This window comes from Phyllostomus discolor, chromosome 1, assembly GCF_004126475.2.
Source record: "Phyllostomus discolor isolate MPI-MPIP mPhyDis1 chromosome 1, mPhyDis1.pri.v3, whole genome shotgun sequence".
NCBI classification, from domain to species: Eukaryota; Metazoa; Chordata; class Mammalia; order Chiroptera; family Phyllostomidae; genus Phyllostomus; species Phyllostomus discolor.
In genome coordinates this window covers 216,318,077-216,388,063 of record NC_040903.2, presented here as the reverse complement: position 1 = coordinate 216,388,063, position 69,987 = coordinate 216,318,077, and the positions used below count along the sequence as shown (strand labels likewise).

Here is a 69,987-nt window from a genome sequence, read left to right as displayed (position 1 = left end):
TCAGCAGCAGCGCCCAGCAGCCGCCGGCCCACCGTGGACCCCAGGGGCAGGCCCGGGCTGCAGCGTGTTGCCGGCACCTGGAGCCCCTCCCAGGCGGCTCGGGTCAAGAGCGAACAATGCCTCCAGAGGGCAGTGTTTTGGCCGAAGCGAAGCTTTCCTCCTGGAAACGGAAGTGGTCAGCCACCGGCCGTCACGAACTGGGGCCTGAACTTGGGAGCACGGGGAGAACTGGGCAGGGAGCGTCGTCGTCACCGCTAACCGTGCTGACCCGAGTGCGCCCCAGACTCTGTGCCCAGCCCTCGCACCCTCCCCTCATCAAACACCCACAGCTATTCCACGGGGGAGAACGGTCACGCCCCCTTCTGCAAAGGAAGGGACAGGTAACTCAGCAGGTTAGACACCTGGCCCCGGCCACGACACTTGGGAAAGAGGCGCAGAGGCAGGCAGAGAAGCTGCCGGCAGGGCGGAGGCCACAGCGGGGAGGGGGCTGGGAGCCGGAGCCGTGCTGCCGGGATGCTGGCCCCATCCCGGCGGCCTCCAGGTGCAGCTGCCCGGGCTCCCGTGCCTGAAGCCAAAGGCAGGAGACCGAAGGGCCCCTCGGAGAGTCTCCCAGCAGTGGACTCGGAGCAGGGGGCTCCCGGGCCCCCCCGCGCTGCAGGCATCCACCAGCGGCCCCTCCCTCTCTGCCGCAACTGTGCGCAGCCATGCCCTTCGTTTACCTGGCGCTTTTCTTTCCGTGCACACACTTTTTACTAAGCTCTGACCCAGGTGATAGTAACCTGAGAAATCACAGTTCTGACGTGATTATGTGCTTTACATTCATCAATGTATAATTATTAAAACGATGCTCAACTCTGAGTCAGCAAATCATCGCCTGCGCCGCAGGTGGGGCGTGTGCCCCTCGCTCGGAGGGACCCAGGCTGCCTGCAGGGTGCAGGCACGGACAGAACAAGGGCCCCTTATGCACCCCATTCACAGATTCCTACGCTATGAGTGCTCCGAGCAGCGCAGGGCCCGGAGGCCCACCTGTCCCGACAGGGGACCGAGAGGGCCGTCCACCCCTGGTGTGTGTCCCGTTTCTCTCGGCGAGGAGACGACTGATGGACAGACAGACGGACAGACAGACAGGCAGCTCCTCGTAGCCCCTGCCGACACCCTGCCAGTCTTCAGTTTGGTCAGTTAAGTGCCGGTTAGAAACCCGGCGTCAGACTCTCCACCAGTCTCTGGCTACCAGCCGGTTCTTTCCAGCTTTGCCTTCATTTTTACACCATAATGTTGCCGTTAAGAGCATCTTTGGACCAATGAAACCCAGCGTTAAGCAGGACACACATCGGGCTCCTTCTTTTACTCACTCAAGGCACGCACCACGACAGAGCGGCGTGAAGCCAGACAGGGGGCGGGCGTCTCCCTGTCAGCACCGCCACCTGGGCGGGAGCTGGAAAGGTGCCGTGCCCGCTGGCCCGCAAGTAGCATAAACTTTTTTTCTGAGACTGTTGAGTAAACTCCGTTTTGAAGTTAAACTGGCCCTCCACACTGGCTTCCACTAAGCTTTTTTCCCTTTAATATACTGTTGCATATATTCTAACATTTTAGGCCACATCACAATTATTGTTTGGAAGTAGCTAAGACATACACGATGTCCTGCAGGAGCGGGAAGCAGGAGAACAGTGGCTCCCCCGTGGTGACACAGACAGACAGACTTCCAGCAGCACAGCCGCCTCTCCTCTTGCACACACCGTCCTCTTGCACACTGTCCTCTGCACGTGGACCGGGGGCCTCACACCCTCCCCTGGGACAGCCGCCGGACACCGGTGCTCAGAAACGTGTGCCGAGCACACACGCCCACTGCCAGGGCCCTGTCCATCTGCACGGTGTGTCTTCCCTGGCCCCCGAAGCCCTGGCCCCAGGGGGACACGGAGCAGCCCCATCCTCTCACCCGCAGCCGCGGTCAGCTGACCTCCCAGTGCAGACACCTGTGCCCTTCTAGTCACTTCGGCTGCAACCCCCCCCCCCCCCCCACGAGGACAGGCTCGCTGGCTTTTCTTTGTGTTCTTTGCTTTATATTCTTAAGTTTTCCTTTTATACCTTTAAACTCAAGTACCTACAATCTCAGCCGACTTAACAGAAATCGTGTTTAGGAGACTAACACAGTATGTTGAATTTTCCCTACGTGCCTCTGCTAGCGTGACCCCCTCATCAGACGCGCTGCCGCCGGGCCCCTTCCAGACACCCCATCGGGGGCCCCTGCTCCGGGCACTTCCTGCTGCTCCGACCCCCACCGACCCAGGCTACCCTCAGCTGGGTCGGCCCCAGAGCAGGGCCGAATCGGTCAGACCTTCAAAGCCCAACTGAGACCGTGCCCTGGTTCTGAGGGGACGGTCCTCCGCCAGGTGACGTGACCCTGGGCTCATCCAGAGGGAGCACCGTGGGGCTGGAGGCCCTGCGCAGCCCCCCTCGCCGTAATGGACCACGCGGGCTGGGGCCACGCGGGCTGGGGCCACGTGGGCCGGGGCTGCGAACACGAGCTGGTGGCAGCAGCTGGGTGACGGCGTCGGAAACTCTCTCCTCTGTGGCCTGAGCGCAGTGCGCCTTCTTGAGCCGGTGGAGAGCAGTCTGGCGTCATTAGGAACTCTACTTCAGTGTGTCTCGGGCATAAACACACCGACCTACCTAGGATCTCCTGTCTCAGCGACAGGCCTGACAAAGCAAGTGTGTTCTGCACAAAATTGCTGTTCACAGACTCTGAGGTTCGGATAACACCACGCGTGTCCTAATTTCAGTTCCAGCTCTTGCGACACAACAGCGCCGAGCCACCGGCCATGCCGGCAGGGCCCCGACGAGGCGGCTGCAGGAAGCTGCCCGGTCGCTGTGGACACTAAGCCCGTGTTCGGTGCCCAGGGGCGCAGCCTCAGCCCTGCGAGAAAACAACAACAGAAGTGGGGCCCAGCTGCTCGCTCCCGAAGAGATGCAAACAGAAGACGCCATTAGGGGTGGTGGGCAGGGGCCGGGGGGCCAGGATGCGCCGGCTCGCAGAGCTGAGAGTCTGAACCCGTCCCCCGCGTGACCAGCGCAGGCGAGGCTGGCCTGCGGTCGGGGCCGATGCATGGAAAGCCACCTGAACGCCGACAACATGCAACACACATTCACAGGCACAGTCCGGGTTTAGGGGGAAAAACATCTTTCTTGAAAAATATCCAACATTATGGAATATTCTAAGAGATGCCCTATGAAAAGGAAAGCATAATCAGCATTTTACGTGAAGTTCACGTGACAGGCTCCACTATTTTAGGGAACTGGAAACCTAAATAGCAGTGGATGTTCGGGTTGCCCCAGAACCCCAAGTCCAGGTGGGGCCCCAACCAGCCTCTCCCCTTTCCTTCTGGAAGCGGCACCGAGAAAGACTGGAAAGCGCTGTTCCGGAACCAGTAATGAGGATTCTAGCCGCTTGCACAGAACGCAGGGTCTTTCTCTCTCCCCTCCCTCTCCTTCCTGGGGGAGGCGGACCGACCTCGGGCTGCCTTTGGTGGTTCACACAACGGAGCTGGGCTTACTGCCTGGGCCCGGGGGCCGGCAGCCCAGGGAACAAGGAGCACAGAGCCACTGGACAGAGCAAGGACGAGAAACTTGACACGGATTCCTCTAGAAGGCGATTTCAAAACTTCCCCTTCCCGGGCGGAGAGGCTGTAAAGAGCTGGTGGGTGTGTACCGTTTCTGGGCTGAGAACAGGGAAAATCTCCGAGTCTCAGTGGAGCGTTGTAACAGACCTCTCTCCTCTTCAAAGCAGAGAGTTCGTCTACCTAGGAGCTTCTAATGGTTATGCTTAGAATAATGAATAAGGCATGTGTAGGGTGTGTGTAAGCATGCACCGTGTGCTCACCTGGATTCACAGAGCCTGAGTAGAACTCTCCCCGCCCCACCTTTCCACAGAATTACACTTGTGAACAGAGTGGACTTAAAAAACGGAAGTGAAGTTCACATAAAGTACAATGCATCGCTTTAGAGTGCACAATTCAGCGGCATTTAATGCATTCGCGATGCTGTACAACGAACCCTCTCTCTAGTGTCACCTTTTCCTTCAGTTAACCCAGAAGAGCACCTGTGCCCTCCGAGTGACCCCTCCCCAGCCACCCCACCCTCAGGCCCCGACACCTCTAATCTGCTTTCTGTCTCCCTGGATTCGCTTACGCTTACATCTCACACACAAGTAAGAAAAAGACATGGGCTTTTAAGTTACATTAAAATATCCAAAATATTGTGTGGTGATTCTAAACGTAGACAAGGCGAAAGTCTGGGGTCTGTGGTTTAAATGACCTTCGGCAGCTAGGACTCCGCAGACCAGTAACATGCGGCGAGGAGTCCCGGAGACTGGCACTGGTTTACCGCACGGATCAGCAGAGAGGAACACACAAACCCTGGCAGAAGAGACACTTCGATGCCCGGAAGGGCCACCTCAGACTGGACAGCGGCCCCACAAACTGCGTGAATGCAGCCGCGTGAGAACACAGGCTGCACCCGCTCTGCTTCCGTCCCGCACAGGCCCGGCCTGGCCGCAGAGCGGCTCCGGGGTTCGCAGACCTGCTCCCGGGCCGGCCCTTCGCACACCTGAGCCTGGATACACCAGGCAGCGTGCGCCCTGGCCAAGGGCCTGACTCGCCAAAACAGGACTAAGGAATAAACGGACTTCCTCCTGTAAGCATTAAATCTTTCTGACAGCCGAGGCTGACAGGATCTAAATCTGTCTCAAGGACCAACAGGAAAGACGGCAGCTTTGCGAGAGACGGTGGCAGGCTGTGCGTCGGGAACCACACTTGCCCCGTGTGAACACGGGCAGGCCCGGGGAGCACAGAGGGCAGGCGGACTTGGTCAGGGCGGCCGCCCGGCGGGGCCTTCACACCGGGCCACGCACTCTGGGGCTGCACGAAGCCGCGGGGAAGTAAACACGGTGCCCTTCCTAGGATACCAGCTTTACCATGTACCTCAACCACACTACATGTTCTTACATTAAACCAGTTATGACCCAGAACACAAAACCCAGTCAGCTAGTAAACGACAGATCCTGAGACGCCAGAAACACTCCCTCTGGGGGTGCTCGGGGACCTCCCTGGCCAAGGCCCCGGCTGCCCACGGCGGGCGCCTCCCTGCGGCGCCAGGGCCTCTGCCCGTGGAGCCTGGGCCGCGCCGTGCCGCTCTATCTGATCTGTGGGTGCACAGAGCTCCAGAGAGAAGCTGGGGGTGCTGGCAGACGGGCCCTCCAGGCCGCGTGGAAATGCCGGGACCCGGACACCACAACGATGCTGGAAAAGGAGAGCGAAGCTGGGGGAGTCCCACTTCCTGACTTTGAAAGTCCTGACAAAGCCACAGGAATCAGAGGGCGCGGCCACGCGGGCCGAGGCATAGGACGGGGCCCAGAGACCACCCCCAGAGACCACCCCGCACGTTTATGCGTGCTGACCTTCAACGGGGGTGGTAAGTCCATCCGAAGTGGAAGGAACAGACTTTTCAACAAACGGTGCTGGGAAAACTGGATATCCACGGGCAAAAGAATGAACTTGGACCCTTACCTAACACCACAGTCGACTCAAGATGGACTACAGACCAAGTGTAAGAGCTGTGATTAGGAAACTCCTCGAGGAAAACGTAAGAGCAGGCCCTGGCTGGGCAGCTCAGATGGTTGGAGCATCATCCCGATACGCCAAGGTTGTGGGTTCGATCCCCGGTCAGGGCACATCCAAGCATCAGTCAATGACTGCATTAGTGAGTGGAACAACAAATTGAGGTTTCTCTCGTTCTCTCTCTCAAGCAATAAATAAAACAAAGAAAACATAAAAGCAAACCTTTGGATCAGGCAATAGTTTCGCAGATATAACACTAAAAACACAGCAACAAAAGACAAATTAGATAACTTGAACTTCATCCAATTAAAGATGTTTGTGTTGCAAATGAAACCGGCAGGAAAGTGAAAAGCCAGCCCGCGGACTGGGAAAAATGTTTGCAACCTGTGCGCACGACGAGGGGCTGCCGTGGTGACACAGGTGTGGGAACGCAGCGGCGAGTGCACGGGCCCGGGGTTACCCTCCTGCTGTCATTCACCAGTTTCCGTACCATCTCCCACACAGACAGCTGTGACCCTGCTTTGCCCCACCCTGTGCACGGGGACAAAGTCCCAATCACTACCGGCGACCGTGCCCTTCCTTCAGGGCGCTCCAGACTCCCCCGGTGCCACCTCACCTCCCCCCACCACCATTCTGCACAGGCCTGCCCTCTGGTGCCACCGGAAACACTGAAGCCATCAGGGCCCCCCTTCCCCAGCCTCCTTTTTAAATCCCGCTCCTGCCCCAGAGCACTGGGGAAACCCTCCGGGCTGAAGACGCGCCGAACGTGCTGGCTTCCCCACTCACGGGTGAGGACGGGGCAGGGGTGACTGCAGAGCGGCGGTGTCGGGAGCGGCGGAACTGGCTCGTTCATCTAAACGACACGCACAGTGACGACAGGTCAGCTTCACCAGGATGACACCGTCTGAGTGAGGCCCCGGGCAGGACGGCGTGGGGTGGCTGCCCGCCCCGTCCACTTCACCCTCGCCTGGGCGCCCTCCTGGCTGAGGGCGGCGCTCCGCCGGGCGGAGCAGGGCTGGGGAGCCAGCGCCCAGCCAGGGCTCACACCCAAGCCGCCGGCTCCACCTTCCGACACCGTGTTCCAGCCACCCCACGGACTGAGAGCACAGCAACGACTTGGAAGAGGCAGAAAGACAGCTCAAACGCGCATGCGGCGAAACCCCTTCCCCCGCATCAGGGGTCACTTTTTATTTCTTGTCTGTCTTTGAGTTTCTCTGAGAACCGTAACACGTCCCCCAGCCCCCCGTGAAGCGACAAGAGGGCCCGCTGCCCCTGCCCCGCCCCCGGCACCCCTGCTCAGCACCTACGCCCCACTTAGCCACTTGCACCATGAGTCTGTAAGGTGACACCGCCCTCTCGACACAACCCTCCCGGGGTCCTTCTCACCGCACTCCGTCCCTGCACACTCCCCGGCCTGGTGCCGAGTCGCCTCTTCCCCGACTGCTTTCTGGGGCCACACTGAGCCGATCGGGGGCGGGGGGGCTCCTGGGGGTCCCCACCCCTGCCCACAAGCCACCGTCACGCCTGTGCCTTGCGCGGCAGACGCGGACATGTCCCTTCCACGCCTGTGACGAGGCAGGCGCCCGGTGCCGAGCACAGCCAGCCTCCCAGGAGGCGGCTTCCACGCGGGCGCGGGAAGGGGACGGAGCTCTGGGCCGCCGTGGGGCGGGCGAAAACCCTTCTCCTTTCTGTGTTCGGTGTATTCCCCAAAGCGTTCCTGCCTTCTGAAATGGACTTAGTTAACTAAAAATTTTTTTATCTAATTGTGACCTTTTGTGGCACAACGAAGAGCATGGGGCTGCTGTACTTACTTCCCAGGCTTAATTCGGCAACACAGGCTTGCCGGGCGCGTCGACGCAGGGAAGGGGAAGGAGACATTCGTGGAGCTTTATGTGGACCGGGAACACGACCAGAGACGTTTACTTCACGTTCTCACTACGGTGTGAATGAGCCCTCGGCTGTCACAGCATCAGGACGCAGCAGCCCCATGGGGTGCCGGCTCCCCGGGGCAAGTGCCTGCCTCGGGGCAGCCGGTCTGCAGATGGGGGGCGCCTCTCTCCCGGGCGCCCCACGAGCCCCGCACCACGCCAGCACCGGCGGGACGCCTCTCACCAGACCCTGAGACTGCTCCCGAGGGCCCTGTAGTGGCAGCAAGTCCACGCCTGCGCCGAGGTGCTGTCCGCGGCCGGGCTGAAAACGCAGCGTCAGTGCGAACCCTGCAGGGTGCCCACGGTCCCTGCACCGGGTGGGACGCCGTCACGGGGTCCGTGCGTCTTCCCAGCTGCCGGGCGCCGCTAAGGACAAGGGGGCCCTGCAGGCTGCTGGACAATCTGGGGCTCGGCTGAGTCAACTTCTTCCATAACCACAAACCCCAGAAGGCGGCCTTACCTCCGTGACCCAGAATCTGCATGTCTTGGTTTTCCAGGTGACACCATCGGACCGACTGAGCTGGTCCCCGCCGCAGAGCACTGCACGCCGCGGCACACGCCGCGCGCACCAGTCCTGCGTGGCCAGGTCTCAGCGACCGAGGGGCTGCCGGGGTGACCCGGGGTGCGCACGCACTCAGAGGTGTGCGCCCACCGCCGAGCCAGAAGGCCCCCGCGCGTGTCCGCTCTCGGCCACCAGGTCACCTTCAGGACCTCAGGCAGGTCGGGAGCCTCTGCTGTGGCCCCACAGCTGTGAAGGGGGACTAACCGCACCTGTTCGCAGCCTCACAGGGAAGAGGGCAGCTAATGAGCCCTTGCGAGGAGCTTTGAAGATCAGAAGGGCTCCCGGTGCTAATGACAGACCCGTCCGTCTGCTCCCCCTCGGGCACCCCACCAAGGGGCCTGCTGCTGCGGACGGGGTGCCGGGGTGCTCCCGGGACGTAAGTGCTCTCCTCCAGCAACGGGCAAACACTCGGCGAGAGACCGGCGACGGCAGTGCCGGGTGGCGGGCGCCCGCGTGGACGCGCTCGCGGGCTGCCGCCTGGGTCCCGCGCGCGGCTGGGACGACGTCTCCTGCGCGGCACGTTGCAGTCACGAGGGGGCCGCGCCCAGGCGGTCACCTGGCCGGCCGGCGAGCTCCTGTTTCCTGCCGAAGAACGCTGCTCGCACCGCGCCTCTCCCACTCCCGTCACCGCTGTCCGCAGCGTCTGAGTGTGAAGGCCGGTGCACAGTCACTCTAGGGGCCCCCAGGCCAGCTCCCACTGCGCTCGGGGGCTTTCCTTCGTTCGAAACAGGGAAAAGGCTCAAACACACACACACGCTGACGCCCGTCTGTCACACTAATCAAGGCCACAGACCGAACTGACTTTTGTAGCCGACAGCTGGCTTCACGTAAACGTAGGTGCACACCCCCCCCCATATACCTTTCCAACCCATGTAGGCAGGACGGTCTGTGTTCGTCTAACTGGATACTGATAATTGCAACTCCTGTCAAAATTAAATACAAATATTCAAGATTAATATTGTGGCCCTGGCTGGCGTAGCTCAGTGGATTGAGCGCAGGCTGTGAGCCAGACATAGCAGGTTCGATTCCCAGTCAGGGCACATGCCTGGGTTGCAGGCCATGGCCCCCAGCAACCTCACATTGATGTTTCTCTCTCTTTCTCTCTTTCTTCCTCCCTTCCCTCTCTAAAAATAAATAAATAAAATCTTAAAAAAGATTAATATTGTGAAAGTCTACCTTTAACGAATGCACAAACTTAGTAAAAAATGCCGGACTCATAACACTAATATTATACTGTTTGAATAGGAAAGTTCATGTGTCTTAGAAAAAGGTCAGTTTCACTACCTGAAGTCCTCACCTGGAAAATAAGATAAAAAAGTTAAGGGGAGGAAGTAGGGAGGGAGGAAGTAAAAAGTTTCAGAACTGTTATATTTAACTTTGGCTTCAAGTATAAATTTAAGTTAACCTCTGTTTAAGATGGATCACACTTTTTCGGTATGTCATTTGTGACTTTATTTACAGAGAAAAAAGCTTCTGGATCTGTTAGTCTTAAAAGCCCTCCCTCACTGGACACTCACTTGAGCTCGCCACAGGCACAGCATGTCTCTGACCTCAGGACAGAGCAGGAGAGACACCCGTGCGTGCTCATCGCGCTTTCTGTCCTCAGGGACAGTGGGCTACACAGGGATCTAAGCTCCTTTCTTTCTGGAAAATATTTAATCAGATGTAATCTTTAAAATGTTTTTCTTTATCAGTTGATTTTCGAGAGAGAGGAAGGGGGAGAAAGAGAGAGGAAAACGTCGACTCGTTCGCCCGCCCGCCCACGCTTTCATCGGCTGACTCCTGTGTGTGCACCGACTGGGGATCGAACCGGCAGCCCTGTGCACCGGGAAGGTACTCCAGCCAACGGGACTACCCAGCCAGAGCAACCAGAGGCGATTTGAAACCTGACGTGTTCACAGGTTCCACAAGGGACGGAGACGTAATCAACGGCCCCTGGAAGGGGCACCGTTTGCCTTCAGCTTGGCTGCGACAGCTCCAGACTGCGGAGTAACTGGGTACTGGTTTAGGGCGGGCTATGTGTGCGGGGGGTGGGGGAGGCAGGTCACAAAGGAACACGACCTCCATGTTTTCAAGTCTACTAAAATATATTTTACAAATTTTTTCCCAATTACAGCTGAGGTACAATATTATATTACTTTCAGGTGCACAACATCGTGGTTTCACATTTGTATGCCTTGTGAAGCCATCGGCCTGGTAGGTCTGGCGCCCACCCGACACCACACCCGGTCACTACGTTATTACTGACTGTACCCCCAGCAGCAGTAGGACACCTTTCACAGCAGGCGCAGGAGCGCTGGCGATGCTCTCTGAGGGACAAAGTCTCCCAGGACCAGGCCCCTCCCACGGGAAACGACCCCCCGCGGCCCCCACGGCCCGGGGCAGCCGGAGTGCCGGGCTGCTTCTGGCCCGTCCCTCACTGTTCGTCAGGCCCTCGAGTGGACAGGCGTCCCGACAACCCTGAAACACTCGGGGACCTTCCCTGCTGCCAGGCTGCGGGCGTCCGGCACCTGTGATGGCCCGGGACCGTCCCGGGCACAGAGCAGGTGCTCGGGCCCCACTAGCCGCCTCCTCCCAGACGCCCACCTGGTCCGGGAGTTTGAACCCGGTTAGCAGACTCGGGAGGCCACGGAGAGAGAGTTCGCGCCGTCGTGCACTTGTGCGCGAGGGGCAGCACGGGGGGCAGCACGGGGCGACACAGTGTGACACGGCTTAGTCCCGGCACCACAGCCGCCTCAGGGCCCCGTCAGGACACCCTTCCCGGGGCGGTCGGTCAGAACCGCCGCGCACCTCCTGCGAGTGCGCGTCTGTGTGCTCGCGTGAGAGCACACGCGCACACTCCCGCGTCTGCGGCGGCGCACGGCTCCCCCAGGCCACCCCTGCGAGACGGCCGGGAAGGGCGGGGGACGTGGGGCGTGAGGCCAGGGAGAATTTCGGTGTGTTTGTGACTAAAGAAGTTTTTTTAAGTGGCTATCTTCACATATGGATCAAAAAACAGATCAGAAGACGGTAAAGGGCAGCTGACTGAGGCAGAAAGGGAGGCCCGGCCGCGTGACTCCCCGCCCCGGCTCCCACCCGCACAGGCGGGGGTGGGGCTGCTGCCGCTGCTCGCTGTCGCCCGGGCGCCTGTCCACGCCCGGAGCTGGCGAGTGAGTGCAAAGAGAACCCTCTTCTGAGGGAGGGAGAGAAAACACAGAGGCTAATGAAACCAGGGTCAGGGGCACGGCTGGGCCACGCCAGAGAGGCTTCCTAGGCCAGTGGTTTTGGTGTCAGGGTCCATGCAGCCCTAAGAAGGTGCGGGGGAGCCTGCAGGGCTTGGGGCACACGGGTTATCCCTGTGGGATTAACCTGGTTATACCTGTGAGATTACCAGATTAGAGAATGTTCAAAATATGTCCTTACTACCTCATTCCAAATCACAAGAATGGGATCATTCCATGTTGCTCTGAGTATCCCCATGAAAATAGCTTCTTGTAAAAAACCAGGACGGACGGCATTCCTCTGCACGCCTCTCCAGGTGCGCCGCGGGAGGAGACGACGGGGACCCGTGTTTCCGCTTCTGCACCCGGTCCTCGCGGCAGGGTGTTTCGGCCGAAGGGTTGGAGCCCGGCCGCACACAGGCATGCTCCGCGGGAACAGGGAGGCACCTCAGTGGCATTTAAGTAGATTGTGATGTTCTCTGGCGCTGCACTGAGATGCAACAAGTGGTCGTTGTCTTAAAGAGCAGTTGCAGCGGGCAATCTGCAGCATGCAATCTGCAGCGGGCAATCTGCGGCCGCGCCGGAGGACGTTTCGGTGCCGGCAGCTCCTGGGTGCGCCTGCACCTCGAGGCACCTCCGCCCGCGGGTGTCTGTGGCGGCACTTGGCACTAGGCAGGCGCTGAGTGGAGCCAGGCAGGCCTCCCTGCCCGTCGCCGTCACGGAGCCCGCATGTCAACGTCGCTCGTCTTGCCCGTGGGCAGCGGCCGCGCTCACGCCGACGGACCCAAGCTCTCTGAGATTCACGTTTCTGCTTGCAAGCTCGAATTTTAGCCCAGGCAACGGGTGACGTCACTGTGGTTTCCCTTGAGCTGACAGGCTCACTTTGTTTCTTTTCCAGGAAATGGCTGTTAAATATTCAAGTCTTAATAACCAGTTTGTCTGCCTTTTGTTCTTTCAAGTAAAAACGTTCCTGAAAAAAGTGGCTAGTTCAGCTTGCGACACAAACAACTCCTCAGTTTTCCTGGAGACAGCCTGTGCTCGGGCTCTCAGAGGGCTTCCCGTGGGCTCTGCACCCATCACACGATGTTAAAGAGTGACACACGCAGGGTTCAGATGCAAAAAAATGAGCCGTCTCGGGCTTTACCGAGAAACTCTGAGGTCAGACCGGAGTGCACCTGCTGGAGACACCCTGGCCGCTGGCTGCAGGCCCTGGCCCCGCCCGGCGGCAGGAGCTGACCGCTGCCGTGGAACTGGGAGGGCGAGCGGCCACGGGGCGCGAGAGCAGCCGAGGCCTGGCTGACCCCTGCGGAGCGTCTCTGGGACTCCACCTGCAGACGCCGCCCGGTGTGAAGACTGAAGCCACCCCCACAGCTTCCAAGTTCCGAAACCACGGCCACCCGAGGCCGCCCCCGGGCACGCTCAGCTTATCACATCATGAAGGTGGGAACAAACCAGTCCCCAGGCGTCGCCGTGCGGACAGCGGACAACCGCAAACACACAGGGCGTGCCACCCTCGCGCCCAGAATCAAGCCCCAGCAACTCCGAAGAACCCGGCTCGTTCCCCAGGGTGAGCGTTACTGCTCTCCTTAACTCTGTCGTCAAAACGATGGTCGAGGGTTTGCAGGACACCCACGGAGGACACGCGGACAAAACCAAAGGGGGGGTGGGAGCAGGGGTGGGAGGAGGCGGCGGCGGGGGGGGGGTGTGAAAATGCAGACAACTGTACTTGGACAACAACCCAGTTAAAAGAAAAAAAATACTGTCTCAATTAAAAAATCTCAACACGGAAAAGGAACTCAGGAGTTTAGTATTACAGAATTTGACAATAAGACAGCAAATTTCTGGGAGTCAAACTGCTACAAACAAAAAAAAAAGCAACATCACATTAAAAACAACGGAAAGGGAGGGGCCGGTGAAGTCATCCTATTTGTGACAATCACATACAATGTCTCTAACTTCTAAATACCATTCCTTGTGAAGGTTATGCAAAACCCTTCTCTTTCAAAGCGAAACTGGGGAGGGGAGGAGTGTGTGCAAATGCCCGCATCTTATTTCACGGAGCCGATGGACCTGGAGGACTGATGGGAAGCAGCATGCACGCTCTGGACAGCAACACCTGGAGATGGGGTGCGCGGATCTCCTCACAGGCGGGGTGGCAAGAGGGACAAACGCAGGTGACACAGCAGGAGAGAAAATGCAAGTGTGTGCGGATAAGACACTGGCCTCCAAGTGCTGCACGTGACCTAGACGGGGGCCCAACGCCGGGCACCTCGCAGTGCAGCCGGCACCCTCTTCCACATCAAACCTGCGGAGGCGGGTCCCCTTGCTCTCCTTTTACCCCCGTCTCCAGGCTCAGAGAGCTGAGTCGCTGGCCCTCAACCACACTCTCCTAGAGTGTGCCTTAAAGGCTGTTACCCTTTAAAAGGCCAATAAAAATGCCAATAAACATCCAAAGAGGTGCACACCCCCAAAACACCGTTTGGTAAGACGGCGCGGCAGTGTGCGCAGCCACGATGAGTTCGCAAGGAGGGGGCCGAGCCAGCGGGCACGGGGCGGCCCTGCCGAGAGGCTGCCGCGCCGAGGGGCCCGGCCCCAGCATGCGGGCAGCGGGCAGCACCGACTGCAGGGTCTCAGCCTCGCCCCATCCAGATGGCTTAGCCTGGTTATTTCACTGCCGGCCACTAATTTGTCAACAATGAAATAAAAAGGAAAACACAGGAAAAGCCAAAGCTCGACCATGAAAGACCATTGCCCACAATTCAGGAAACAATTCTAAGTAATTACATTTCCTTCGCACGTTTTCTCTGAAGCAGAGCGTTTAAAGACACGTCTCTCCAACCTCAGGGAGCAGCTCAGGCGCACGCAGAGCTGCGGGGCCGGCCGTGCGGCTGCTTCCCCGGCCCCAGCCGGCACTCGCACTTTAGCGACCGCTCGCAGGGACGGTGCGGGGGGCCTCCCCGTGGACTCGGTCTGCAGCCCCCCAGGGTGTGGACGCCCCCCCCACCCCGCAGCACCTGTGGGGCTAGCAGGACCAGCATTCCCCAACCGCCCCACGCCGTCCTCTGCGGCTCGCTGGGGTTCTTTCAGAACAGAGGTCCGGTACACGCGCACTCACTGTCTCTCGCCGTTGCCTGGCGTCAGTGTTGCTTTCTGAGCTGGAGGGCTGGGCTGACGGGCGGGGATTCAGGGGCTGGGGGCGGCCCCAGGCCTCCCTCGCTGCGGCAGTGGTCTTCCTTGTGGCCCGGAGCACACACACCTTCTGCAGCCGCCCCGTCTCCCAGCTCTCCCCGTCCCCGTCCCCGGTCCTCAGCAGCACCAACCCACGCAGCAGGGAAGGGAGGCCAGGTGTGAGGAGCGGCCCGGGGCAGAACAGCTGCCTGGGTCTGCTTTCGAGACCAGGTGCCTCGCACAGCTTCTCCTGAGCCTGAGCAGAACGACCTCACCAAGCAGTTGGCTAAGAAACACACCAAGTAACCAGAGTCTGAGTGGTCACTCAGAGAAGTGACTTTTAACTTTCCACCCGGCAGTGCTTACACTCAGAGGTGGTCTCGGATGGTGGCCTCTGAGAAACCCCCAGCTGAGCGTGACCTTCCCTGGGATGCTTCCGATTCAGGGAGGAGGGAAGAAAATTAAGGCGACGACCAGCACCTGGCCCACTTGGTCAGGGAGATGGCACCGCAGGGCAGGGCACTTTCGGCTCCCCCTCACACCGAGAGTACACGCCTGGAGTCCCACAGACTGTCACTGAGCCCTGCGGGCGTCCGCACTGCAGCCCCTCAAGTACACGCCAGCACGGAGAACACACGGGAAGGCACACACGACAGGAGTTGTCACCACCCCCAAACCCGCCCTGGTGCAGAGGGGCTGGGCCGACTCCCAGCTCGGCCCTGTCTGTGGCCCCGGGCAACAGGCTGCCCGTGCTCCTCCTCCGGAACAGACCGAAGAACACTGCCTCCCAGCACCAGCGCCGGCGACTCGGCAACAGCCTGCCGGGGGAGGCCAGGCCCAGCCTGGCATGGCGTTGCCTCTGCTCCTGGGACAGTCTCGGGGCGGGGGCAGGGGTCCTCGGCTCAACCTTTCAGGCTGCTGGCCTTGGGGGGAGACACCAGGATGCACCCCGCTCACCTCCCTGGCAGGGATGCTGAGAGGACAGGCCAGTCAGAGCGCTGCGGGGCTGCAGAGCCACCTTGCCATGACCCAGGACACGCGGGGCCAGAAGCAGCATGTCCCCCACACCACTCTGCCTGTGACGTGCCTGTCCTTCTCCCAGGCTTAAACACACACCCCCTTTTCTTGGATAACTTCACTTCTTTATTTTTCTCTTATGCTTTAACACGAGTTACACTGTCATGGAAAAAACATTTAGGAGCCCTGGCTGGCATAGCTCAGTGGATTGAGCGCGGGCTGCGAACCAGGCATCGCAGGTTCGATTCCCAGTCAGGGCACATGCCTGGGTTGCAGGCCATGACCCCCAGCAACCGTACATTCATATCTCTGTCTCTCTCTCTCTCTTTCTCCCTCCCTTCCCTCTCTAAAAATAAATAAATAAAATCTTAAAAAAAAAAAAAAAAAAACATTTAGGAGTTTAGCTTTCGTGCAAGGCAGGAATCATGATCAGGAACCTGGGCAGGCTCTGTACCCAAGTTCACGGGCAGACCAAGGAACCCCGGCAGGCAGACTTTGCACAAAGGTGCACCGCTCTCCCCCCTGGTTACTTTGGTTAGGCTCCGCGCCTCAGGGGTGCCGAAGAAGCACCCTCACGCAGAGGGCCCCCGAGGGTGCGCTCCGCAGGGGCACTTCTGTGGAGCCGCCTCACAGACAGCGCGGGGCACAGGACACGCAGGTGTCTGCAGGTGTCTGAGGTGTCGGTGCAGCGGTCCCGAGTCGCTGCGCCGCACAGCTCAGTGAGGGAGTCGTCGGCCCCATCTTCCCAAGGGCCCTCCCTGGGTTCCTTCTGGTCCTCCCGGAAACACCCTCCTGCCCGAGTCTGGGAGGGAGGACAACCCCAGGCGCCGGCCTCATGGGCATGCAGCGACCACCCGCAGCGCAGGCTCGGTCTCCGTCCAGGGCCCGCACACGCGTGGGCAGGTCTGACCAGTAGGACCGGCTGAGCCCCGAGATGGACCGGAAGTGACTCCGCGGCTTTCCCGTGCGCTCTCCTCTCGGTTTTTACTGGCTCTGACTGGTGACCCCGGAGCACCCGGAGGAAACGAACTCTGCTAACACCAGGCCCCCGCTTCCCAGGGAGAGCGGGTGCTCACAGACAGAGTGCCCTGCTGCCGAGGCCCCCCGCTGGCCTTCCAGAGGCGGACTCGGACTCGGACTCGGGCCACAGACCTCGCTGAGGACCCGGACCAGATCAGGGCAGTGGACACACGTTTCTGGAGGCCCGACAGCAGCCGGCTGGGAAGGGGGCAGACGGCTCTCCTCCTCTGGCCACTGCTGTCCTCGGGGCGTGGCTGCTCCTGCCCGGGGCTCCCGACACCCCCCGAGCCACCCAGCAGAGCCACCCCGCAGAGGCAAGGCTGCGTGACGGACCATTCCTGAGAGGCCGCTAAAACATCCAAGCCCCAGTCCAGAGCAGGGCCTGCTCCGGCTGCCCCTGCTCCTGTACGTACGGCGTTGCCGGGGCGCCCTTGGCCCTTTGTTTGCTGCCTGGGGCTGCGTCGGTCGCAGCCAGAAGTAGTGGCTGCCCTGAAACCGGACACACCACCCGTCCCCACCTAGGGCCGTGCTGGCCAACGCAGTGGCCCTGGGCTTGTGCCCGTTTACATGGAAGATAAAGTGCAATTTAAAATTCAGTCGCTCAGCTGCACTAGCCACACTTTTAGGTGCTCGACAGTCACACGTGGCCGGGGGCCACGGCAGTGGACGGACGGACACACGGGGGACAGTCCCGCTGCAGCAGACAGTCCTCCCGGACGGCGCTGGGAGTAGAGGGTTTACATCATCAAGCTAAATGCCCAGCCACCGAGTTCCAGGCTCCTTCCTCCTTGTGCGGGCAAAAGTTCACCCTAAGTTTCAACAGCACGTCCCTGTCACACCTGGACCTTTCAGCACAGGCTCCCTCAGCTCCCTCACCGTGTGAATGGAAAACTCAAGGTCACACTATCTGCTGGAAGGGAACTAACTATCGGGCCGTGGGAACTACTAATCAGTGCGGCGATAGCATTCATCTGTCTACTTGACCCCGCCCCCTGGTGTGGGGAGGGGCCAGGGGAACCATCACCTCTGGGAAAGCTGGGCCCTCTCGGCATTCTCACTCAGCTAGGACCCTCCTGGGCACACGGAGGCAGGCTCGGGACACACACTTCTGTGACAACTGAAGAGACGGGCCCTGGGCACGACACTGTCACACGAAGGAGGCCACCGAGACAGACGGGCGTTGATAAGCGGAGGAAAAAAAACACTATCAATCCTGCAGCAAAGGTTTGACAAACGGCCCAAATTTCCACTGAAAAAATAGGTATTTTTAAAAGATTCAACAAAGCCACACAACTCGGACCCTGGTTTGGGTCCTGGCCCTGCCGCTCCCAGGTCGTGTGGCTCTGGGCAGGCTCTCTTCCCTTCCCCGAGGAAGACCCTCTCCCCCTGCGTGGGAGCTCTGCGGGGTGCCCGGCACGGGCTGCGCCTCAGCCCTGGCCCAGCGTCAGGCCACCGGCCAGCCCCCTGGCTCACCCGCCCCGAGCTGGCCCCCCCCCACCCCATGTCTCTGCTGCAGCAGGCCCCTGCGGGGTCCCCCCACCGAACCCCGGCCCCGGGGGCAGGGCTGTGTCTCAAGGAGCCTCAGCCCTGGGCTCCAGCAGAGCCGCTAACCAGATGTGAAATTGATCAAGGCTCTCACAGCCAACATAAACAAAACATTCTGCTAAACCTCCCATGAACATGCTTTCTCTTAAAAAGTCCTTATGGGCAAATCGAATATTCTTCGAGTTTTGAAATTAGAAAAGTATCCCTATCGTTTGAATTAGAAATTAGTTTTAGGTCCCTAAAGGTTACCCCTTCCGAGCAACTCCAGCCTCTTCCGGGTTTAGGCACTTCACCCCTCTCCCTCCGTGGCAGAGGGCGACCCACCAACCCAACCACCCACCAAAAGCAGAAAGCACAAGCCGGCCACAGCAAGATCTTGGAATAAAAAAAAAAAAAAAAAAAAAACAACGAATACTGTGGTATAAGATATAAAATCAAATGACTTCATTTCAGAATGAATTCATAGTTAAAAATAACTGGGACAGCGAGTGTCTAATAAAAGCAGAAAATCCACGAACCCTTGTCTATTACTTATGATACCTTAAGATTATGAAAATAAGACATTTTATACACAACACAATCATCTTATTGCTAGGTAGTCGGTGTTTCGGAACTAGCTTTAGAAATCCAAGCCCGATTTTGTATTTGTTTCTGCCGGCGTGGTTCCCGCGGCTGAACCCCCGACACGCCAGGCCCGGGCGGCACCGGCTTTCCCGGGCGCACCGCGCACCCCTGAGCACTCCGCCCGCCCTACAGGCTGGTCACTGTGGACACTGGGATCCGTCAGCTCCCGTGAGGAGGTGCGGAGGGAAGAGGGACACCCATGACACCCACTTATTCCAGCGGACGGGGACTTCCTGTGCGAGTCCCGTCCCTGGGTCCGCCCAGGGATCCGAGAGCCCCTATCTGGCGTTTCCACCTCCCCTGGACACGGCCCCGGCCTCCCTTGGGTGGGCTTCAAAGGAGACCGACCGACCGGCCAGGCTGTCTCGCTAAGCCTCAGCTGTGGGATCAATTTTTTAAGTACTTGGAAGACGCTTAACACCCATTTTCTATGTCATCCAATTCTTCACAAAATTTGCTTAACAAGTATTTTAAAATGTTAAGAATAAGTATACTACCACCCTCATTTTAATGTTACTATTATGAATTACTACAGTAACTGCCTTTTAAGCTAACCTTGTGTTTTTAAGCCAGATTTTGTATAAACTATAAGAGGTGAGCCGTAATTATTAAAAGTAATCATTAAAAGTAATCTATGTGCACATAGAAAACTTGTTGGCATGCTCAATTTTAAAGTCAAATGGCAATACAGGCCCAATTTAAATGCAAACTGTTTCCTTAGGAGTGCATGGAAGCACTAGCATTTCAGAAATTATGGCCCGCAATGGATCTGAACGTTTCACAGCACGAGCCTGTGTCTCTTTCAGGCTCCACAGCGAGAATGAAAACAGTCCTTTTAAAGGAAGTTTTTTCCTAATGGTTTCTGCACATTTTCTGGCTGCGATTTCTCTCCGGCCCAGAGACGTGCCCCCGGTGCAGCCGGTGCGCTGGGAAGCGACACAGATGCAACAGAAACTCCGCGGACAGACAACTTGGCCCGGCGCGGCCGCCCGCCTCTCCCTCCTCCCCCCACCCAACACCTTCCCCGGCGGTGACTTCACATCCTTTGACATCAGCACAGCTCGGAGGAGGGGGATGGGAGCGCGAGCCGAAAGCAGAAAAACCAGCTTTGAACTGTGCATGCAAGGCCTCTCTCAGACTCAAATTCCGTGAGTAGTTCATAAAATACCAAACTGCAGGACACGCCCAGCCTCCCGTGGTTAAGGCTGCATCGAAACTCGAGAATTCTGCCGGAGAGCACTTCCTGCTTGCCTTATCTGAAGCACAATAGCCATTTATTAACTAGCCACGGCAGGCTCCGACTCAGGGAGACGCACAATAACTTACCTCGAATATGGAGAAGGGCCACAGGCTGGAAAGGCCCATTGGAGTTGGCCGCATCCACCACCATCCTGCCCCCCGCTTTATTACATGTCAACATCTAGACGCGGCGGGGAAGGCAATGGGCTCCTTAAGGCAAGAAAGCAGCCTCCATTTTAGTTTAAAAAAAAAAGACAAACTGAAGCTCTGCAGCTGGAGGGAACTGGCTGCCGTGTGATGTCAGCAGGCAGGGAGCCCGCTGATTGGCCGGAAGCTGCAACTTAAAATGACACTAAAAAAAAAACTGCAAATGGAAAGAGCCTTCTGTTTGGCTGTCAGCGTGCACGGGGAGCCTGGGCATTTCGGCTTTCTGCAGCGTCCGCTTCTCAGTAACTTTCAGGCAGAGGCTCATCTCCTGGGGGCAGGACTGAGGCCCCAGCCCCGGCCAGACTGCGAACAGATGATTCTGAGCGCTGCCCCTGCTCCCCCGCGGCGAGTGTGGGCCCGCCGCCGCCGGAACCTGAAATTTCAGCAGTCCCCGCGCTGGCACCAGAGTCAATGGTATTTTAGACTTACCTGGCCGCCTTTGATTTTCTGATTGTAATGACTTTGGTGTCTATATCTTATTTAGCATTTTGGCAATGTGTGTTTTTTTTTTTGTTTGTTTTAGCAAATGATTATTCAAGTATGACACAGTCCCGATTAGTAAGGTTAGAATCTTGTCAGCCTCTCCTACCACCGGGTTATACACTTATGACCCTCACACACTGGTTCTTCCTGAGATCTAATTTATGGGAAAAATTCATTAAACTTAAAAAATTTAAAAATTATATGAAAAATGAAAGCTTCTTTAAATTTAATGGCCAGAAAGTTTTAAAAGTCATAAAATAAAATTCAGTGTTTATTTTTGTATTTCAAAGATGTCAACATATCAGATACTTTTATATCTTAGACATTTCATTTAAAAATTTTAAATTAAAAATTTCAATTATTTTTATGGGGCTAGTATTAAAAGCTATGATTCAGATCTTAATTTCCTACCTGTAAAAAACCTTAATGAAAGCCTTAGCTGGTGTGGCTCAGTGGACTGAGTGCCGGCCTGCAAACCAAAGGGTCACTGGTTCAATTCCCAGTCAGGGCACATGCCTGGGTGGTTGCAGGCCAGGTCCCCAGTAGGGGGTGTATGTGAGGCAACCACACATTGATCTTTTCCTCTTTTCCTCCCTTTCCTTTTCTCTAAAAATAAATAAATAAAATCTAAAAAAAAAATAAAGGTTAATGAAAAAGCTGTTCCAAGGAGAAAGAGATCATTTCCGAACCGGAGTATCCGATGGGAGGAGAGCGGTGGGTTGGACGGAGGCCTCACAGAAAGAAACGTTATTGTGAGCGCAAGGAAACGAAAACAAGTAAACTCTAAGAGCAATCTCTCTGACAGGCAGAACTGAAGAGAGTCATCACTTCCTCACACGTGCAACTAAGTCTGCCTGAACTGTGTTTCTCTTTTCACAATTTCTCCCACAACTCCCCCCATCCCACCCCTGCACTTGTTCACTTATTAACAAGACAAAAACCCTGTGGTTCCTAAACACACTTCACAGTGGGGAGGAGCACCTGGAACATGACCGGGCCTAGCAGCCACACCTGTGGGAGCAGGCTCCCATTTTACCGTGCCACGGTTCAGGGGTGCTTGTTAAGGCCCCACTCACTAGTAAGGAGGCACTTTTAACTATGTGTACCAACAGCCACTAAAAAAACAAACACGTGAAGGAGAGCACACCAAATCCCACCCTGCCCCCTCCTTCCGCAGAGCTGAGATGCCGTGGAGCCCACAGCTGGCTGTGGCATTATAATGAGCACGTGGGAGTGGGTGCCACTGTGGGGCCCTCGCACCTGCCTGGCTCCCCTGCCATCTGAACAGCAGACGTGGCCCGGCAAACACAGCGTGTGCGAGGAGTCAGGGGAGGGGGGCTCAGACTCTGGCCGCTGACCCCTAATGGGCTCCTCGGAGGCGGGTGAGACGGCTCGGGGGACTCACTCCCCAGGGCTCACCGTCACCCCCTCCCCAGGGAGCGAGGCCGGGTGAACTCGGACGGAAGCGCACTGGGGACGAGGCTGGGGGGGCTCGGTCACAGGTCCGGGAGCACGTGCTCACTGCAGGTCTGTACCTGAACACAGAGACCTGCCCTCAAACACTTTGATTTTTCATCTGAGACGAGCTGGAAACTCTGCCACGTTGTGCTGATGAACCGGAATGCGGAAGTGGGCCAAGAAGCTCCGAGAGAGAATCTTTATACAAAACACAGACTAGAAGTGAAGAAAAGTGAAGGCACTTCCTGGTGCATTTTCCCTAATGGCCCCAGATCAAAGGGTCTCCACTCCCTCAGTGGCTGCTGCCCAGGCTCTCCAGAAGCCGGACGCATATAAAGACGCTCTTTAAAGGATGGACAGACTGTGATCTGGAAATCACCCACGAGCACACTCTAAAATAGAAGCAAACAGATCAATAATATGGAGAAGGAGAAAACCCTTGAACAAGTACAGATACGGTGTGTTTCTGAACTGGAAGCATAAATCCTATAAACAGGCTGGTGTCGACTCTTCCCCAAACTGGTTTACAGTCAAAAAGCACCTCTGTCTCCATTTTTCTGGGTACTTCACAAAACAACCCTAAAATTCAGCAGGAAAAATAAGAAAAAGAATGGACACTTCTGATGAAAACAGGCTGGTCCTATCAAATACAAAGCATCCGAACTAATGACAGTGTGACACGTGCTTAGGGGCGGGCTCACGGGACAGAAGCATTAGCCCCCAAACAATAGACAGATTTGCACAAGTATATTATTATGATAAAGAATGAATCTCAGCCCTGGCTGGCGTAGCTCAGTGGATTGAACGCAGGCTGCAAACCAAAGCGTCACAGGTTCAATTCCCAGTCAGGGTACATGCCTGGGTTGCGAGCCGTGACCTCCAGCAACCCCACATTGATGTTTCTCTCTCTCTCTCTCTCTCTCTCTCTCTCTCTCTCTGTATCTCTAAAAATAAATAAATAAAATCTGTAAAAAAAAGAATGAATCTCAAATCAAAGGGAAGGGAAGATTGTTAGGTGACTGGTTAGCTAGATGTGGGGACATTTTAAGTCTTTTTTTAAAAAAGATTTTTATTTATTTTTAGAGAAAGGAGAAGGGAAAGAGAAAGGAAAGGAGAGAAACATCAGTGTGTGGTTGCCTCTCACATGGCCCCCACTGCGGACCTGGCCTGCAACCACCCAGGCATGTGCCCTGACTGGGAATCGAACCAGTGACCCTTTGGTTTGAAGGTCTGTGCTCAATCCACTGAGATACACCAGCCAGGGCTTAAGTCTTAACTTCATACCAAAATAAAATCTGAGCTGGGTTAAACAGTTAATTAAAAATCAGATTGAGCTCTGGCTGGTGTGGCTCAGTGTTTGAGCACTGGCATGCAGAACAGGAGGTCGCTGGTTCGATTCCCCGTCAGGGCGCAAGCCTGGGTTGCAGGCCAGTCCCTGGTTGGGGGCATGCAATCAATGTTCCTCTCACACACTGATGTTTCTCTCCCTCTCTTTCTACCTTCCTTCTTCTAAAAATACATGCATAAAAATAAATTAATTAAAAAATAAAAAGCATATTGAAGCAATAACCCTAAGTTTCCAGAGCCTTTAGAAGAAAAGGGAAGTGAACATCAGCTCTGAGGCAGAAAAGTGTATTTAAAAAAACTGAATCCCTAAGGGGTATATTGCTCACATTAAAAAATTTTCAGCTCTGGCTGGCGTAGCTCAGTGGATTGAGCGCAGGCTGCAAACCAAAGCATTGCAGGTTCAATTCCCAGTCAGGGCACATGCCTGGGTTGCAGGCCACGGCCCCGAGCAACCGCACACTGATGTTTCTCTCTCTCTCTCTTTCTCGCTCCCTTCCCTCTCTAAGAATAAATAAATAAAATTTTTTTAAAAATTTCAAATTTCTGTATGTTTCCTCTGAAAAATAAAAGGCAATGTAAATGCTACAAGTTGAAGGAGTTAGTAATATACTACAACTGATTAGAAGAAAACTGAGACCTCAATGTTCAAATGACTCAGTCCAAAGAAGGACTGTACCTGATCAATAACTGCATGAAAAGTATTTCTTCACCTATCACATCAGCAGTAATTTTTAAGAATGATAATTACTCAATACTGGTAAAGGCAAGTTGTAACCCTGTAACCCAACAAATCCATAAACTGTTCTGATCCTTTTGGAAAATAATTTGGTAATGTGTGTCAAGGTTCTTCAAGTAATTTTCCTTCTGAGAACCCATGCTAGACATGCAGTAGGCATGAGTGAGCACCGTGTGTGTGTGTGTGTTCCTCACCCAAGTATATGTTTATTGATTTTAGAGAGAAGGAAAGGGAGGGAGAGAGAAACATCGATGTCAGAGAAAATATCGATCAGGTGTCTCCCATACGTGCCCCAACTGGGGATCGAACCTGCAACCTAGGGATGTGCCCTAACTGGGTATTGAACCTGCAACTCACAACCCTGGGTATACGTGACGACACTCCAGCCAACTAAACAGTGCAGCCAGGGCAAGCACCACATTTTTTAACTTTTAAAATACACACACCATAAAACCCGTCACTGAACCGCTTCTGAGCGCACAGCCCGGCGGCACTTAGTACTGCACACTGGTGCACAGCCGTCACCACCCTCCCCTGCAGAATCCCTTTCCTGCCGCAAACAGACCCCCTCCCAACGAAGACGCACCCCCATCCCCTCCCCAGCACCCGCACCCACCACCCTACTTTCTGTTTACGTAGTTGGGTCTTTCAGGGACCTCGTGTGAGTGGAATCATGCAGCACCTGCCCTCCTTGGAGAGGATTACTCCTCTCCGCGTCATGTCCTCCAGGTCCTGAATAAAATCCCATCCGTCCCTCGATGGACACTGGTGTGCTTCGGCCTTCCGGCTAGTGGGAGCGATGCTGTCCCATCGTGGGTGTGCAAACACCTGTTCAAGTCCCTGCTTTCGGCTCTTCTGGGCGCGTCCCAGGAAGGGGCATTGCTGAGTCAGACGGCAATGCTGCTTCCGATCTCCCGATGAGACGCCCTGCAGGTCTCCACAGAGGCAGCACACACTGTGCACCCCCCGCCCCCCCAACAGTGCGCAAGGGCTCGGTCTCTGCACGGCCTCGCCAGGGCTTGTCCTTCCTTTCCTCTCTTCCCGACAGTAGCCACCTCGGGGGAGTGGAGTGGCGTCTCACTGTGGTTTTGGCTTGCGTTCTCCTGACGACGAACGATGCTGATCCTGATTTCACACGGCTTCCTGGCCACCTGCGTGCTCTCTTTGGAGAAATGTCTACGCAAGCCCTTTGCACGTTTTAAAATAGGATTACGTACTTGTTTTCTCATTGTTGACTTGTAGGAACTCTTCATAATTTCTGGGTATCGACCCCTTGTCAGTAAGTGATTTCCAAATATGTGTTCTGTCCCGTGGGCGGCCTCCCACTTCCCGGCTGTCTCCTTTGACGCACGAGGCTCTGCACTTCGATGTGTCCAGCTCATCCTTTTCGTGCCGCCGCGGCCACCTGTGCTTTCAGCGTCACATCTGAGAAGCCACCGACGAATCCGACGCCACAGAGCTTTACCTCTATGTTTTCCAGTAAGATTTCGTGGTCTTGGCGCTTATATTTAGGTCTTCTGTCCCCTTTGAGTCATTTTTTGTGTGTGGTGTAAAGTCAGGCCCGATTTTATTCTTTTGCACGTGAGCATCCAGGTCTCCCCAAACCACTTCTCCAAGAGGCCGTCCTTGTGCATACGGGGGGCAGCCTTGCTGAAGACCATTCGACCGTGAGTTTACTTCTGGGCTCTCTGTGCTGCTCCATCGTTCCACGTGTCTGTCTTCACCCCGATACCATGCTGTTTTGGTTACTGTGGCTCTGCAGTGAGTTCTGAAACCAGGAAGTATAAAACCTCCAACTTTCCTTTTCAAGGTGGCTTTGGCTATCAGGGTCCCTTGCGAGTCTATGTGAATTTTAGGACGGACTTTCCTGTTTCTGGAAAGAAACCCACATTTTTGACGGGGACCGCACTGACTGAGCCCGCAAACCCCTCCGGGCAGCACTGACACCTGAACAACATTAACCTCCGGATCGGATCCGACCACGGACACAGGTGTGCACTCATCCATGTCCTCTCCAACGTGCCTCAGCAGCGCCGCGCGGGTTTCGGTGTCCGAGCCTTCGCCTCGGGGAACACCGAGTATTTTCTTCTCCTCAACAGCACTATGTTTCTATTTATGACTCTAAACTATCAGAAACGACCTCAATTCAAAGGGGTTATACCACACAGGAGAACACCACGTGTCCATCAAAAGTATTTATAATTTTGTAAAATGACCATGCAAGTGGAAAGCTGTAATTTTGCAGAAATAGTACAATCATAAATAAATACGCCCCCAATATCGACAGTAGTCACTGTTGAGTATCACGGCTACAAGTGGTTTTTCTTTCTGAAACCTCTCCATATTTTTGGTATTGCTAAAATAAGCATATAATCTTCCATGAAAAGTAAAAGTAACGACTCCTGAAAAGCTGCACAGTGAGGCTGCAGCAGGAGACGCCCTTTCTGAAGGCCCCCTCGCAGGGGCAGGCGAAGAACAGGGAGGGCTGTGATGGGGACCCGGGACCCGGGACCCGGGACCCGGGACCCAGGACCCGGGAGGGCCGCTGCAACACACGAAGGAGATCGCGTGTGTAAAAGCACAAACGAACGCTGGCCTTGTGTCAGGCGGGACACACCACACCGGCAAGGGAGAGGGCGCCAGCTCCCTGCCCCACAGGACCCGTTAGGGCCCGCTTGACTGTTGCCCGCCAGGCTGTGCCCGCGGCGTGGGGCCCACGTGCCCCGCTGGCTTCCACGGTCCAGGCCGCCCCGGAGAAGCAAGCGCTTGCAGCGCCGCCCGGGAGAGGCTCACGTGCAGGCGCGTCACTGGTGCTGGGACTCAAGTTCGTGTCGCCTGCCTGGGGAGAGGCTGCCCTGGACACCCTGGGGCTGGTGTCCCTGCTCACCTGTGAAAAGGGTTTGTGGGCACGCCCCGCCTCCCCACTCGCTGGGAGACAGACGCAGATGTCTCAGGGGGAGTGTACGACCCTGCTGAGGTGAGCGCGGCTGCGGTCTGGCCACACGCTGTCACTCCGGCCCTGACCCCCGACGGGTGGGACGCAGGAAGCAGGAAGATCCTGCCGGCAGCGGCCGTGTGGAGTGCGGGGGGCCACTGAAGGGTTCTGGGCTCAGACTGAGCCCTCTGGGAGGCTTTCTTCTGCCCCCCCTGGGGCGAGGCTCCCGTCCAGCCCAGCCCCCAACAGCGCCGCGCACAGCAGCGTACGACCAACGCCGCTGGGCGAGTGGGCGAGTCAAGCAGCGATGCCCAGTTCTGACCCTGCGAACCCCCTCGTCATCCTTAGACGTCCCCGCAGCACCGGACTCAGACAACACGCCACCTCATCACCCGCAGAGCGGCGCTCCCTGCCCACCCCGCCCGGGCCAGTCCGGCCCCGGCACGCTCTCGGGTCAGGACCGCTGCGCCGGGCCCCCCTGCCTTCGGTGGCCTCGCCACCTGTCAGGGACAGCAGCTGCTCTCCTGCCCGCCGCTGCGGCATGCTGGGGGGGCTCGCGCTCACTCCGAGGAACGGCACTCGTGGGCTCAGGGCAGAGAGCCTTCCAGAACGGACCGTGGGCAACACGGAGCCAGTTCTGCGTGTCTCCACCTGACACGGCAAACGGAGCACCTCTGTGCGGCACCAAACCAAGGGTTGGAAGGGAATTCTCCTTTATCCTCTGGTCCCTCTGTCCCTTCGCTCTGGTCTTTATCTAAAAGCAAAGGGCCTGCCCTGGCCAGCACGGCTCAGGCGGGCGTCCTCCCAGGAAGCCAGAGGTCGCTGGTTTGATTCCGGGTCAGGGCACACGCCTGGGTTGCAGGCCTGGCCCCTGGTTGGGGGCACGCGAGAGGCAACCCATCCATCGATCCCTCTTTTTCTCCTTATGTCCCCTTCTTGATAAATAAAATCTTAAAAAAAAAAAAAAAAAAAAAAAGAGCAAGGGGCCTATAAATACCTCCCACTGATTTTATATCCAGGGAACATTTCTGAATAAAACTTCCACATTTCTAAACTCAGCCAAGGGCTGTAGTTTTCACATCCCCAGGCCGTTCTGCGGGCAAATTAGACCCAATCGCCCGCCTCTCGGTGGAGACGGGCCACGTCGTTTCGCGGGGAGACACCGGTGTCGGGACCCGGAGAGCTGGCGCCGCTGTAGCTGGAGACTGTCTGATCGCGCCCACTGTTTCATCAGGTGTGGGTCTAACCTAAAAAACCTGGCTTTGCTCAGGGTTTAAAATAGACTTTCTCCTTAGGCAGATCAAAGATACCTGGCATTCAGGGGTGTTCAAAGGGTGCCAGGGGACTTCCTGCTGCCAACAGCAAGGACAAAGGGACACACGTTTGTTGTCCTGTTGATGTGAGTGAGCAGCGCGAGTGACTGGGAAGGGTGGGCCGGCGGATCCCCAGGCGGGCGGCAGAGGTCAGTGGAGTGGACACAGGGGTTTCCCGAGAGCTGCCGGGGGCCTGGGCTGGCTGCTGCTGTCCCCCAGACGGATGGGGGACCCCTCCGGCCAGACAGGACCCCACCGCCCTCCCTCGGCCTGAGATGAGGAGGCGGGAAACGCACACGGAGCGTGCGGAGCACGCGTGCTCTGCCGCGGTGCCTTCCCGTCACCCCCAGGGACGAGCCCGTGGCACGAGGAGAGCCTGGGGCAGGGGCGGGGACCCCGGGTGGGCTCCGGCCGTCCCGCGAGAGGTGACGCCGCAGCAGTTCTGCGGAAAGACCAGGCAGGAGGCCCGAAGCGCCCTTCCTCCCTTCGGCAAACGTGCTTCCGGGCCCTGGCAGGCGCTGGGCTGGGCGCCAGGACAGACGTGTGGGCGGCCTCTGCCCAGGGCGAGGAGGCTTCAGCAACGGTGACCCGCGTGGGGAGGAAGCAGCGTGCGCGGAGCCCTCTGCGACCCAGTGTCCCCGACGGACGGGGGGACCCGCCGCGGTCCGTCCACACAGAGGACGTCCCTCAGCCTTAAGGAGGACGGGGACCCCGACGGACGCCGCAGCGTGGGCGAGCCGTGCAAGCATCCTGCCGGGCGAAGCAAGCCGGTCACAGAGGACACACACCGCACGGCCCACGTACGAGGGAACGAGGGGAGCCGAAGTCACAGAGACGGGGGGTGGCTGCCAGGGGCCCAGGGGATGAAGGGACAGCGGGGACGGGCACCCCGCATTTTAAACGTCGTTAGTGCCACCGACCTGCACACTTAGGAATGCTACAGTGACAAATACTGTGCAACGCACAGCTTGCCACAAGTTAAAGAGGGAGGGCAGGCTGAGTCAGGGCAGTTCAGGAGACGCCGGAGACAGGACCGGCAGGATGGGGGGGCTGCCTCTGCAGGAGGAGGGGTGCCGGGGAAACACAGACCTGTGGGGCCTGGGGGGGCCTGGAGGGCCGGGCAGGCGAAGGGACCACCCCAGGAGCCAGGTGTACGTGTGTGAAGAGGCAGGGGTGGGGAGGGAGGGAGCGAGCCGATGGGAGGGATGCGGGTGAGTCTGGGGAAGGCCCGAGCTCAACATTCAGTGCGTGACTGCAGCTGCCGGTCGAAACCAAACCCCAGGTCCTGCCCAGAGGGTCTCGCAGAGTACGGCCAGCAGAGGCCCGAGACCCACCGCTGGAATAACAGCCCGGTTTGCGGCCCGAGGAGAGTGGGCGGGAGGGGCCCTGCAGGGGCCGCGCTCCGGCTGTCTGGCGTGAGCCCAGCGCTCACCGACTCACAACAGCAGCCCCGGGGGCTCCTCTGCCCCCCAGCTGCCGGGCCGTGCGGCCTAGGGGCTGGGGCCACGGAAGGGAGGGCCGCCCGGGTCCGCCTGCTCCTGGGGCACGGGCGCCATCTTTGGTCCTGGCGTCGTCCTGGCCACCTCCCCGGCCCCGCACAACCCAGGTGCCAGCGGGGAACCGACACCTGCCCCATCACCGCCGGCTGCTTCCTCTCATGGCTGTGTCAGAGGACACGGAGACCAGAACCCCACAGGGGCCGCGCCTGGGCCAGGGAAGGCGAGACCGGTGGGGGCGGCTCCACTCTGGGGAGGCCTCTGTACCGCGGTCCCTCCCGGCCGACCGGCAGGGCCCGGTGCCCCGAGCAGCGGCAGCACGCATTTGTAGGCCGAAGGGCGGTGCACGTGGCGGCAAAACGTCCGAGCGTATCGGGAAAAAAGTTGTGTTGAGTGAGGCTGAAGCGCTGTATGTTCACAAAGCCGGGCAGGGAGGGGTGGGGTGCGGGGGAGGGGAGAAACAAATTTTAACTGCCACCTGAAAGCCAACTTTTAAAAATTCCAGTAAATTCTCCCAATGACAATGTGGCAACTTCTTTCACTAAAGGCCAAATACTTCGCAACTGAATTTCTGCCCCAGGGTCTCCCATTCACAGTTACTTTGTTCATCCTATAAGTCATCCTTAGAAAGTGCTCTCTTCATCTAACATTTACTTTTATTTATCTATTGATTGGTTGATTTTAAGGAGGGAGGGAGGGCGGGAAGCACCGGCTGGCTGTCCCCCCATCCGGGCGCTCACTGACTGGCGTCTGCGCGAGCCCTGACCGAGGGAGGATCAAAGCGGTCACCCCCGCGCGTGGGAGCGGCCCTCCAACCCACGGAGCGACCGGGCCAGGGCTCTCCGTTCGACGCCGAACACTTCCAGCTTCCAGACCAGAAATGCTAAACAAAGGGACTAATCCAGAGAACCTTTGAACGAACAGGGCTTGGAGACTATATTCAGCCTTACTTAAAAAAAAATTACTGAAATACAGTTGACATTCAGTACTGTGAGTTTCAGGTGTACAGCTGGGATCTGACGTTTTTATGCCTTACAAAATGATCACAAAGACAGTCTAATAGTTATCCATCACCATACAGAGTTACTATGATATTATTGGCTGCATTCCCTGTGCCGGACAGTACGTGCCCGTGACTGACTTACTGCACAGCTGGAATTCTGTTCCTTTCGCTCCCTTCCACCCACCTCGCCTGTCCTGCTCACCCTCCCCTCCGCAACATCGGTTTGTTCTCGGTGTCTGTGAGTCTGCTTCTGCTTTGTGTTTTAGATTCCACGTATAAGCAAAGTCATTGGGTATTTGTGTTTCTCTGACTTATTTCAGCAGCCTGTTAAATAAATGAAAGTAGGAATACTCTCTTCCGCTTAGCAAATGACCGGGAAAGCCCCTGGGTGACCCGGGGCCGGGAAGGCGCCACGGAAGGCACTCCGCACGCCCCGGGCGGAGTGCGGGGGGCGGCGCCCCTCTCTGGACAGCGTGCACGGCCCACTCCTGGGAACGCGCGGCCTTTGATCCTGTGCCTCTGTCCCTTGATCGAGCTTCAGGAGAGGCTCAAAGATGTGACCAACGAGGACAAATGATTTACGTCACAGCACAGTTTTTAAAAATATTTTAAATTCATTTATATTTTGAGATGGGGGAAGGGAGGGAGAAAGGCGGGGAGAGGAACACTGATGTGAGAGAGACACATCGAAACTGCCTCATACACGTGTCCTGACTGGGTACCCTACGACCCGGGCCCGCGCCCCGACCGGGAATCGAGCCAGCAACCTTCCGCCGTGCGGGACGACACCCGACCAACAGAGGCGCACTGGTCAGGGTGCTACCTGACCTTTCATTGGCAGCTGACACCCTGGGGTGCCCATGGGATGGGGTAATAAATGGTTGTTAAAAACCGGGCTACCATGTCCTTCCACGAGAACCAGGAACCAGACAAACATGTGCACTTGGCCACCGCACAGGCCTCTCAATGGAATCCTCAGCCAACTCGAGAGAAAGGGACCAGAGGGGCCAGGACAATCAGAAACGAAGAGGTGAGGCTGTCGTAACGTGCAGATCTAACTGGTGATGGGGAGCACCCCAAAGAACCAACGGAGAAGCTGCTGGAGGCCCTAAAGCAGTCCCCGAGGGAGCGGCAGGAGAGACCCAGTCCACAGCCTCCACGGGAGCGGCCGAGCGGCTGGCAGCTGTCCGGGAGACAGAGCGGGGAGGAGGCGGGAGGCGGGGCAGGCGGCACGCTGCTCTTTCTGGTGTGAAGAGAGGGGAATGGGGGTCGGGAGCCGCAAACTGAGGCCTGCAGGAAGAGGGTGGCGCCTCGAGTCCTTGAGAGGGCGAAGGAAGCCGGGCAGGGCCTGCGGGCCTGGGCCTCTGCCTCCTGCCCTGGGGACGGGCACAGGCCCTAACTGCAGGAGCCAGGCTGATGCCCCTGATGGGTGTCAGGGCCTGGGCAGCCGCAGAAGGCTCAAGCTCAAGAATGGCTATGGGTCAGCTTCTCCACCCGAGACAGGCCGTGTCCTGCGGCCGGACTCCAGAGGGCGTCACGGAGTCACGGAACACGTTCCTTTCCTCGCTCACTGGCCGCATCCCCCTGGGACAGGATGCTGGCCCCAGCAGGGCAGGCCCTGGTTTCTGTTGAGTGCTGCAGCCCCAGGACCTAGAACAGGGCCTGTTGCTGCAGGAGCTCAGCACAGTGCCTGCCGGACGGGCGAACAGCACCGGAAAGGCACGGACTGTCTGGGAGGGGCCGGCTCCTCACAGGCGACCTGGCCCGCACCTCGTCTCACACGACGCTAAACCCCACACGAGTCGGACCCGAGCTCTGCGAACGGCACGGAGTGGGTTCCTAGAGACCCAGGGGCCAGAAGTGCCCGTGAGAGTCCGCCGAGTCCCTCCCTCCCTGGCCAGCCCTGCCCTCCCTCCCTCCGTCCTCCTCTCCTTCTGCCGCCCCTGCACTCCCCTGCCCCCCCCTGCCCCACGCATCCGCACTGAGCTCCTGAGCTCACCCGAAATAAAAGTTAATTGTAAAAGACCCATTTATTATGCATTTGAGGTATGAAAAATATGACGTTGTCTTTATATATTACGCTAGCTTCAGGAAACACAGTTTTTCAGAGGTTCACATTTGACTTCAGGGTTCTCGCTCTATTTTCTTTAATACAGTCTTACGTACTTCGATCTCACAGTCTCCTGGAGGACCACTTTTAGGGACCAAGCACCCTCAGGCGGAAAGGGGCAACCGGGCCATTCTGGGGGACATTCGAAGCGAGGAGCTCTGTTTCCTGGCTCATCCCAAGCAGGAAGCCCCCGGGTAGAGTGGTCACCCGTGACTCCACCAAGGGCTGCGGTTCCTGAGGTTCCAGTCCGCACCCCTGCACCCCCAGGGAAGCCCAGGGCGCCCCCCAGTTCTCCCGGCTGCTCTGCTCGGGGTGGCGGCTCTCCGAGGCGCACAGCTCCGAGACACGTGGAAGAGAAGAACTGCTTTAAAGACCAATCGGCCAGCTGCATTACAATTAATGTGAGAGGCCTTTAAGTCTTTCCTGTTATTTTTCTGAGTGTGTAACACCTATAATACGTTCACGGTAGATTTCTACCTTAACGGGCTTGGAGCTTACAGTATTAGCCGAGTAAATGCGTTAACGGCACTCAATCTAAGAGAAACATCAGTAACGAAGAAAAGGGGATTCTACAGACCGAACACACAGCAAAGGTAAGAGAAGCTAATAAACTGTCGAAACGTTACTCCTTCTCCCTAAACAGGCAAAATTTCACTTTAGAAGACAAATAGTAAAAGTTACCTTTCAGAGACGGTAGTTTCTGAAGTTCCCTGTTATAGGTGATGCTGAACCTGGAGGAATTCTGCCGCTTTTCCTTCTTCGCCGTGGGCTGAGGGGGCAGCGCTTTGACCCTGGCGGACACCGCCGACGGCACCGCGATGAGGCTGTTCTTCCTGCTGGGGACCTGCTCGCGGAGGACAAGCGAGAACACACGTGTCAGGCGGTCTGACGTGACAGCACACTCAGAACACGGACAACACACACAGGAACGTTTCACTCTGGGGGCGTCCTTTCCACCCGACTGTGGACCACGGGGTTCGGTGGTTTCTGGACGTGGGGCCCCACCGCCGCTTGCAGTGCTTGCTGTTGGGAGTCACACCCGCAGTCACACCCGAGTTCCTGTGTCTGCCTTTGGGCTTCTGGGTGTCTCCCATGCAGGCTGACACACGTGTGTGTGTGTGTGTGTGTGTGCATAGGCCGATGGTGACGACCCTGCATGGATGTCCACGTACAGTCCCCGGGGCCTCCCTTGGCAAAGCGGACTCAGCAGACGCGAGGAGGCGCAGACCCCGCCAGGGCACACGGCCCTGGGCTGGCGGGGCGGACCCCGCGTGACCACGCAGGGCTTTACGAGGCGGGAGAAGGCAGCGCGGTGACAAAGCGGGGGTCGGCAGAGACGCGCACGCGCCACACTGCTGGCTGCGGAGACGGAGGAAGGGGGCCCCGAGACACGGGGCGCGGGCAGCTTCTAGAAGTTGGAAAAGGCAGGGACACGCACTTTCTTTCCTCTAGAGCTTCTGGAAGGAACTGGTTATGCCGACATCCTAATTTCCGCCCCGTCTCTGAGCCCTAGAACTGTGAGATAAAAAGTCTCTGTTCTCTTCAGCCCCTAAGTTTGCGGCCACTGGCTCAGCAGCAGCAGGACACCGACGGATGACGGACGCCGCACCCACGACGACGGGTGTCCCTCCCCGACCACCGCTTGGCCCCCGGGGTCGGCGCCCGCTACCGGGCAGCGCTGCCCCTTGAGCCTCGGGAAACCCTCGCTCCAGCTTCCCTCTCGGGCTCCGGACCCAGGGCTCGTCCCCAGGCCGCGCGCCCCCTGGACTGTCCCTTGACACACAGCCGGCTTTCGAGGTGGGGAGCAGGGCAGGTGCTCAGGCGGAGGTGGGTGAGCGCGGGGGGTGCGGCAGCAGAGCGGGGCGGGGCCAGCAGGCAGCGGCTCCGGTGGGCGTCGGTCGGCCACCCAGGTGCTCTGAGCAGCCCAGGCGCTCCCCCTCCCCGCCCTGCAGTCTGCCCAGGGAAATGGAGTTCGCACCCACCCCACGTGCTCCGTGGGAGCCAGACTTGTCCCAGAAACAAAAACCCACAAGCCCCCTCCAGTCCTGCAGGGCCGAGGAGGGCGGGCCTGCCGATGCAGACAGACCTCTAGCTATTTACTCTCATCACTGAACAGAATTTCCACTAGGAAAAGTGCTGCTCTACCTTTTAACAAGGTTGTAAGAGCACCGTGCCTGGGAGGTTTTCCCGGATGTCAGAGCGCCACATGCAGGGGAGTCTGACCAGGAGCAAGGGCCTCCTGGGCCCGCCCCCCGCCCCCAACAGCCTGCAGCTTCTTCCTCCCAACGGGCTGTCTCGGGCTCCGGCCCTGACACCTGCCACTTCCCACCTGACCGCGACAGCCTGGGTCTTTCCTCCTCAAAAGCCCCGACCACAACTCCCCCCCCTCGGGGTTCCCCACACCGAAGCGTTCTGCTCGGCTCTCCTGATGGCCTCAGAGAAGCCTGGTGTGTGTGGGTTCACCGAGCTGCCACAAACGGCCCCCCGGGAGTCGGCCTGTTGTAAGTGCTTCACACACCAGTGTCCCGCAGATGGAAGTGCACACGTCGGCTCCAGCACCGCCCACCTGACAGCCTTCGTGGGCGCCCGGCCCACAGGCCAGAGGAGAGCTCGTGCGGCCCCCGCTGCCCCCCGACAGAACGGCCGAGCACGAGCGGCGGCCCGGCCGAGCCACGGAGCAGAAAAGGAGACCCACAGTCCCCACAGCCCGCTGCAGGCTGCACCTGTCCGAGGAAGCCACGCCCTCCCCAGGCCCCCTGCTCCTGCCACGCCGCCTCGGCCCACGGGCCCTGCTGAGCGTGCACCCCCTCAGGGCAGGCAGAGTGGCCTCCAGAAAAGACGGCCTGGGCCCCCCCCCCCCCCCCCGGTGTCCCACCCCAGTGCCTCCAGCCAAAGGGCGTCTGCCAAGCGCCCAGGCCCTGGGCCAGGCCGGAGCCCGCGGACACCCTCTCTGTTCTGCTGTGCCGCCCGCCCCCTTCTGTTCGCAAGGAGCCGGGGCTCCCTGCGCCCGGGGCCCCGAGTCCGCCTCCCCTCTGCACCCAGCGTGGCTGTCACCTTGTGCTCACGTGAGGATGATGAGGTGGGTGTCTTTCCCCCAGCGAGGGCTGCCAGTTCCGTGAGAAACACGAGGCTGCCCAATGCCCGGCGGCAGCCCGAGGGGCCTGCGAGGTCAGGGAAGCCCCTCTGGGGGGGGGGGGGTGAGGACCTGCAGGAGGGCAGCAGTGTGCGCATGCACCTGTGTGCTCGAGGAGCCATGTCCAGGCGGGTGTCACCAAGAGCCAAGGGCCCAGCATGGCCACAGGTCACAGCGGGGAGACAGGGAGGCACGGGGTGGGCCTGGAGTGGCCGCAGACCCCTCAGAGCCACCAGCCCAGGTTAGAGAACCTGACCTTGACCTCAAGGGAAACCTGAGGCTCAGGGAGAGGGTCTGAGTGTGGTAATGACACCAATACATCTTCCTTTTCTCTCTGTCCTCACCTGGGGACGTTTTCTCATTGCTTTTAGAGGGGCGGGGAGAGAGAGACTTCAGTGTGAGAGTGCGTCATCGACCGGCTGCCTCCCACACACGCCTGGGTCGGGGCTGCAGGTGCCCAGGACCCAGACCGGGGGCTGGGGGTCAAACCCACAAGCCAGGGATGCGCCCTGACTGGGAACCCGACCCGCCACCTTTGGGTTACGGGACAACGCCCAGCCCACGGGGCCACGCCGGCCAGGGGCCCGTCTTCCTTCCCGACCGGCTGCGCAGGCCTCGGTGTGGCGTGGGCTGGAGGGGCAGGGGAGCCGAGGAGCCACAGCTGCCCGGACAAGAGACGAGCACGGCCGATGGGAGAGCACCACACAAGGCAGAGAATTCCGGGGGAAATCGAGGCGCTGGCCGACAGAGTGGAAATGCAGAGGGAGAGGCCGAGGGGTCAGGGAGACCTCCTGGACCTCTGGCTGGCATGAGGAGGGGGACAGTGGGGCATGCTGCTGAGACGGCAGAGAAGCACGGGGAGAAACGAGCTGAGCTGAGAACGTTCCGAGCCTGAGGTACACTTCTGTACTATGTCATGTTTTAACGAGGTGTGTTGTGATGAATGAAGATAAAACGCCCAAAAAGGAAGCCCAGGAGGGCCCTTTCCCTGGGTCTCCAGGCCCCTCCTAAGGGAGTGGCGGTCCCCGCCCCCCCACCCACGGGTCAGGCCGTGGGAGCCCAGGAGGGTCCCAGTCCACGCGGGAACAGGGCCTCCCTCCCATCTCGCCGCTGACCTCCCCTCCCGTCTCCCCTTCCTCCCTCTGCTCCCTTCGTCCACTTCCGTCCCTTCACCAATCCGTCTTCCCCTCCTTTAAATTTAACCTTAAACTTGACACTTCACACTAAAAGGCGATAGCTAACGCAATTCAAGGTGCTCCCACTGGAGGTATCTTGGAAAACACTGCCGGGGCGGAAGGCAGCTCCGTCTGCCCCACCTTTCTGTGAAGCGGGAGATGGTCCGATGAGACTGGAAATGTGGCTGCTGTGGCTGGGGAACGGAACTCCCAAACTCAATGTGCTCTTCACTGATTTAAACAGACACGTGCGGCCCAGGGCTCAGGTACTTTGAGAATCCCGCGGGAAGCACGGCCTGAGGTCAGAGCAGCGTTCCTTGAGAGCCAGGGGTAACCCCACCTTTGAAAACCCACTCGTTTAAGGCAAAGCGAAAACCAAGGTCCTCGGCGCGTCCTCTGGCTCCCCCCGGTGGCGGCAGCGGGGAAGGCGCGTGTTCGGGGCCGGGGAGCCGCACTTCCGCACAGGCTGCTCCCAGACCCGAGCGGGAAGCCCGCCGGCCACGGAACCAACACCGAGGCGCAGGCGAGAAAATGCAAGACAGTCGCGTGTGGGGTTGTGCTGAACCAGACACCCCTGGCGCTGGGGGGGCCCCCAGTGTTCTCGGGAACCTTGGAGACGTTTTACAGCCGGAACCGTTCAGACGGATTTTCCCTGTGACTTAGGAAAATGTCACCGTGACTCATGCTGGTGGCAGACCGGCTCCCCAGCTCCCCAGCTCCCCTAGGTGCAGGGGGGCGCCTCTCCGCCCCCGCACGCTCCCTGACGCCAGGCTCCGAGGAAAATGGCAAGTGCAGAGAAGCCTCGAGTTAGACCAGGGTCCTCAAGGGCCCCGTCCAGTCAGGGAGACAGGTCCCAGGCAAAGGGGGGGGTCCCAGGCAGTCCGAGTGCCAGTCACCAGAGCCAATACTTAAATGTGACAGATGGAAAAAGTGGGTCCCACGATGGGCTCAGGAATCCTCCTTAAACCTCAGGGCAAGTGGACATGAGCTGGAGCCGCAAGGATGGAGGGGTTCAGTGGAGGAGTGCGGGGGCCCGGGAGAGGGTCCCCGGCGGCCCTCAGAGCGGGGTCCCTCAGGCCCTTCCCGGGGGGGCTGCCGGGTGTGTGACAACACTGAGACACAAGCTGCCTTGGCACCCACCGTCACGTCCACTCTCCCTGGCTGCCGGCACGCGGCCGGACGGCCTGAACGCGGAAGCAGACCTGGGGGGCCAGCTGCCGGCCGCTGAATCAGACATCGGGGGGGGGGTCTGGGAAAACGGAGCTCTGCCGCCATGCTCTCGGTGCGCTTCTGTGATGGCTTCTCACGAAAACGTGCAGTTCGTGTTAACGCGTGACGGCTGTGCTGCCGTCGTTCTAGATGGATTCACGAGTAATCTAACGCTTTCCGTTTTAATTTCTACTGTGAAACCTATCAGCCAGCCACGGACCACTCGGCGAAGCTCTCGGGACCCTCGCTGGCTCTGAAGACTGCGCAGGGGCGGTGCCGCGGCCCCGGGTGCTCCAGCACTGCTGCCCCGGGCGAGGGGGCTACTCTCAGACACACGTGCCCGGCGGGCAGGGCCTGCGAGCGGACGTACTGCACGTGCGTGTCGGAGGAGACTTCCCGGGGCGCTGGTCTCCACAGCGGGCCACTCTGCCCTCCGGGAGGCATCTGGCCTCTCCCGGGCGAGGCCGGGGATGCTGGCGAACTCCCCCCAGAACACAGGGCCGCCCGGGGAGGCCCCTGCCCCCAGAGCAGTGGATCCGACAGGAGGCTCTCGGGGCCCACCAAGAGCCTGGCTGGTAAGTAGGGCAGGAGTGGGCGCTAGAAAGGGGACAGCTGTGGAAGAGCTGCCTCCCCACTGGCCCCAGGGAGGCAGGCTCCTGGCCCTCCTCCCCCGACAGCGATGCCTTCCGATCCCCTCATCTTTCTCCAACGGAGCCTCGGGGGAGAGTGAACCAAAAGGTGGCAACTGACAGTGGAGAATTCCATTTCCTACATAATAATTACACAAGAATTTAAAAAAAAATTAAAGCAGGATCCCTTTGGGTCACCTCTGAGTCTCTCTGCAGTCCGGTCGAGGGCTGCACGGGCAGAGCTGGGAAGAGGACCGTGGGGGATGTGCCGAGGGGGGCCCCCAGCAGAAGCCCGAGTCCAGGCTGGGGCCTACGGAGCGGCTCTCGGTGCTCCGGGTGCAGGGAGTCGGGGACTCCCCTTTCCGGGGTGCTCATCACGGGTGCCACCCCAGAAACACACCCGCCATCAAAACGACTTTCCTGTCCCCTTCCAACCGACCAAAACTCTGGCTGCGGGGACAGTAACTAGAAAGTCAAACAGATTTTCTTGAAAGGATATTTTTCATTAGCGTGTGATTTATGTTGCCATGTAATGGGCGTTGTTGTTATTAGATGAGTTAATCAATATTTTCACCATTCCTGTTCTAACCTCCACCTGCCCTGTCCCTAAGCAAGCCCGGCTCCTTGTCTTAGACTCGAGGGTGAGGGGTGCGGCGGGGCAGCGGCAGGGACACGTAAGGGGGTGGGTTACACACCGAGGGAGAGAAGTTATTCCTAAAGGTAGGTGTCAAAAGGAGCCACCAAGATGGAGAACAGATTGTTCAGCTTCCTTTACAGCAACACATACTGTGTCCGAGCTGCTGTAGAGACTTTCAAACAAACACCAAGCCGAGGCAGGACACGCAAAAGGCACAACCAGAGGCCGACTCCTGAACGACCTTGCACGGGCTTAACACGGACCACTGCGGACTCAGCGCAGGAGCTACAACACAAAACCGCCGCTGCCTGGCCTGGCCCGGCCCCCCAGATGGCCTTTAGGGCTCGCCGAGCAACTGACTAAGATTCTAAATACCCACGAGATGCCCCCGGGCGTGCTTCCACCGATGTGAGTGTCACACCAAGAACGGCAGCTCCGAGACGAGCTCCCTCTGTCCGTCCCTCCAGAGTGTCCCTCTCCAAGTGGCCCGTCGGCCCACTTGCGGCCTCGCCCCTGAAAAGTGCGCCATGAAATAAACCGGCAGTAGGGACTGGGCAGGAACTTTTGTTTCCAGGACGCGTGTGGGTGAACATTCTACTTGGAGGAAAGGAAAAGAAGAAGCACCAACACACATTATTCAAGGAGCAGAAGTTTCCAGGAAACTTCTAGGTTTCCTTTCCAAGGAAAAGGCAAAAACCGTGACCAGTATTTTGTCATACCGGAAGGTAAATCCTGCCAGACATACTGCAGGGAAAACTTCTTTCGGGGGGCCCACCCCTCGTCTGTCCCACGGAGTTACAAATAGCCAAATCTGAAACTGTCCACATCGCTTTAGAGACGAGGAAACAGGGCCAGGGGTCAGGTCGCGGATTTTGGGCGCTGGGAGCTAACGGTCTCCTCGTCCGAACTCGGGGCCGAGACACTCACCCCACGCCGCTCCACTCCCTCGCCCTCTGCCCCCAGACGTCCTTCCTTCCCGAAACCCGACAGGCAGCCGGTCCTCGTCTGAACCCAGAGCACCGTGCAGCGCACGCCGCCGCCTATATCCTCTGTGTGGCCAGGCCAGCTCACAGCCAACGGGGCAGCCCACACTTGGAGCCGTGTGCTAAGGTGGCCGCAGGCAGGCCACGTTCTGGGACACCTTCTCTGTGGCGATGACACCCAGAGCCGGCCACGCCAGGCAGTGTCTGCGCATCTCGGCCTGTGCAGCCGAGCGTGGGAACCGCCCTGACGGAGGCGCGTGCGCTCACGGGGTGGCTGAGCGAAGGCTGGCCGGGAAGGGGGCGCCACACGAAAAGCAGCATGGGGACGGCAAACCAGTGTGCACGTCCAGGTGCCCATGCCCAGGTCCCAGGGACCCTGAGAGACGGGAGGGGAAGAGCGTGCAGCCACGGCCTGGTTCACCAGCTCGGGTCAACCTCATTTGCTGAGTGGGCAGAGCTCGACATGAAGACCCAAGACGAAGACGGAGGGAACAGCAATAAAAAAGCAAGGCTCGCCCTGGCTGGTGTAGCTCAGTGGATTGAGCTCGGGCTGCGAACCAGGCATCGCAGGTTCGATTCCCAGTCAGGGCACATGCCTGGGTTGCAGGCCATGGCCCCCAGCAACCGCACACTGATGTTTCTCTCTCTCTTTCTCCCTCGCTTCCCTCTCTAAAAATAAATAAAATCTTTAAAAAAAAGAAAAAAAAGTAAGGCTCGACTCCAAGTTCAGATGAACTCAGGCCTCCATCTGTATTCCTGCAGAGGAACCGACACAGCCACCCGCCTGCGCCACGCCGAGGCTGCCAGGTCGCTTCGGGCACCCTCAGGAGGAAGTAGCGGAGGGCCCCGCGGGTCGGGGTTTGCAGGGTGACGTCCAGCTCTGTAGCTCCGGCCCTTGGACCGCGGCACCAGGAAAAACACAGACAGCTGGGCCTCGCATCCACGCCGCAGGCCCCACCCCGAGGGTCCTCAGCGACTGACAGTCGGGCACCCAGTGCCCCTTAACCACACGCATCTGAGACATAGGCGGTTTGGGTGCCTTCCAGTTACTGATGGGTGTTTCAGGTTCGAGCTTCACACCGGCCGTCCTCACAGCCAGGTGGGTTCTCACCACCAGAAGAGGCACGAATGAACCAAACCCATCGATACGCCTTCCCGACGAGAACAGTGAGCGGACGGAGTCTGGCCGTGAGCGATCCGGGCGCGCTAGGGAGCCTCTGCAGTCTCAGCAGGAGACCAGCAAACCAGCAAAGAGAAACAGAGAGCGGACATCCTCCCAGAGGGACTGAGCTTCACGTGAGTCCGTTTGGTCAAGAGAGTGACAGGGAAGTGGGCAAGTCGCACGCAAGAATGCCACTGTAGAACTTGACTGTCTGCCGTAAAGAAAGGGGCGGAGAGAGGCTGGGCACAAACAGCCCCTGACTACTGGCTGTGAAGGAGCCCTTCTGGGTTTCTGCTTCTGGCTTTGGGGAGGGCGACAGATTTGCGGGACCCATGACCCAGCTCTGGAGAGCCCGACACCGCGACACCGGGCAGCCCCCGCTCTGCGCACGACCAGAGCGCCTGCGAGCTCTGCCTGGGGCGAGAAGGCAAAGCGGGGGGCTGGCTCTGCACGTGCTCCCAAAGCACAGCTGTGTCAGGGGCCACGTCAGCCCCGCTGGGCAGCCGCAGTCCTCACCCCGCATTCTAGCTGTCCCGTTACGAGCCCTACGTCACGAAGCAAGAGGAGTCAGAACTGGCCAGTACAGACAGAAAGAAAATGTGAAAGACTGGAAACTGTATGAAAATGCCCAAACCAGGTAAACCCATGCGTACAGACACTATGGGGGACAGAGGCTCAGGGGACCACGCACCAGGGAGCCGACCCAGGAAACCAGCAGCACCCAGCACAGCAAGGGGGTGGCCGGAGCACGAGCCGCCGGAAGAAGGACCCGGCGCCTGCAAAGGACGGGGCAGGATGAGAGCGGAAAGGAACCCGGGTAACTCCAGCGGCGAGCCGCCCAGCTGCTCCCTTTGAGGGGAGGGGAGGGAGTCTGAAAACACCGGCGGCACGGAGAGGCGCCGCTGCCGCAACAACGCTCGTGTTTACCCAAAGCAGAATAGTGAAAACCAGAATAACTAAAAGTGAGAGTGACGCAAGACATTAGGGAAAAAACCTCGTACAGGAAACATGACAAAACCATACATTTTGTCGGCCCTGGTGTTTCTGCCCTGCGTTCGAAGCTGCTCACGAAAAAGCAGAACATTTTGAGTATTGGAGAATACTTACCTCTGGCTCTATTCCGTCTTGTCCTTCTTTGAACTTTTCCCACTTTTTCCTGCTTTTGGTACTTCCTGGGAAACATCAAGAATTAATTAGGCTTCCCAAAGTTGAGGTTGCTAAACAACAGATAAATCAAAACGCAGTTTTACAACCGATTTAACAAGGACTCCTGATGGTTTTAATTAATACCATCAAGAAATTCTCCACCATATTGCTTAGGCAGCTGTACTCTACTGTATTGCGACGCCACCCTCCTGGCCACTCAAATTCGGATTTCCCGTTTTACGTATCTGGGGTTGAAAACTTTAAGCAGAAACAGACCAACCCAAATTCATACAGCACTGTCAGCATTTTGAAGGGTGCACACCTTTCTTCGCTCCCAGCTAAGCCCCGTGAGCGGGGATTTCTGGGGTGACACCGAAGCGCTCCAGAGCTCCACCTGAGGCGGAAACATTCTCCCCCCCGCCCCCCGCGCCCAGTGAAAACGCAACACACACGCAGCCATCGCCGCCGTCACCCCGAATAAGAGTGTTTCGGAGCCCCAGGGCGGCCCTCGGGAGAGCAAACCCTCCTAAGCATTAAGCCGAGTCCGCTCGCTCCCCGCCCGCGTCCCTCCGAGGCGGCTGCAGCCCCCACCCCGAAGCCCCTGCCCGGGTCTGCGAGGCCGGGTCAGCCACCCCCGCCGCCGCACCTGTCCCCTCACGCCCACGCCGGCCGCCGGGACCCCCGGCCCGGCCCGAGCACCTCCCGCCCGGCGAGAACCACCCCCGCCCCCACCCCGAGAGCGGGCAGAGAGGCGCCCCCAGAGCCCTCCGGACCCCGGCGCCGGGGGTCCGGGCACAGAACCCCGAGTCCCGCCGCGCCCCGCTCCCGGGCAGTTCCCCGCCGCCCCCCCGCGCGGCCCCTTTCCCCGTCCCTTCCCGCCGGTCCGTCTCGTGGCCCGGGCCCCGACTCACTTTCTCCTTCTTGGTTTTATTCGGCATGGCTGGTGCGGGCCGTCACCGCCGCCGCCCCCGCCGCCGGCCCCCCGCAGCAGCAGCAGCAGCGCCCCCGCCCCGGCCGCCGCCGCCGCCGCCGCCGCCGCCGCCGCCGCCCGGGGACTGAGCCGTTCGCTCGCTCGCGCTTCCCCTTTTCCAGGTTCCCAGAGGCTGCGGCAGCCGCGGCGGCGGCGGCGGCGGTGGCGGCGGCGGCGGCGTCTCTCCGCCCCTCCCCCGGGCCGCCCCACCCCTTCCCCGGGCCGCCCCTCCCCTCACCTCCCTCCCCGCCCCGGGCCGCGGCTCCCGTGCGGCCCTCCCCGCTCTCCCGGAGGCCCCGCCCCGCCTCCCGCCAGGCGCCCTGCCATTGGCCAACGCGCCGTCACGTGCCCTAACGCTCTCCCGCTTCCCAGCCCCGCGCGGGTCCGTGTCCCTCGCTCGCTCCTGCGCCCGTCTCCGGCTCGCGTCAGTCCGAGGCCGGGTGGCGGCGGCGGCGGCGGCGGCAAGGGTCCGGCCGCGAGGGCCGGGCCGAGGCGGACGAGCGGGCGTGGGGCTGCGCGTGCGGCGACCGGCCGGTGCCGGCGGTGGAGGTGAGGGACGGAGAGAACACGGGGTACGAGAGGCGCGGAAACGGCACGTCCGAAACGGATGGCAGCAACCAATGCCGTGTGCGCGGCGCGGACCGGCGCCAACGGCGGCCTCCCGGCCTCGTCCTGTCGCCGCCGCGGTGCTCGCGGAACTCCAAAGCACCCGCGCGCCAGTGCGCGGGGCGGCCAGGGAGCCGGCGGGCCGCGGGAGCGGCGGTTTCCCGGGGCCCCGCCAGGCCCCGCCCACCGGGGGGGCCCGTCCCGCGGAGACCCCGCCCACCGGCGCCTCTCCAGAGGCTCCACCAGCTCCAATGGGCTTTTATTGTATTCTTCGGTTTGGCTTGATCACGAACCACGGGAGGAAACCCCTGCAGGTGGACCACTAGTCACGTGGTTCTGTCCCCTCGCTGATGGCTCTGGAGGGAGGAGTTTACCGGGGGAGGTTAACTTTGACATGCATACTGCTTCCCCGGTGTGTCCAGTGCCCACACCGGCTGGAGCCCCGATGGCAGGCACCGGGATTGGAGGGGTGCAGGAGGCAGACCGTAGGAGTGGGCGCAGTTCACGCGTGAGAAGCACTGGCGCATCGCCGCGATGCTCAAGCAGCCGAATCTGGACCGGGCACTTGCAAATCATTGCGTTCTGTTCGGCCCCGGCTTTGCATTTCATTGAAAGTTAGCAGGCAAAGCATTTTTGGTTTATTCTGTGCCGCCCTGCGCTAGGAAAGCGAAAAGACCGAAGGAGGGGGGAAAAAAAGATCTAAAGTGAGGAGTGTCGTGGGAGGCCCTGAAAGTAAATTCTGCCTGCAGGTGTCAAAATGTGCGCTTTTAGAAGAATAATTGCTGAACAATCGAGAAGCCTCTACGTGCAGGAGCAGCGGTTGATGATTAGTATTTTAAGTGGGTTACGGTTTCTCCAAAACAAGCGGTTAAAAAATATGACGTGTAGAGCACTGCCCTAGTTAATTTAATACCGTTTCATTTTAAAATAAAATGCATGCTGTCAGTGGAATGCACCCAGTTTAAACCCATATCAAGGAGCAGTTGTTATGAAGCTATTAGTTTGTGACCACGGAGCTCTGAGGCGGCCGGGAGCTTCTCCCAGACAAGCCGGTGCCTCCAGGAGGACCCTTGCGTCACAGCCCCTGGCGGTACCGGGGTGTCGGGGGCATCCGTTCATTCGGCAGACGTCTGCTGGATGCCGGTCACGTGCAAAGCATGGTTGCAAGGGATCCCGTGATGGACAGTCCAGGAAAGTTCTAAAAAAAAGTTTAAGAGCTACTTTAATAAATGTTGTACCCAAGTACTGAAGGAAAATGGGAAAAACACAGTAGGAGGGGGGACCAAAAACACCCCGGAATGCTCTCCTGGAGGGCGGGCCCCTGTAGGACAGGCTCCCCCCCCCCCACTAGGTGCGTGTTCCGGGGCCCATCTGTATCAGTGCGCCAGCTGGTGTGGCTGTGAGGGGCTGCCTTGGGCGTCAGTTTCTCTGGAAGACAACACGTGTGTCCATTTCACGACTCACCTGCCCACACCACACTGAGTGTTAACAGTTTTTGACCAAGAATGCACGACCTTTCCCCCAGTGCCCCCCCCCCCGCCCCCATACTCACCGCATCTCACCCTTAGTGACTTTTGTTTCGTTTCCTGGATGAAAACAGTCCTCAAAAGGAAATGTTTGCTATGGGAGAGGTGCAACGCAGCAGCAGAAGCACTAAAACCCATCAAAATTGTTGAGTTCAAAACTGTTCGGAGCAGTGCAAAAACATTTCGATAGGTGTATTTTTTATCAGATGGAGAGTAGTACTTCAAAGGTGACTGACGTTTAAACATGTAAGAATGAATACACAATTTTCAATAAATAAATTCTGATTTTGGGGGGTGTCCCCTCATGTAATTCCATGTCCATGTGTATAGGATGAAATACAATGCCTTTCTTTTTCCTTCCTGAATCCCTGTTCCCCGGGGGCGGGGATAAGACGGGACAGAAATAACTCGGCCCGAGGCGGGGAGAGGTCCAGCGCAAGAGCATTAGTGACCCGGGATTAGAGGGTTTGGGGGGGAGGAGGGCACATGCGGCGGGTGGCAGGCGGCGGGAAGCTTGCTGGAAGGCCAGGTCTTGTGCACGGCTGCAGCGCACTGAGTGCTGAGTTTGAGTTCTTGCCCTGAGCCTGGGCCCGCCCCCACTCCCGTGCCTCCCTGGGGAGAGGGAGGCACTGGTGCCGCCAGGGCCTGGCTGGCTGAGGCCCCCTCAGAGCCCCTGTGCAGGGAGGGAGGCAGGGAAGGGGGGCTGAATACTCCCACCCCTTTCCTCTGCCCCGCTCCCTCACCTGTGCCTCCCACTGGCCCAACCAACCACCTGGAGCCAGAGGCCCGTGAGGCCAGTGATGTTCCCTGGATGCTCTGCTCCAGGCCATGGGACGTGGCAGAGAAGGGTGGGGGTGAGTCTCCAGGGACCTCAAGTGCAGGATAACTCGGCAGCAGGGAGGAGTGGAGACGCGGAATAAGAAGGTCCGGTTTCCACGCAGACCCTGCGCGACCTTGGCACAGACCCCGTGAATCAGTGCTTCTCCAGCAAGGCGGTGCTTCCTCCCAGGGGACGGCCGGCAGCGTCTGTGGAGATGCTGGTTGCCACAGCTGGGGGGTGGGCGGGTGCTGCTGGCATCTGGTGGTTAGAAGTCAGGGTGCTGCTGAACATCCCACGGGGCACAGGACAGCCCCCACGACAACGAGTCCTCCTGCCTCGAATGTCAGCCGTGCGCCAGTGGAGAAGCCCTGGTCTAAACCCATGTGAAAGGGGCGTGACACGGCCCGCCCCGCCCGCTCTGCGGCTGCTGTGGGCCTCACGGAGGGGAATGGGCGTGAGGACGGTACTGTGTCTGTAGACTCCGTTTGGGAAGGAACGCCCTGCCCCCCAGAACGCTCCGGTCCCCGCACCAGCACGCAGGATCCCCTCCCTCCCAGGTCCTAACCTCGGTCTCGGGAGGCCGGAAACGACCACCTTTGTGCCGGCACTGCCATGCAAGCCACAACCGGAAGGTAATGAAGTCGCCTTCCTAAAAAAGCCTTTAAAGTATTTTAAATTGATTTTTATTGTACTTTTTCCATGACTATTTATCCCCACTCTACCCTCTTCTGCCTCCACCCCCCCCACACTCACCACACTGTTGTCCGTGTCCGTTCCACGTCCCACCAACAGTGCACAGGGGTCCGCTTTTCCACATCTTCACCAGCACTTGGTTTTTTCTTTCTCTCGCTTTTTAAAGATTTTATGTATTTCCAGAAAGAAGAAGGGAGGGAGAGAGGAGAGGAACATCAATGTGTGGTTGCCCCTCACCCCCCCCCCCCACTGGGGATGTGGCCCACAACCCAGGAACGTGCCCCGACCAGGAGCTGAACCCGTGACCCCTGGCTTGCGGACCGGCACCCAATCCACTGAGCTCCCCCGGCCAGGGCTGGCCTTTCCCTTTTGAGAGCTAGCCAGCCTGCCTGGTGGGCAGTGATAACGCATCGTGGCTAGATTTGCATTTTTCTAATTACTAGTAACGTGCAGCATCTTTTCATGAGCCTGTCGTGTGTCTGTTTATCCTCGTTGGAGAAACACCTAGTCAAAGCTTTTGCCCCTTTTTTAATTAGGCTTGGGTTGTTTTTTTTTTTCCGGATTCATTGGGGTCCCTTCCATAGTCTGGATGTGAACCCCTTACCACGTGTACTTTTTGAGAACATCTTCTCCTGTTCCGCAGGCTGCCTTTTCTCTCCGCCGACCGACCGTGACCTTTGGCGCCCAGAAGTTTTATGGGGAAGGCACTGACCTTCCCGCCGCGGTTGCCACATCCATAAAATGGGTGTGGCGATCTGCCCCGCTCTAGACTGCCGTGAGAAGGAAAGAGAAGATAGGGGCCCTGTGACCTCTCTGCCTCAGGAATTTGTGATCGATCGCCTCAGGGGTTAGGGATGGGCTGTTCCCCTGCTCTCTCCTGCCCCGCACCCCACCCCCCCCAGCTGAGCACCGTGCCTGGCAGGCCCTAAGGCACCACCTATTGTCATGCAACTCAGGGGTCCGGGGAGATTGTCCCCTTCTTTCCTGAGGGGCCCCTCGTGCATTCCCACGGCACCTGGCGTGTTCCAGCCCCTCCGTAAGTGTGTGTGGGCCGAACCTGGAGCCTGTCCCCTGGCACTTGAAAACACGTCCGCACGTACGGGCTGGGGTTGGGGTGCCTCGGCCAGCCGCACGTCCATGCCGGTGTCTTTGGGCCCCGCAGGAGCAAAGGAAAGTGGCCCAAAGGCGAACAAAAGCCACGTGCCCAGCGTATTTTCCCTGAGACTCTTGGCGTCTGTAATCATTCACTGTTTGCAGGGGAAGACGGCATTCCGATGTGTGTGCTTGGCATCCGTACCCTCTGCGTGCTGAAACCCCTGCCCAGCGTCACTTGACGTCCACGCACTGCAAGGGCCTGCTTTTGCCCCAAATACGTTGGGGGGTCCCTCCCTCCCTCCCTCCCTCCCTCCTTCCCTCCGTCCCTTACTTCCCTACTGAAGACTAAAGCAGAGCCCTCAAAAAGTCCGTGTAACACGCCTTCAGGGTTATTGGGATTAAGATTCTGCACACTTCCTCTGGCTACACCCAGAAAACGTAACTTCCCTTCAAAACCCTCTCCAAAGCCCAGCTCTGCACCCGTGCCCGGAGGGACGAGGTCGTGACAGCCCAGGAGATGCCTTGACTTAGGGCGCGACACCCCGCACCCCACAGAGACCCCACAGAGCGAGACGGGCCAGACAGATGTGGCGAGAAATAGATGAGGCCGCTCGGGGCCCAGACTGTGACTGGCTCCTCTGGACGTTGCTGACCACTAGACAGTACTCAGCCCCCCGCGTGCAGGCTCGTCCGCTGGACGCTTTGCCGCTGTTACAGATCCACAGTGAACCTGTTCTGTAGGCATTCCTTGTGCACCTACTGCGTGCTCAGTGACTCACCAGGACTCGCGAGGACTGCAGTGGTCTCGGAGGTGGGCTCCACTCGAAGGGGGGCCAAGGGAGTAGAGGAAGCAAATAAAGGTCCTGACACAAGGTGGCCGCGCTGTCCCCACCCTGGCACTTAGGCGTGGCCCCTGTGCGCCCAGTGGTTGCTCACGGCACGGTGAGTCACTGGCCCTCGCCCTCCACGCACAACCGCCACGTGGTCATCGCCTTTCAGGAACTCAGAGCACGGGCGAGTCCGTGTCCTCGGGCTGCTGTGACAAAGTGCCACGTGCCGGGTGCCACGCGGTTCTGGAGGCCGGAAGTCTGACATCCAGGCGTGGGGTCGCTTCCCTCCGAGGGGTCTGGAGGGGGGACCCCAGCCCAGGACTCTCCCCTGGGCTTGCAGGCGGCCGCTTGCCCCCCGTGTCCTCACATCTCTTCCTCACTGTGTCTGTTTCTTCGTCCCAGGCTCTCCTTCTCATGAGCACACCAGTCACTTTGGGTGAGGCCCACCCCGACGAGCTCACTTTAACCTGGTCACCCTGTGGAGGCCCATCCCGGGGTCCGGGGGCTGGGACCCCAGTGTGCCTGCTCTGGGGGCGGAGGCAGAGTGGACACCCCACAGCAGGAGAGGCCGCCTGGTGACCCCAGGCCCGAGGGGGTACAGCTTGTCTAGGTTGCAGGACTCGATGAGCCTGCCTCGGAGCGTTTTACTCAGGGGTCCTGAGCTCTTCCCACCGTCCCGTAAGGCCCCTCCACGCAGACCAGGCGAGGAATGGAGAGAGGGGAGCAGCGAGAAGGCGGTGCCGGGAGGGAGCGTGCCCCTCCTCGAGGAGATCCCCGGCGGTGGGGGCAGCGTGAGACCCCCAAGATGCCGAGGCGGGCTCTTGTTGAGCCTGGGCCCGTCGGGATGGTATCCGTCAGGCATCAAATGCTTCGTGGTCAGGCCCTAAGGTGTGTGACACGGGGCTGGGGGAGAAGGACCGGGCAGTTTGGTGAGGGAGAAAGGTGGGGAGGGACTGACCAGGAGCCCAAAGGTGGAGGTGGGGCGAGTTTATGAGAAAGTAGGTCATTCCCTCAATCTCAAGGGTTGCAGGCGCTGGGAGGGTTCAAAGTCACCAACCTGGCAGCTGAGCAAGGTTTTCCAGAGCGATGAGAGGAGGCCGGGAGGATGAGCGCGTCGGCTGGGATGAACCTTGGGGCCGTTGCTCTAGCGAGGGCAGGCTGCGCTGAGGGCCCAGGGCCCAGAGCGGCAGCGGGGCCTGGGGAGAGGCCCCTGCCCACCCCCGCCCTGGGGCCCGCCTCTCCGCACCCGGGCAGGCTGGCCGCCGCCAGCAGAAGGGGGGACACATGGCACCTCAGCAAAGTGCCTGTGACTTGAGTCCTAGCCCCCAAAGAAGCCGGCGGAGGTTAGGGGCCAGTGGTGTTTCTCAGCGCTGTTTGGTGAAACCCTGCCCGCACCCCTCCCCTAGACAACCGTGGCAGCCTCTCAGCCTCTGGGGGTCCCATCCAGGCTGCCACCTTCATGGGGACAGGGCCTGAGGGTCTCCGGGGCCTCCACAAAAATCTGGGGCCAATAAAAACACCTGTATGCCGTGTGTTGAAGTTACGTCCATTGTATTCATTGATTAAACTGAGTTTAACATAAAGCTATCTTGAAACCGGTTGCTGGGTTAGGTTTGCCTACTTTGGGAGGATCCCTGAGGACACACTACCCACACTACCACCCTGAAACCTAGGCACTTGGGGGGTCCCCACCCAGGGCCTTGAGCTTCTGAGGGCCCCTTGCTGGCCCGGTGCCTTCAGCAGAGCCCCCGGCTGTGGAGGCCAAGGACACGACCCCTCGGGAGCCCACCCTACCCCCTCTGGACTGCACTCGGGGTCCCTGGGATCCTGGAATTCCTTGTCTCCAAACCCCGATCCAAGACTCTTTCTGGGGTCCCTCCAAGGGCCAACCACACTGCTGGGTGCACAGCCCTAGGCCCAAGGAAGGGTGGGGCCAGACTGTAAGGGGCGGGCTGAGCGGGGCGTGGACGGGGGCCGGGATGTCTGCAGCCAGGCGCACGGAGCCCTGGCAGACGCGGGCCGGTCTCCGTCTGTGCTCCTGGGCCCCAGCCCCCAAGTGTGAGGAGTCCTGGGCCCAGCCCCCAAGTGTGAGGAGCGGGCCTGTGGGCGCACACGGAGCAGGGCAACAAGCCACACCCGGAGTCAGTGAGGTGGTCAGTGCATCGGTGAGACTCACCAGCAATGAACTTCAAAATCAAGTTTTCTACAAAATCTTTTAAACACAGTAGTCTGTCCTTACTCAAGGGGTGGGGGGGCGTGTTCTCAGCCCCCGGTGGGCGCCTGAGACTGTGGGTACGACCGAACCTTCTACACACATTTTTTCGTGCATGGACACGTCTACAGTAAAGCTTCGCTTACAGACTTGAACGGGGACAGCAGAAGACAACAGTGACCAGCAGGAGCACAGACAAGCGTGACGATACACCATAACGGAAGTGGTGTGCATGCGGTCGCTCTCTCTCCAGGTACCTCATTGTACTTGTGCGGTTTCACGGGCGCAAGGTTCGTCCTTGCCTTGCACCTTAGCCAGGTCGGCGCGTGGCCTTTTTCCTTTCCTTCTTGAGTCGAGAACTTTCACCTTTTCACTTGAAGGGCCCGCCCTGGCTTCTCCGAGGTGTGTCCCAACTGCCGGCTTCGCGGCCCGTGCGCTTCGGGGCTGTCGTCAAACGAAGCAAGTGTGCCCTGGACACAAGCGCTGCAAGGGCACCGAGTGACCAGAAGGCGGGGCGAGTCCACAGATCGGAGACCCTGGGCTCGGGGACAATTCCCGTGCTGGGCGGGGAGGGAGCTGGATGGGGCGAGATTCCATCACGCTGCTCAGAACGGGACACAGTTCACCGCTTATGCACCGTTTATTTCCGGTGTGTTCCATTTCGTAGTTTTGGGCCGGGGTGGACCTCGGGTAACCGAAACAGCAGCCGAGGGGGACCCCTGCACATCCGACCGCACGACGGGATTACACACGTGTAGCCGGTGGGTGTGCTCGGACACGCATCCGATGCACACAGGGGGCCCTTCTCACACTGAGAGCCCCTCTGCTTCTGAGTGACGCAGACTCCAGCCTGCGGGGTCCGTGTGTCGTGGCTGCGACGGACAAATGCACGTGGACTGCAGAAGTCCTGTGGAGAAAGAGGGACAGCGTGGCCGCTCTCTGTAGAGAGAGAGGGGGCCCGACCCCTGCCTGGACAGGCTTTTATTGCCTTTCTGGGTACATTACGTCAGGATGGTCCTCATTTCCTACGCACAGGTCCGCTGTAGGTGATGGCCTTCCACAGGTAACCAAGGAAAGAACGTTGCTGATTCCTTCAAAGAGAAGATCAAGGGGAAAGGTGGTTGAACCGGTTACACTCCATACTTGGGAGGTTTGGCACCGACTTTGGGAAGTTACTTTGAAGATGTGCAGTAAACATGTGCTGCCTCCATCCAGGGTGGGGGAGCTTTAGCAAACAGCCAGCCTCGGAGCAGCCCAGGTACAAGGCAGGCCTGACTCCCCGCGGGGAAACCGGTCTGTGGGCTCGGCTCCTGTGTGCCAGCTCGCTCCTGCCCCTCGGGCAGGTTCCCCACATCTGGGCACCCGCCACACCGCCCCGAACTCACCCCCTCCCCCCCGGCCCCACGGCGCCCGGCAGCCAGGCCCACCAGGAAAAACCAAAGCCGGTCGTGTCGCTTTCCTACTCCAGGCCCTTTGGAAGCTCACCAGCGCCTTCAAGACGCAGTCCAGCCCCCTGGCGTGGCTTCCCAGGCCCTTGGCCATCGGCTTCTGCCGACTTCCTCGGTCTCATCCCTCACCCCACCTTGCCCCAGCGCACCCTCACTCCAGCCTGAATGACAGAACCCCGGTTCCTGCCCTGGGTGTCTCCAAGCCCCTGGCCGCACCGGAGGCCATCCCAGCCCTCCCCACCCCCTCTCCCCCCTCTGGCTGACCCTTTCTGGGCTTCTCCTCCGACCCCTGGCTGCCACACTTCCCTGAGCTCCCTGAGTCCCCGTTCTTCCCCCCACCCCACCCCCACCCACTGCCTGCCACGCCGTGCCTCCCCTCTGGGTCCGAATCATGGCCCCCGTGCCAGGCCCAGCTCAGGGCCTGCCCAGAAGTGGACCCTCAGCAGGACGGTCTGAGCTAAACTATTCTAGCATAGCCTAGAGGACTAGAAACTTGCCTAAAATTGCCATCTTGAATGGGTTTCCTTTGGGAGCGAACGGCCTTGGCATTCAGCTGGGGGCTGGTTACAGGACTCTCTCTGCCACTCTGGGCCATGCCATGTCGGACCCGTCACCCACGGCAGCTGCAGCCCGAGCAGCGTCCTCAGAGTGCCGGGAGCGTGCTGTGGACCCCTCCTTTCCTTCTGTTGGGGACCGCCCTGCCTGGTTTCAGAAGCTGTAACCCCCCATGGCTAAGGCTGAGTGAGCGACTTTGGGACTTCGAGCCACTAAGGAGACAAAGCTTATCTCCCTGGCAGGGGCACTGCCTCTGCTCCTTTTACTTCCCCCTGCCTGGCCCCAGTACATGATTGGTTAGCCAAGGACGGGTAAGATTCCTCAAGGGAGGGACGACCTAAGACAGGCACGATCACGGGGCCCCCAGGGAAGGACTTGGGGGGCTGTAGCAAAAGGGGGTGATGGACCCTCGCCCCTTGGCTTCGACAAAGCCTGAGTCCTCATTCTGTCTGCGAGAAGTCTCCTAATCTCTTGGCTGCCTTACTTCCCCCGCCTGACTTAAGCCTGAAACAATGCCAGAGGGCGGTGCAGCCCTGTGCTGGAAAGGGCGGGTTCCCTGGGGTGATCAGGCCTGAGAAAAAATGCATAAAATCCTGTGAAACCTGCTTTGCTCAGAATTCTCTCAATTTTCTGATAAGGGTCTGAGCAAGATATGAGTTTGTTTCCCCAAATTTCATAGCCCTTTAGCTAACTGAGCCTGACTCAGAATAAGCCCTCGTAGTTCTTTTTATGTTATCGGTTGTTCGATCCTCACTGCCCGACAATGACTGATGAGCTTCACCTGCATTTCTCTGTGACATGAACCCAACAAAAGCCCATTGAGGAGAAGGCTCCTGGCCCTTCTCCTGGCCCCCAGTGCATGACTGGTTAGCCAGTGACGGTTTGAGAGATCGGCCGCCCTTCCTCCCCAAGCAGATCATGTTTTGGTGGGCTTACTCTCATCTGTGGCGGACAGGGGGGCTCTGCAGGCGGAGCCCCCCCACATCCTTCCACATCTCCGCCGATTTGAGTCTTAACAGGCAAAGGCCCTAGGCCGCTGCATCTGCATTTCAGCCGCGTGGTCGGCTTCCCTGCTTGCAGAGACACGCCCCCAACGCTACCCTGTGTGATCCGAGAAAGCGTGGGGGGGCCTCAGGAGCGGCCACAGTGACTTGGGGGATGGACCTGCCTGCGCATGTGGCAAAAGTCAGAAAGGCTGTTAGTCAAAGAGATGCAGTTAGTGAAAAGTTCACAATTCAGACAGCAATGACACCCATGTTCGCGGAGGGCTATCCAGCAGACCTCACAGACACGAGACAGAGGGAACTGCAGTGATTCACTCTGTGCCCGGACGGCACGTGCGACAGATCACACACCAGAGGTGGCCCCAACGAGGTCCCCATCCCACACACACTCTTTTACAATCCGACAATGACATTCCTCGCATCTAGAGGTGGGACTTATGCTCCCCCCCACCTTTGAACTGGGCAGGCCTGTGACTCTGGTGGCTGGAAGGCTATGTCACTGCAGAGGCTGAGCCATAAAAGGCCCACCCCCCCAGGATGGAGCCCAGGCGCCACGCTGTACAGAGGCCCCGTGCCCGGGGGAGGCCAGGTGTGGGCATTCTGGTGGCACCAAGAGCAGCCACGTGGGTGCAGAAGCCTTCGGATGACTCCACCCCCAGCCACTGGCTGAACTGTGTGGGACACCCCGAGGGAGGACCACCCGGCTGAGCCCAGCCGGCCCCCCCAGAATCGGGGGGAGGTAGGGTACAACACTTCCTGTGACATGCACACTGTTGTTTACAGGCGACATGCTTCAGCACATGTATACCACATGGCATTTCAGACACGTGACTATTAACGTGCTTCTCAGCAGCGCGCCCTGAGACGAGTGGGCATGGGGTGCACGGACACCCAGAGCCCGGCAGCGCTGGGGCCCCAGAGACAGCACGGCGTGCATCAGGTGAGCGGACCCCACTGGGCGTGCCCACCAGCGGGCAGCGGTCTGCCAGACGGCCAGTGGGCCGGTCCCCCGCCTTTGGCCCCTGCAGGCTGAGTTTTTCTCGTTTGGACCCTGGCACCAGTGAGACAACCGCAGTGTCTCAATCTTGAAATACTTTCCTTCAAAAAGCCATTCAGGTGTGCCGGCAAACCGACATGATTTTCTTTTCAGAGTCCCCGGTTTGGAGAGAACTGGGGTTGGAGCGGTTGGTGACCCAGCACGCTCGGGAATGACGCCGGGCACCAGCACGCGGCGCCTTCCGGGTGCACGGTGGCCACTCACGCCCCTGTGAGCCCCTAGAACAAGCCTCCAGGATGGTGATTCGGTGTTACCCCCGAGATGGGGAGGCGGGACCCTGGGGGCGGGGGTCCGGTCTGTGAGCCCAGAAGGCCTCGCATTAGGGAGGCTCCTTGAAGGGGAAGAACGCCCTTAAGAAGACAAAAGTAATGAACAAATCCCTTAGCCCTGAACCGCTCTCCTGTGGAAACAGTGTATCAGGTTTCGCTCCTGAACCCGAAGCACTGAGGCACTGAAGCCCTTTCCTCTAACGCACTTCTCCTGTCCATGTGGCCACGCCGAAAAGTCAGGTTTCTAAGTGTTAATTCCTCTCATCGCGTGACATTTGCTGGTGGGAAGCCGGTTTCCCCCGCTGGCCTATAAACTGCCTACGTGGGGGGCTGAACGCAGCCATGTCCCCCCCCCCCCCCGCCCCCCAGCACAACGCGGGAAGGGGAGCAGCTTGCCAGGCGTCTGCTGAGGACGCCAGCCAGGGCCGAAGGGATGAGTGAAATGTGGAACGGAGGATCCCTCCCACACCCCCCATTCACTGGAACCGAGTTAAGGGACGTCTGAACTTCATCAGAATATCAGCTGTCTCCTACTTTTAAGAGAGAAAAAGAAAACAGCAGACAGCGAAGGGAGGTGAAGGTGTGGGGGGAGACCCTGGGGGCGGGGGACCCACCCGTCAGCTGGGTCGGCTCCCCAGTCTCCCAGTGGATCCACCTTTGAACCTGAGATGAGATAACGCAGGACACCGATAACGCTGGAATTGGAGCCCCAAAGTCCGAGGTCTTTCCGTGACATGACGGTCTTCCTGTAGGATGGGGACGGACTATGGATGTGGCCTCCTGCGAGGAGACCTCCAGTCTGCAGGAGGCCAGGGGGCGGCGTCCCCGGCTCCCAGCACGCCCAGCAGGGGGCAGGGTGGCCTGCTGCCTCTCCAGAGCCGACTCCCACCAGGAGAGCCCTCTGCAGGTGGCTGCCACCTGGGGCGGCTCCCTCCACATCCCCTCCCTCCTTCCACCCTGGGGAGTATCTAAGGGGGTGGGGGAGGGGGGTTCTGCCTGGGCGGCGGCCTTCCCTTCCTTCTGAAAGTAGGAGCAGGCTCTGTCCACCTGGCTGGGGCTGCCCCGTCCCCGCCTGGCGCCGGGGGCGCAGGGCAGCGGGTCCTCCTCCTCCCGCAGGTCCCGGTCCATGCCCCGGTGCGTGACACCGCCTCAGAGGCCTCCACGGAAGCAATTCTTCCTTTCGCTGCGGACCACTGCCCGCCTGGGCCCCTCCTCTGAGCCTCCACTGGGGGGGATTCAGGGGCACGTGGCCCGTTTATTCCGCCCGGCGCTCAGGGGCAACGCTGCGCTCACTGGTTTGCCCACCCAGGTCCCAAGGGAGGGGTTTGCAAGCATTTGCGGGCGTTAGGCTGCCGTGGGGAGCTTGTCCTCGGGCTCCGGCACCACCAGCCTGCACAGGGAGACCACGGCCAGGGGCAGGGCGCCCCAAAGCAGGTCGGGGGTGGGAGGAGAGCGAGCCCCTGCTCACCTGTGAGACCTTTCATCTCTTGACGGACGGCTTCACTGAGGTCTAACCCACCGACGGGCCGTCCGCCGTGCATGTTAAAGAGCACAACTCAGTGCGTTCGGACACAGACGCGCTCTTAGGAAACCCTCCCCATTTTTTGGAAAACAAATAGAAACCCCCCCCCCCCACCTATTTCCTCGTGTCTGTTGGGAGTCCTCCCCATGCTTCTCCTGCCCCTGACCCCACCAACCACGGACCCGCTTTCTGTTGCCGCGCCTTGGGTGGAGTTTCCTGGCTCGTCTACACGCACGATCACACAGCGGGCGCTTCTTTCCCGGCCGCTTTCTCAGGCCACTGTGGCCTTGAGATTCATCCGCGTGGCAGTCCTGACCGATAGTTTAGCCCTGAATTCTGGATAAGCCTCCCCGGTCAGAGGCACCATCCTTCTTTGTATGTCGTTGAATTCCACCCGCTACAGTTTTGTTCGAGTCTTTGTGTCTGTGTGCATGAGGCCTGCGGCCCCTCCCTCCCCCCCTTCTGCCCTTCCTCCTTCCATCCTCTTCGGTAATGTCCAAGTAACATGGGTCCCCTGGGTTGGGAAATAGTCACCCCTTTTCAGTTTTCTGAAGTTTTACTTATTTATTTGGTAGAATGAGTATTCGTTCTTCCTAAACGTTTGCTAGAATCTGCCAGGGAAGACATTGGGCCTAGAACTTTCTCTGAAGGGAAGGCTTTGCAAAGTCAATGCCATTTCTTTAACCAAGGTCGCGAACAGGCAATTTATGGATCAATAGGTAAGAGGCGCACCGATGCCGGGTGTCTGTGCCTCCGCCTCCCTGAGAGACTCCGGCCGTCCGTGCCACCGGGTGTGCGCGTTAGGTCCGCGTTATCCGGTCCCGGGCACAGCGATGTTCACCGTGTTCCCTGACAGTCCTTTCCACGTGTGCGGCTGTCACCTGTCTTGTTCCGGGTTTTGCTGATTTGTGGCTTCTCCTCCTCTTCCTCTTCTTCTTCTTCCTTCTTCTTCTCCTTCTCCTTCCCCCTCCTCCCCCTCCTCCTCTTCTTCTTCTTTTCTTCTTCTCCTTCTTCTCCTTCCTCTCCTCCTCCTTCCTCCTCCTCCTCCTCTTCTTCTTCTCCTTCTTCTTCTCTTCTTCTCTTCTTCTTCTTCTTCTTTCTTCTTTTCTTTCTTCTCCTTCCCCCTCCTCCTCCCCCTCGCCTCCCCCTCCTCCTCCTCTTCTTCTTCTCCTTCTCCTTCTTCTTCTCCCCTTCTCCTTCTCCTCCTCCTCCTCCTTCTTTTTTTTTTTCCGGATCAGTCTTGGGACAGGTGTCTCCATTTCATTGGTCTTCTCAAAGAGTCAGCTTTTGGTTTCATTGGTTTTATCTATTTTTTCCCAGTTTTCTATATGGATGATCCCCACTTTGATAACGATTACTTCCTTTCTTCTGTGTTCGATTTGCTTCTCTTTCTTTGGTGTCCAGGAGTCGATGCTGAGGTCACCGATTTGGAATTGTTCTTTTCTGCTATGGGGGTTTGATGGCACACCTGTCCCCCAGGTGCTGCTGTCACCGTGTCACCTGTCGGCTCAGGCTGCCCTGACAAGATGCCGCAGACCGGGTGGCATAAAAACAGAAACTGACTTTCTTCGGTTCCGACCAAGGTGCCCTCCGGGCTGGTTTCTGGTGAGTGTTCTCTTCCTGGCCTGTAGGCGGCCTGGGTTTGCTGTGCCGACCAACAGCTGTTCCTCTGTAGGCGGAGATAGAGGGGGAGGGGGAGGGGCAGGAAGAGCGAGAGAGACGCCAGCCAGGTCAGGTTAGGGCCCCGCCCTGTGACCTCATTTCACCAGAACCACCTCCCGGAGGGCTCTGTCTCCATGCACAGCCCCAGGGGGTCGGGGCTTCAACACACAGCCCTGGAGGAGCCCATTCAGGCCACCACAAACAGCACCCCAAACCCTCATCTGCTGTGTCTGCATGTTCCTTCAGCTCAAAGGATTTTCTAATTTCCCTTCGATTTCTCCACTGATCCCTGGGTATTCAGAGTATGTTATTTACTGTCCAAATATTTGGAGATCTTCCAGACAGCTTCCTGCTATTGACGTGTCATTTCATTCCGTTGTAGCAGAGAACACACTTGGAATTATATGAATCCTTTCCAATGTAGTTTATTTATTTGTTCTTAAACCTTTCTGTTCCATTCTATAATTCTTTTTTAAAGACTTTATTTATTTATTTCTAGAGAGAGGGGCAGGGAGGGAGGAAGAGGGAGAGAAACATCAGTGTGTGGTTGCCGCTCATGCACCCCCACTGGGGACCTGGCCCACAGCCCAGGCATGTGCTCTGACTGGGAATTGAACTGGCGACCCTTTGGTTCACAGGCCAGTGCTCATCCACCGAGCCACACCAACCAGGGCGAATATGATTTGTTTTGATAAATATTCTCTGCGTACTTGCAAACAATGAGCATTTTTCATCTTGTTGGGTGAAATGTTAGATAAATATCAATTAGGCTAAGTTGGTTGATAAAGTCTGATATATTTTTGCTGATTTCCTGTCTATTTGTTCTATCAATTATTGAGAAAGTGTTGCTGAAATCTTCAACTATAATTGTAGATTTGTGTGTTTCTTCTTGCAGTTCTGATGGTTTTTTGCTTCATGCATTTTGAAGCTGTTATTGAGTGCATCAGATTTTAAGGTGAATAAACACCTTTATCATTACGGAATGGTTGTGATCACTGGACACATTGTTTACCTTGCCTGATACTAACACAATCACTTCAGCTTTCTTTGACCAGGCACTGATGTCTTTTTCCTTCCTTTTACTTTTAGCCTACTAATTTCTTTGTATTGAAATTACATTTTGTGTAGGCAGCAAATAGTTGGATGTAGAGTTTTAATCCAGCCTGACCGTTTACATATAATGTGAGGATTGCTATGGGTAGTTTGAGTCTATAATCCTGCTGTTTTTTCTGTTTGTCCATCTGTTCTTGGTTTCTCTTTTCCTTTGCTTCCTTTTATTATGTTGAGTAGTTTTTATGATTCCGTTTTAGTTCTGTTGCTAATCTTTTAGCTCTAAGCCCTTGTTTTGTCATTCTAAGGCTCACCGCATGCATCTTGAACTTGTCACAGTTTGTGGGAGGCCGCTCTGCGTGGCGTGGGCCCAGCTCCCACTGGGAGATGTACAGGACCCACGCCCATGGATAGGTTTTCCCGTGGGGAATCAAGCCTGCCATGTGCCTAGGCTGCTATGAGTCTTGCTTTTTGCTAAAACCCCGTCACCCTGAATTGAAGACATTGACTGCAAAGCAACTTTCTAAAAACCATGCTAAACCTCCCAAGGATGAGGGTAACCACTCCAACTACTTTTGCCTTTTCATTTGTAAACATCCCTCTTCTGTGATGTGATTACCAGCATCCTCTTCTTTGTTTTCTGTAAAGGTAACCACGAACAGCGAGCCTGTGCATAGTTAATGAGGATCCTCTTGTCATGTGCCCAGTAAGACAATGAAAGCTCATTGGAGTGAGGGCCAAGGCTTTTGCTCCCCTTGAAAGAAAAGCCATGCCGTCCCTTTTCCTCCACTGGACTCAGTAGTCCGTGTGAATTTGTCTCATATTTCATCCATAATGACTTGGACCCCACGAGCTGGGGTCCGCATCAACAGTTTACCTTCATGTGATGTTATATCATGTATATTCACATAGAATATGAAAACCTTGTAATAATTAGTATACCACCACATCTCCATCCTTAGCCTTTATGTTGTTGTTCTTCATTTTATTTATACTTACATTGTGAAATCCCATAGTATTTTATTTTTTAGACAGTAAATTATATTTAAACAAATTAAATAAGAATAAAATCTTAAGCCCTGGCTGGCGTAGCTCAGTGGATTGAGGGTGGGCTGCGAACCAAAGTGTCACAGGTTCGATTCCCAGTCAGGGTACATGCCTGGGTTGCAGGCCATGGCCCCCAGCAACTACACATTGATGTTTCTCTCTCTCTTTCTCCCTCCCTTCCCTCTCTAAACAAACAAACAAACAAACAAACACATAAATAAAATCTAAAAAAAGAATAAAATCTTAGCTATTCACCCGAGTGGTTAACATTTCCGGCGCTCTTCGTTGCTCTGTGGGGACCCGCACCTTCCCCCGACCTCACCTGCCTTCTGCAGGGACGGTCCCCCGAGTGAGGGCTGCGGTGCAGACGCGCTGGTGAGGCCTTGAAGGCTGCGTGTGTCGGAAGTTATAATTGTGCTTTCATGGAGAAGTCGCTTTTGCTGGGTATAGAATTCCCGGCAGGCAGTTTTCCCCTTCGGTACTTAACCAGCGTCTCCTCGCACGGATTGTTTGTGGTCGGGGGTCTGCTGCCGCTCTCGCCCCTGCTCTTCCTGACCTGCTGTGCTTCCTTCCGGCTGCTCTGAACGTTCCCTCTCCATCGCTGGTTTTGAGCAATTTAATTCTGATGTGCCTGGATGACGTTTTCATCATATTCTTTGGACTTTGGGTTTGTTGTAATTCCTGGATCTGTAGGTTTACAGGTGTCATCAAATTTAGGAGATGGGGGCTACGATTTCTTTAAACATTTTTCTGAACTCCTCTCTTTTGGAGACACAAGTCATATGGGTGTTAGGCCATTTAAAGTGTCCCACAGCTCATTGATATTCTTTTCATTAAAAAAGATTCGTTTTTTTCAAATCAGTTTTTTCAGAACTGACAGAAAATCAAACTGTATGGAAGTCCGACAACCAAGGAGTTAAAGAAGAAATATTCATCCAGATGGGTAGGAGGGGTGGAGGTGGGCAGCTGGGTGGAGAGGGGTCGTGGCAAGGTGGCGGCTAGAGGACCTGGTGAGGCAGCGGCTGGCACACTAGGTGGTCCCACATTCGCTTGTACATAAACTGGGAGGAACGACTGGGGAGTGAGACAGACCGTGCAACCCAGGGCCCCAGCATGGAAGTAAAGCCTCAAAGCCTCTGATTGAAAACACCTGTGGGGGTTGAGGTGCTGGGAGAGACTCCCAACCTCACAGGAGAGTCCACTGGAGAGACCCACAGGGTCCTAGAATGTACACAAACCCACCCACCCGGGAATCGGCACCAGCAGGGCCCACTTTGCTTGTGGGAAGCGGGGGAAGTGACTGGAATCTGGCAGAGAGTGGAGCAAGCACCGCTGTTCCCTCTGGAACACTTCCCCACGTACAGTGTCACAACCCAGAGACTGGGTTGCCCCGCCCTGGTGAACGCCTAAGGCTCTGCCCCTCACTACGCAACAGGCTCGTCAAGACCAAAAAAAAAAAAAAAAGTCCAAATGCAAGAACAGATCAAAGCTCCAGAACAAATTCAACTAAGCGACTAAGAGCTAGCCAACCTATCAAATGCACAGTTCAAAGCACTGGTGATCAGGATGCTCATAGAATTGGTTGAATATGGTTGCAAATTAGATGAAAAAATGAAGACTATCCTAAATGAAATAAAGGAAAATGTACAGGGAACCAACAATGATGGGAAGGAAACCAGGACTCAAATCAATGGTGTGGACCAGAAGGAAGAAAGAAACATTCAACCAGAAAAGAATGAAGAAACAAGAAGTCAAATAAATGAGGAGAGGCTTAGGATCCTCCAGGACATCTTTAAATGTTCCAGCATCCGAATCATAGGGGAGCCAGAAGGAGAAGAGGAAGAACAACAAATTGAAAACTTATTTGAACAAATAATGAGGAACTCCCCCAATCTGGCAAAGGAAATAGACTTGCAGGAAGTCCAGGAAGCTCAGAGAGTCCCAAAGAAGTTGGACCCAAGGAGGAACACACCAAGGCACATCATAATTACATTACCCAAGATTAAAGATAGAGAATCTCAGAAGCACCAAGAGAAAAGGAGACAATTACCTACAAAGGAGTTCCCATAAGACTATCAGCTGATTTCTCAAAAGAGACCTTATGGGCAAGAAGGGGCTGGAAAGAAGTATTCCAAGTCATGAAAGGCAAGGACCTACATCCAAGATTGCTCTATCCAGCAAAGCTATCATTTAGAATGGAAGGGCAGATAAAGTGCTTCTCAGGTAAGGTCAAGTTCAAGGAGTTCATCATCATCCAGCCCTTATTATATGAAATGTTAAAGGGACTTATCTAAGAAAAAGAAAATAAAAAATATGAACAGTAAAAATGACAGCAAATGCAGTTATTAACGACCACACGTAAACCAAAAACAAACTCAGCAAACAACTAGAACAGGAACAGAACCACAGAAATGGAGATCACATGGGGGGTTATCAGCAGGCGAGTGGGAGGAGGAGAGAGGGGGAAAAGGTACAGAGAATAAGTAGCATAGATGGTAGGTAGAAAATAGACAGGGGGAGGGTAAGAATAGTATGGGAAATGTAGAAGCCAAAGGTCTTATATGTATGACCCACGGCCATGAACTAAAGGGGGGGAATGCGGGTGGGAGGGGGTGTGCAGGGTGGAGGGGAATAAAGGGGGAAATAGGACAACTGTAATAGCATAATCAATAAAATACATTTAAAAATTTGTTTTTCTCTCTTTGTTTTATTTTGGCTAACTTCTACTGCTATGTCTAGACTTAATTACATCTTTCTTCTTTAATGTCAATGTGCCATTGACGTCATCCCAGTGGTCTTTCCATTCCACACACTGTAGCCTCATCTCCAAAGAGCCGACTTGGGTCTTCTTTGTGTCTTTCGTATCTCTGCAGAACATTCAAACACACGATACACTGCTTTAGTAACTTTTAATGTCTAACCCCTGTCTCTGGTCTGAGTTGGTTTCGACTGGCTGAGTATTCTCCTTTTCGCACGCCTGGAGATGTCTGATGGGATGCCAGGTAGTGTCTCTTTTATCTTGTTGGGCCCTGGACATTCTCTGTTGCTCTAACCATTCTTGGACTTTGTCTGGTGAACAGTTGCGTTACTTGCACACAGTTTGACCGTCTGGGTTTGCTTGTAACGATGTGTTGGCGGGTGCCCCATAGCTTTTATTCTAGGACTCATTTCTGCCCACTACGGAGGCGAGACCTTCCCCAGCACTTTCCCCAGTGCCCCCTGAATGTCGTGCTTTCCCGCCTGGCTGCCCGCCCCAGGCACTGTCCCCAGCCCTGGGGAGTGCCAGGCGCTGTCACCACTGACCCCGACACCTGGTTCTTTCCCAGCCCCGGGCTGTTCCCTCGGAGACCTGGGCGGATCGAGTCTCCGCTGAATGCAGGGGTGGGGGCCTCTGCGGGTGTCTGGGCTCTGTCTCCGTGTGGCGGTGCCTGCCGGTGTTCCGTCCCAAGAATCCTGTCCATCCTGGTCTCCCTGGACTCTCCACTCTGCCTTCTCCACTCGAGGAGTCTGCGAGCTCCTGCCTGGCCACCGTTTCCCACGCCGCTGCCTGGGGGCGCTCTCAGGGGAGTCAGCTGGGCAACGGGGTGGGGGGGGGCTCACGGATGTGCTTCCGTGTTTCCAGGGATCACTGTGTTTTGTCGCCTGATGCCCCGTGGCTTGAGAACTCCCGTGTCGTATGTTTAGTCCAGTTTGTTTTGGTTGTTCCAGGCAGGAGGGTAAATCCAGTTACTGCTCCTCAATCCTGTTTGGGAGTGAAAGTTTTCGTTTTCTTTTGCAATCTAAAATACACTTTCACTGATAAAATTAGTTCACATTCGTTATAAAACAATTAGGAAATAACAGAAATATAAAGAAGAACACAAAGTCACTCCTAATGGCCTCGCTCATTCCTAACCACTATAGCGTTTTTTGGTCTGCGTTTTATTTTTTTTGGCCTGCCATCCTCTCGCTCCCGCTGTGCATGTGTGTGTGTGTAGCGGGGTCACCAGTCATGTCGCCGCATCAGCTGTGCCAGGAAGACAGCGCCTCTTCATTTCCCTGCTTAATTAATCCGATCTTTCTTGACAGGTGCCATCTGCTGAGTGATGGGAAGGGGGAACAGGAGCGCAGCCTTGGTCACCGGACCAGAACACAGTGATGTAAACAGTTCTTTGAGAAGCTCACGGTTCTTGGGCTGAAGGGCGTGGCCAGTCCGATTTCTTACTGTTCCCACCCCCTACTCCGCTGAGATTGTGGCTGGGGTGTGTGTGTGTTGGGGGGGTGGGCTGTAGGATTTGTGGGTCCCCTTGATAGCCAGGAAGAAGGGGTCCTCTGGCCCACACCTGTCCTCCAGGTTCGCCCGGATTTGAGCAGCAAGTAGCTGCCCCCAGGGGTGGTGGCTGCCGAGGGCCACGGCAGTGGGCGGCCAGGTCGCACAGGGGCCACGTGAGGTCTTGGGGGCCACTGTGAGGGCCTCAGACCTTATCCCCGGGGAAACAGACGAGCCGGGGCGGTTTCCCGGCGGTGGGCGGAGGCCAACCCGCGACTGCAGGTGGGAAGAGGGAAGTTAGAGACCAAGAATTGATACTTTCACAGTCTCACTGGAGGAGGAGGAGGAGGGGCATGGAGTGGGGAAGAAAGAGATTCTTTTCCTGACGGGACAGGAAAGCAGTGGGACTCGGCCGCCAGAGAGGGAGGTGAGGGCGCCGGAGGACGGCCGGAGTCGGGGGGTGGTGCGGGGTGCGGGGTGGGGGGGCGTGGGCTCGGCCTGCGGGCGCAGCGGCGGTGCGGGTGGCCCGGCAGACGTGCGGGGAGCCGCGCTGGGAGCCTGCTGATGTTCCCAGTGAAACAGGACGTGCGTTCACCGGCCGGGGGCGGCGTCCTGAGACGCGAAGGAAGCCTTGAGGGTCCGAGGAGAGTGGGAGGGAGCCCGCAGCAGTCGGGTTGCCAGGTCTCCTGAAGGCGGCGCTCGAGTCCGGGCGGCGAGAAGTGAAGTGGGACCCGCCACCCTGTTTGCCGCGTGTCCTTCAGCTCCACTCCACTCGGCAGGTGCTGGCGCGGCGCTTGCACCAGCCAGGTTCAAGGCTGCTCGCTCACTGCGTTGGGAAGACAATGAAGCCAGGGAGAGGCGAGGGAGCTGGAGATCGCGCGTGTGGGCTGCAAGGACGGACCGTGGCGTCCCCGCGGGGGAGGGAGGGGCCGAGGAGGGCCCCGCAGAGAGCCGGCTCCCGCAGAGCCAGAAGGTGGAGAGAGTGGGCGGCGGGGAGCTGCTCTGAACTGCCGTGCATCTCAAGTTCCCCTGGGAGTGGAGGGGGCGGAGGGTGGGGCTTGATTAGGAGAGGAGCAGAGGCTCATGGGAATCAGGGTCCCAAGGGATGACCCGGGAGTCCCAGGCGTCTTTGGCGGAGAAGGTTCGGGGTGGCCTGAGTTGACCGCACTCTTTTGGCTTGAGTCTTGCCCATTTCCATGGTGTAAACACTCCCCCCGTGGCTCAACTCAAGCACCGATGGTTTAACGACTGGCCTGCAGAATGCCCGAGAACCCGTCAGCTCTTGGAAAACTGGGGCAAGCCGGTTCCGGCAGCAAAGCACTGGGTCCTGGTGGTCTCCAAAGCACACGGCTGGAGGGATGTGGGCGTGGGGTGGGGAGGGAGGCTCGGAGAACTCCCATCCCTCTTTGCTCCTGTCATGGAGTCCGGAGAAAGGGGTGGCCCATTCAAATGACTTTTAATGTGCGTTTTTCTATATCTTTGTGATGGATCACCAGGTCCCTCCTCCGGGAAGTACCTGTCACCTTGGCTGCCGGGAGCGCCTTCAGCTGTCAGCCCCTTCAGGGTCTGTTCAGCTGCCCACAGCCACCTCGCCCGAGGTCACGACCCTTCCCAGGCGGCGTCATCCCATGACACACCAGGGTGGGTGGGGGTCTAAAGATCAGCCAGCGCCACCCCGCGGAGAACAAGCCCCCTGTACAGGCCCCCCCCCCCCCCCCCCCCCCCCCCCGTGGAAGCTGTCCCTGGGTGCTTGCCCCCCCGGCCCATGCCTCTCTCCTCTCCCTCCCGCTGGGGTGTCTGCTGGGGGCTGGGACCCCACGGCCAGCCCCCAGCAGACACCCCATTGCTCACTAAGTCTGTCAGACGCTGCTTCCCCAAGCACCCAGCCAGCTACCCCCCTGCTACCCTAGAGACACCTTCCTCTGGGCGTGGCTGGTGTGCCAGGGCGGGCAGGCGCCTGGAGGCGGTTGCCTCGCTGATCCCTGGGGGCTGGGGCGCGGGGCCGGGCCTTTGGTTCTTTGCCTTCGACAGGCGGTGACTGAACCACGTTGTTCGTGGAGTGTCGGCTGGAACCACTTCCTTCCTCTGTTTTTCTGTTCAGGTGTTGTTCTTATTGATGAGAGAGTGTGTGTATATATATGCTGTATATATAAAACCGTCATGAAGATTTTTTATACTCACCTGAAGATGCGTGTTCATTGATTTTAGACACAGAGGATGGGGTTGGAGGGGGAGAGAGAGAAACATCGATGTGAGAGAGACACACCGGTTGGCTGCCTCCCACGCGCACCCTGACCGGGAATCTAACCTGCAACATTTTGGGGGTGGGGATGTACGGGGCGATGCTGTAACCAAATGAGCCACCCAGCCAGCGCCCACCACGAAGACTTTATGCTTCTCACGCACGGTGTACGGAGTGTCCTCAGGCGCCCCCGTCGGCGGCGTGCGTCTCGTGCGGTGAGGGGCACGGGCCACCGTTTCCTACCCACGGAGCTCGGGGCCGTTCCTGCACCCCACGCAGCTTTGCGTTCTCATCTGTAATTGTGGGCGATACTTGGCAGGCTGCCACGGGCATCCAGTGAGTTAACGAAATGCGTAGAACGGCCTGGGAGACGGCGAATGCGGGGCAGCTGTTTGCTTTCTCCATCAGGGCTCGTGTCCTTTTCCTCGCTGCCGGGCAGGGGTTGCATGTTGTATCGTCAGAACTCTCTGTTGTGCTCTCTGCCTTCAGAGTGGTACTCAGCAACAGCTTTATTTCAAGATTATACAAATATTGACCACGATTTTCTTTTTAGCACTTGTGTGGTTTTATTTAAAATACACATATTTAAAAACATATATTTTACAGCCATCCGGAATCCATAGTTTCTTTTTTCTTTTCCTTTTTCTTTTTTGCTATGAGGTTTAAGATTATACAGTAGTCACATTATTTCCTGGGACGTGGGTGGTGTAGGCCCCCGGGCTGGGTGTCGGCGGGCTGCTTCTCACAAAGCGCCGGAACCCCGGATGGACGTGTCCCAGCCCCGCTTGCTAGCCCGACCCCGGAAGGCGTCCTCCCGCTTCCCCTGCCCTGAGGATCTCCGGAGAGTGCAAAGCTCACCAGGCACACACCCCGCAGGCGGTGGCACGCTGGTGTGTAAACGTGCCACTCTTGGGGTCAAAGGCCCCGATCGGCAGCGTGTGCCAACGTCCATAGTGGAGGTATGTCCACCGTGGCCCGTGGCAAGCTGCCAACCTGCAGGCACCGCACTGAGGTGGGGAAGAGAGACACGCAGTGAACGGTCCCAGGGTGTCCCCTCTCCACACAAGGCCAGACGGAAACAACCTCGAGAGCAGAGGTGACAGCAAAGTGTGCTAATGGTTTTTAAATACTCATCACCTTTGTTTCTAATAGTTAACTGCACATTTATATCAGTTACTTATTTGAAATTGAATCTGTTGGGGTGACATTGGTTAATAAGATTATATATTACTTTTTAACAATGGCCGTGCTTAACAACCAGACTGTGAAATTCCTGAACCTGTAAGTCAGCTCTTGGGAGCAAGGTCAGGCCCCCCCTCCCCCACAGGGCAAACCCCAGGCCTCTCCCATAGGTTCCCAGGAGGCCCTTTGGGGGCCACAGACTGCCCCCCCTCGCCCCATGCCAGCTCCTTGGATGCTCTCCCACGTCCCCAGATGGGCCCTGCTGCCCCGTCTGAGGCTCCCCGAGTGCACACCTGGCCCTCTTCCTCTCTCCTTCCTCCCTCCTTCCGCAGTCAGGACCCCGCAAGCCCCGTGTTGCGTGCCGCCTGCCGGCCACTGGCATTTCCAGAGGGTCTGGCATCCCAGGGAGGGCGTTCGCCAGCATGTGAGCTTGAGGGCAGGGGAGTCAGACGGGGGGAAGGGGACACAGTGCAGTGGGCACAGAGGCGGAGTGCGGACGGGGCCGGGTCTGACTCTGCCGCTCTGAGCCGCCGCGCCCCGACCTCGGGCAGGTCACTGAGGCTGAGCCTTGGAGTCCTCCTCTGTAAAATGACAACTGATACCTCCCAGGTGGCAGCGAAGACTAAATGAGCTAAGAAATGCACTCGCAACAGTGTCTGGCGTGTGCTCAATGACTGATAGCATGAGCCTTTCTGGCTTTTTCCTTCTGCGTCAGGGGACTCCATAAAGTTTGAGATACTGAAAGCAAAGATGATCATTGTCTGCCATCTGGTGGTCAAAACGTGTCATTACACCCCAGGTTGTGCCCGGGTCGGTATTTGTCCACTTGTGGTCTACGGACCCCCAGGGGACTGCTGGGCGCGTTTGCCCG

General features: G+C 57.9%; 1 long non-coding RNA gene across 1 annotated transcript; it reads right to left on the bottom strand.

The window, feature by feature from the left end:
* Positions 1–33,289: 33,289 nt before the first annotated feature.
* Positions 33,290–44,219, bottom strand: LOC118497896. Its single transcript, XR_004900411.1, has 3 exons — positions 43,989–44,219; positions 43,039–43,103; positions 33,290–33,847 (listed from the first exon to the last, which is right to left on the bottom strand). It is a non-coding gene; the product is annotated as an uncharacterized LOC118497896 (long non-coding RNA).
* Positions 44,220–69,987: the final 25,768 nt, after the last annotated feature.